The sequence below is a fragment of the Chanodichthys erythropterus genome, chromosome 21 (assembly GCF_024489055.1).
Source record: "Chanodichthys erythropterus isolate Z2021 chromosome 21, ASM2448905v1, whole genome shotgun sequence".
Taxonomy (NCBI): domain Eukaryota; kingdom Metazoa; phylum Chordata; class Actinopteri; order Cypriniformes; family Xenocyprididae; genus Chanodichthys; species Chanodichthys erythropterus.
The window spans coordinates 210,357-282,445 of record NC_090241.1 but is presented as its reverse complement, the minus strand read 5'-3'; the positions used below and the strand labels follow the sequence as shown (position 1 = coordinate 282,445).

Here is a 72,089-nt window from a genome sequence, read left to right as displayed (position 1 = left end):
TTAGTTAACATAAACTAATAATGAACTGCACTTATACAGCATTTATTAATCTTTGTTAATGTTAATTTCAACATTTATTAATACATTATTAGAATCTTGTTAACATTAGTTTAAACACTGTGAACTAACATGAACAAACAATGAACAAGTTTATTTTCATTAACTAATGTTAACGAAGATTATTGAATACAGTAACATACCAATGTTACCATAATATTATTATTATTATTATTATTATTAATAATATAGCTAATATTAAAGAAATATTTCAAATGTAGTATAATTTTTTTTTTTTATTATTTTCTTTTCTTTTTTGTAATATTCAAGGACTGTATCTTTCTTGTCCATATTGATTACTATTTTTTATGATGTCATTCCATTATGGATAGAAACGACGAGACAAAGACAAATTCTGTTTTTTTCCAAAGCTTAAAGCATGAAAATACACAGCGACAGCCTCAGAATTTAATTTCAATAAAGAAAAAATAACACAATCCCAGAATAAACACACACTCCCAGTCTTCCAGATGTCCATCCACACACATTTCTGAAGCTGCTGGGAAAACTGCCGTCCCAAATAAACCTGTGTGACATCAAACATGCGGCGTACCGACAGAGGGACGTCAGAGCCGTGTTCTGATGGACTGAAACCATCTCCGATTATGAGCGAGACTCCAGATAAATGTCCCTCTTCCTCCGGCTCTGTTTTTATCCGTTTATCTGTCATTAGCTCTGCCTCTTCCTCTCTGCTTTAGCTTCATTTGAGCGGTATTACAGTTTCCCCCCCAAAAAATGCAATTTTAAAGGAAATCAATTGATGCTGTAAGTGAATCAGGAGATTTATCAGTTTATTTCTGCCTCGGTTTGAGTCTCACAATATGAACTTTCCTGCCGCTGAATCGGCTGAAGCTCATTCCTGCAGGACAGACGCCTCCGAAGCTGATCCGGAAGAGCTGCTTGCTCACTGTTTAACTGTAGTTTGGAGGACAGGACTCGTCTCATCCATCTGCAAGCTTTCCTTTGTAAGCAGAAGAAAGACACTCGCACAGGTTAAAAGACATTCAGCTTAAAAAAGTGTTTTACTGCAAGAGCTCGTGTTTTATTTCGTTCCACTGACCTGCGTCTCTCTTTATTGGCAGAAAAAATGTGTTTTGTGTAAACAATATTTGAGTTTCAGCGACATTTTTGTATATCATCATATAAAATCAGTTATACCATGTGATCATTTGTCTCTGTGTGTATGACACACACACACACACACACACACACACACACACACACACACACACACAAAGAGAGAGAGGTGTATTGTGGGATGCCCCACATTGTTAGACTGTGTTTCATTATGCTGAGGTCTGAATATAGAAGTGCTCAGTGTAAACATCTGAAAATGACTGGGAGAGACAGAGGAGGTGTGTGTGTGTGTGTGTGTGTGTGTGTGTGTGTGTGTGTGTGTGTGTGTGTGTGTGTGTGTGTGTGTGTGTGTGTGTGTGTGTGAGATGAGTTTATGTGTGCAGGGCATCAGAGCGTGAAGCCTGACGACTCCAGTCCACCTTCCCATAAATCACAGCGGTTTTAATCATACCTGCCACCTCCACACTCACAGTCTCTCTCTCTCTCGCTCTCTTTCAATTATCATGGAGGTTCTTGTAGCTTTTTATTTATTTATCTGAGCTTCATGTACAGCATGCACGTATATTCCTGTGAGAGCGACTGAAGGACGGAGAGACGCAGCCGTCTGTCTCTGGTGTGTTTTATGCTCTTATAGGGGTTTTGGACACTGAGAAACACCTTCGGCTGGTTGGAGCTGTTTGTGAATTTGTTTTGGGTTTAGTTTGTGTGAATTATTCGTGTTGTTTTTTGTGTTTAGAAGGGTGTATTATGTCAAAATGAATATATGCGCACTATTCTAAAACACTGGATACTTGCTTTACAGATTGTTTTTGTGGACAGAAGTGAAACTGGAGTTGAAAATGTTCACATCTGTTCCTCATTTGATAAATCTTGCTTTTTTTTTTTTTAAATTAAGAAATGTAGAATTGATAAGATATCAAGTTATATAAATCACAGCACCCTTGGGTGATGATGCGTCACTACAGGAAACACGCTTTGCATTTCTGCACTTTCTTCCCTATTAAACTGGATCATTATATTTAATTGGATTATTACACTCAACCGAATCCAAACCAAAATCAGAATCTAGAAACATAAATTAGATTAAGTAATAAAATCAGAATAAAATTGGAATGTGAATCCAAATCCAAATACTGGAATATTCATGAATCTATACATAACCTGAATCAAAATAAAGAATAATAAATTCAATATATTCCAAATCAGAATTAGAATGAGAATCTAAATCAGATTTAATTTGCTTAAAGGATTCAAATAAGAATCCACATTGGATTCAGCAGTACATGTGAAGAACAGGCTTGTAGATGAACTCAGATACATGAACACAACAGATACAATCATGTGTTTAATCCATACACATCTGCAGCGTTTCTGTGTTCAGATGATGATATGAGAGCAGCAGGATGAACTAACGCTCCTCATCGAGCTCTGAACACAGGAAATAAAGAAATAAATCAAACCAGCTGCTGCGTTTCCTGAGTGGACCTTCAGTGACCCGCCGATCTAAAGGTTAATGACACTTTAGTTCAACACACACACACACACACACACACACACACACACACACACACACACACACACACACACACACTCTCTCTCTCTACCTGTCCTGCACACATCTGTTCAGTATCTGTGGCACTTGAATGAAGAGGTTGATCCAGCATGTAAGAAGCTTTATGTGGGTTTAACAGTAATCCATCCGACCCACCACACCTGTGTTATCTCACACACACTCTCTCACACACACACACACACACACACACACACACACACACACACAGGTTAGTTTTGGTGAATTGTGGGGTCATTCCATAGGCGTAATGGTTTTTATACTGTACAAACGTATTTTCTATCGCCCTACACTAACCCTACACCTAAAAGTGGGGACATGGAGTAATATCCTCATAAGTCACCCTCTTCTTGTAATGCCTATGTCATACCCATGTCATTATACACATTTGTGTCCTGATATGTCACAAACTCACACACACACACACACACACAGTTTAGGTTTTGGTTCCTTGTGGGGACATTGGCGTAAATTCCATAGGCGTAATGCATTTTATACCGTACAAACTGTGCATTCTATCCCCCTACCCCTAAACCTAACCATCACAGGAAACTGTGCATACCTTTACTTTCTCACAAAATCATCTTTTAGTATGTTTATTAATCCATTTTCCTTGTGTCCCCACAATGTGGTCAAACTCAGATTTATATTACATCGTAGGGACCCCACAATGTAATATAAACAAACACACACACACACACACACACACACACACACACACACACACACACACACACACACACACACACACACACACACACACACACACACACACACACACACACACAATCACTGATTAAAGGCAGATCACCGGCTGTTGCAGAGAACCTCTGCTCATATTCATGTATTTATGTTTGTAGATGTGTGCACCAGTCCTATATTTATCTATTAGTTTAAAGAGTTTGTAAGTAATTAGTTTGTGATGATGAGTTGTGAGAACTGATCAGTTTGAAAAAAAAATAAATCATAACATCCACTGCAGCATCAGCTCTTTTCTCTCAGTGTCTGAAACGCTTCGTTCGAAGATTCGGTCTCTCTAACCCCGCCTTTCTGAGAGCTGCTCTGCTCTGATTGGTCAGATGTCCAGTTTCTTGTGATTGGTCAGAAACCAAACACTCATTATCATATCTGAATCTCAGCTCTTGATTCACGGCGATTCGAACAGTAACGATGGCGTCGGTTTCGCCGTATCAGTCTCATCACAGTGGATTTGCTTTGGCAGCAGAAAACAGCGTCTTCTCGACACGAACAACACGAACCAAACTCTTCCAGTCTCAGATACAACTACAGTGATTGAGGGCGGGGCAAAGGGATGCCGTTCAGCCAATGAGGAACAGAGGCGGGCATTATGCAAATTAGTTACAAACCTACAAGCAGGAAGTGAGACTGAATCTGACAACTCATTTCAGAATCACTTCTCCATTTATCTGCACTTTGATCTGAAACTTTATTACACACTACTAGTAATCTTGAATCAGAATATCTTCCTCTTGCAGCATCTCTTCTCTTCTCTGATGATGAGGGCGGGGCAACCTGTCACTCACATGAGATCCACCAATGACAAACAACAACCATCCAATCACAATCAAGCCCCGCCCTACATTTGTTCTTGTTCCAGAAGCGTTTCACTCGGATATACGACACTATAGAGAAGAAAAGACGAGCGCATCTTCTGTTTCATGCCGAGTTTAATCCACTAAACAGTAGTTTGAGCACAATGTTTTAATTTAGATTCAGATGCGATTCACAGTGAGTGATGAGTTACCTCCTTATTCTTTCTCATGTTTCAGGACAGTGTTCCTTCAGAAGGAGGAGTCGTTTACACACGCAGTATTTTTATGTATTATGTAGCGCAGGTAGTGCTGCCTCCTTTCCCTCTCCTAGAGCTTCTTCAGATCAGTGAACGGCTCTCTGGATTCAGAACTAATACAAAGAACTAAAGAGTTAAAACGTTCTTTGTGTAACTTCAGACGGCTTCAGCCCCTTCAAGTTCTGACTGGAGCCTTCATTTGAGAGCGTTCTGTGGGAATGATGGCGAGGTGTCTGATTCTGTAGGTCTTCTGGACGCAAATCGTTGTTTTGCAGGAAACGGAGAATCTGAAACAGAGTTCAGGAGGTGAGCGAGAGAAAAGAAGGGAAAGTTTCTTTCCTCTGTGATGATTTCATGCTGCGAACACAAAAGAGCATATTAAAGACTAAAGTTTATCAGTACAAATTAAGTCTTGGATTCTCGGCTGCTTTAATCTTTAGCATCTGACCATTTTTTTTGCGCCCGGCTCTTTCTCGTTTCTCAGTTTTCCCCTGTTAAATGTTGAAACGAAACCACTTCAGTACCGTACGCTTAAAAACACCGAGACGCGTCATAAAAATTTAATTACTTCTTCCTCATTTCCATAAGATTCCCTAAAAAAATGTAAAATTCATTTAAAGTAAGTGGTGACTTTGTCTTTGAAGATCACGACAATTAACACGGATCAAAGCGAAGGTTCTGAGAGGAAGAGAGCTCATTAGCATAATGAAATTAACTCACAGACAAGAATCTCTAATAGGTGCAACAAAAAACGCTTTAATAATATTTGAAGAAAATGATGTTTATGCTAGTAATGCAACAATTATAGGCCCTGTATTCAATTAACAAATTGTTAATTAACTTTCAGTATGTTGAGAGTTGATAGTCCGGTTTATTCACTGAAGTTCATCTGTTTGAACGGAGCGGTTCACGGTCCCGTCACGCGTCTCGCTGCTCAATTTCAACTTTCTGTTTATTGTAGAAATCAAATTGGTCTTAATTGGGATGTTAACCTAACCTCTGAAGAACAAGCACATTTCTGCGCAATTATAACTCACAGAAACATTGAGACAGAGTCTGGGAATGAAAAGCCAGATATAAACATTTGTGTCAAATTAATCAAATTACAGTGAAAGAAAATTAGGTTCTGTTCATGCGCAAAACCGCACTGCTTTCTCCTCACTAAACGCCCAAATTATAGAAAAATATGCAGCTATTTTGTTTATTTTGCCTGATGAACATAAACATCTGCAACACGTTATACAGAATGTCTCGTTTCATGGCAGAGAGAGAGAGAGAGAGAGAGAGAGAACGCTGATCAGGGTCTGCTGCTAATCTGCTGCTCACGCCATTAATATTAATTATATACATAGATATAATATTAGCATTTACATTAGTATTTGTATTTACAAGGTTTGCTTTATTGACTTATACTGTGAGTCACAGGACTTCAAAACATGATTAAATTGATGCTGATCCAGAGATATAGCCTACATGCAAAAGCATGATAGATAGATAGATAGATAGATGGATAGATGGATAGATGGATAGATGGATAGATAGATAGATGGATAGATGGATAGATGGATAGATGGATAGATAGATAGATGGATAGATAGAATGGGCGGAGCCAGTGGGAGGGTGACCCAGTTTTTGTCTCCGCTCATGAATAAGTAATGATCTGTGTTTGTGAGGGTCTCGTTCACTGATCGCAGCCGCTGTGGTTTGAGGGTTGGAGTCGAATCATCAGTGGCCCTCAGATTCCCATGATCCTCTACTTCCTCCTGCTCTCTTTCTCTCTTCTCAGGTCTGATCAGGAATAGAAAACTTTGTGATGGCCAAATATGAATGCTTTATTCTCACAATCTGTGATCACACGTTACTCAGTTCCTGTCTTACAGGAAAAAACAAAAAAGATTTAGTAATTTGACTTTTTGGGCCTGTTTACACCTGGTCACTTCATGTTTTCTCTGATCGTATAGCTATCTGATTTATGAAAACGATTGCATTTACACTTAAAATGTGCCTCCGCAAAATGGATATATATCCGATCTTCAATTCCCGTGCTATATGCAGATTTCATAGAGTTCACGTCACCGAAAGCAACAAATATGCGCTGCATTTTATTGATTATCGAATAGGAGAGCAATAGGAGAGCGCATGGCCACAGCCCTGGTAAGATCGTTGAGTCTCGTTGCTTTTAATGAAGATGATTGTGTTTTGAGCGCCTGCACTTTCAGTTTGATTTGCGTCAGTTTGTGTTGCTGAACAGATACTCAGCTGCTCCTCTGCAGTAGTGCTGTCATGTCTGACTGTAACATGTTATTTAGCCTATAACACGCACTCACACATTTATTTTGTTAGGTTTTTTTGGAAGGAGTTAAATTTACATGTGGTTTACCAGCTTAACCAGATGCATTTAGACCTGTTCAGTTTTGACTGAATGTGTCCCAGACTTCCTCCTGAAGTGATTTGAGCGATCGGATTTATATCAGTCTCGGATGTTTAAGAATGCCTAAGAAATTCCTCTTCTCTCCTCCTCTCCTTTCCTCCTCTCCTCTCATTATCTCCCCTCCTCTCTCCTCCTCTCCTCTCCTCCTCTCCTCTCTCCTCTCCTCTCCTCCTCTCCTCTCCTCTCATTCTCTCCTCTCATTCTCTCCCCTCCTCTCTCCTCCTCTCCTCTCCTCCTCTCATTCTCTCCTCTCATTCTCTCCCCTCCTCTCTCCTCCTCTCATCTCCTCCTCTCCTCTCTCCTCTCCTCTCCTCTCCTCCTCTCCTCTCCTCTCATTCTCTCCTCTCATTCTCTCCCCTCCTCTCTCCTCCTCTCCTCTCCTCCTCTCATTCTCTCCTCTCATTCTCTCCCCTCCTCTCTCCTCCTCTCCTCTCCTCCTCTCCTCTCTCCTCTCCTCTCCTCCTCTCCTCTCCTCTCATTCTCTACTCTCATTCTCTCCCCTCCTCTCTCCTCCTCTCCTCTCCTCCTCTCATTCTCTCCCCTCCTCTCTCCTCCTCTCCTCTCCTCTCCTCCTCTCCTCTTCTCTCATTCTCTCCTCTCCAGTCTCCTCCTTTATTTCTCCTCCTCCTTTCCTCTCCTCACCTCTCCTCTCCTCTCCTCTCCTCTCATTCTCTCCTGTCTCCTCCTCTCCTTTCTCCTCTTCCTCTTCTCTCCTTTCCTCCACTCTCCTCTTCTCTCATTCTCTCATCTTCCCTCCTCTCTCCTCCTCTCATTCTCTCCCCTCCTCTCTCCTCTCTCCTCTTCTCTCATCTCCTCCTCTCCTCTCCTCTCCTCTCCTCTCCTCTCCTCTCCTCTCCTCTCCTCTCCTCCTCCTCTCCTTCTCCTCTCTTCCTCTCCTCTCATTCTCTCTCCTCTCTTGTCCTCTCCTCTTCTCTCCTCCTCTTCTCCTCTTCTGTCTCCTCCTCTCCTTTCTCCTCCTCCTTTCCTCTCCTCTCCTCTCCTCTTCTCTCCTCCTCTCCTCTCTCCTCCTCTCCTCTTCTCTCCTCTCCTCTCCTCCTCTCCTCTCCTCTCCTCTCCTCTCATCTCCTCCTCGCTCCTCCTCTCCTCCTCGCTCCTCCTCTCCTCTCTCCTCCTCTCCTCTCCTCTTCTCTCCTCCTCTCTCCTTTTCTCTCCTCCTCTTCTTTCCTCTCCTCCTCCTCTCCTCCTCTCCTCTCCTCTCATCTCCTCCTCGCTCCTCCTCTCCTCTCTCCTCTTCTCTCATTCTCTCATCTTCCCTCCTCTCTCCTCCTCTCATTCTCTCCCCTCCTCTCTCCTCTCTCCTCTTCTCTCATCTCCTCCTCTCCTCTCCTCTCCTCTTCTCATTCTCTCCTCTCCTCTCCTCTCCTCCTCTCATTCTCTCTTCTCTCCTCTTCTCATTCTCTTCCTCTCCTCTCCTCTCCTCTCCTCTCCTCTCCTCTCCTCCTCCTCTCCTTCTCCTCTCTTCCTCTCCTCTCATTCTCTCTCCTCTCTTGTCCTCTCCTCTTCTCTCCTCCTCTTCTCCTCTTCTCCTCTTCTGTCTCCTCCTCTCCTTTCTCCTCCTCCTTTCCTCTCCTCTCCTCTCCTCTTCTCTCCTCCTCTCCTCTCTCCTCCTCTCCTCTTCTCTCCTCTCCTCTCCTCCTCTCCTCTCCTCTCCTCTCCTCTCATCTCCTCCTCGCTCCTCCTCTCCTCCTCGCTCCTCCTCTCCTCTCTCCTCCTCTCCTCTCCTCTTCTCTCCTCCTCTCTCCTTTTCTCTCCTCCTCTTCTTTCCTCTCCTCCTCCTCTCCTCCTCTCATTCTCTCTCATTCTCTCTCCTCCTCTCTCCTCTCCTCTCATCTCCTCCTCTCCTCTCCTCTTCTCATTCTCTCCTCTCCTCTCCTCCTCCTCTCATTCTCTCTTCTCTCCTCTCCTCTTCTCATTCTCTCCTCCCCTCTCCTCCTCTCATTCTCTCTTCTCTCCTCTCCTCTTCTCATTCTCTTCCTCTCCTCTTCTCATTCTCTTCCTCTCCTCTCCTCTCCTCTCTTCCTCTCCTCTCATTCTCTCTCCTCTCTTGTCCTCTCCTCTTCTCTCCTCCTCTTCTCCTCTTCTCATTCTCTCTCCTCTCTTGTCCTCTCCTCTTCTCTCCTCCTCTTCTCCTCTTCTCATTCTCTCTCCTCTCCTCTCCTTCTCCTCTCTTCCTCTCCTCTCATTCTCTCTCCTCTCTTGTCCTCTTCTCTCCTCCTCCTCTTCTCCTCTTCTCATTCTCTCCTCTCCTCCTCCTCTCCTCTCCTTTCTCCTCCTCTCCTCTCCTCTTCTCTCCTCCTCTCTCCTCTTCTCTCCTCTCCTCCTTCTCCTCTCCTCCTCTCCTCTCCTCTCATCTCCTCCTCTCCTCTCCTCTTCTCATTTTCTCCTCTTCTTTCCTCCTCTCATTCTCTCTTCTCTCCTCTCCTCTTCTCATTCTCTTCCTCTCCTCTCCTCCTCCTCTCCTTCTCCTCTCTTCCTCTCCTCTCATTCTCTCTCCTCTCTTGTCCTCTCCTCTCCTCTCCTCCTCCTCTCCTTCTCCTCTCTTCCTCTCCTCTCATTCTCTCTCCTCTCTTGTCCTCTCCTCTTCTCTCCTCCTCCTCTTCTCCTCTTCTCATTCTCTCCTCTCCTCTTCTTTCCTTCTCTCCTCTCCTCTTCTCATTCTCTCCTCCCCTCTCCTCTCCTCCTCTCATTCTCTCTTCTCTCCTCTCCTCTTCTCATTCTCTTCCTCTCCTCTCCTCTCCTCTCCTCTTCCTCTCCTTCTCCTCTCTTCCTCTCCTCTCATTCTCTCTCCTCTCTTGTCCTCTTCTCTCCTCCTCCTCTTCTCCTCTTCTCATTCTCTCCTCTTCTCATTCTCTCCTCTCCTCTCCTCTCTTCCTCTCCTCTCATTCTCTCTCCTCTCTTGTCCTCTCCTCTTCTCTCCTCCTCTTCTCCTCTTCTCATTCTCTCTCCTCTCTTGTCCTCTCCTCTTCTCTCCTCCTCTTCTCCTCTTCTCATTCTCTCTCCTCTCCTCTCCTTCTCCTCTCTTCCTCTCCTCTCATTCTCTCTCCTCTCTTGTCCTCTTCTCTCCTCCTCCTCTTCTCCTCTTCTCATTCTCTCCTCTCCTCCTCCTCTCCTCTCCTTTCTCCTCCTCTCCTCTCCTCTTCTCTCCTCCTCTCTCCTCTTCTCTCCTCTCCTCCTTCTCCTCTCCTCCTCTCCTCTCCTCTCATCTCCTCCTCTCCTCTCCTCTTCTCATTTTCTCCTCTTCTTTCCTCCTCTCATTCTCTCTTCTCTCCTCTCCTCTTCTCATTCTCTTCCTCTCCTCTCCTCCTCCTCTCCTTCTCCTCTCTTCCTCTCCTCTCATTCTCTCTCCTCTCTTGTCCTCTCCTCTCCTCCTCCTCTCCTTCTCCTCTCTTCCTCTCCTCTCATTCTCTCTCCTCTCTTGTCCTCTCCTCTTCTCTCCTCCTCCTCTTCTCCTCTTCTCATTCTCTCCTCTCCTCTTCTTTCCTTCTCTCCTCTCCTCTTCTCATTCTCTCCTCCCCTCTCCTCTCCTCCTCTCATTCTCTCTTCTCTCCTCTCCTCTTCTCATTCTCTTCCTCTCCTCTCCTCTCCTCTCCTCTTCCTCTCCTTCTCCTCTCTTCCTCTCCTCTCATTCTCTCTCCTCTCTTGTCCTCTTCTCTCCTCCTCCTCTTCTCCTCTTCTCATTCTCTTCCTCTCCTCTTCTCATTCTCTTCCTCTCCTCTCCTCTCCTCTCTTCCTCTCCTCTCATTCTCTCTCCTCTCTTGTCCTCTCCTCTTCTCTCCTCCTCTTCTCCTCTTCTCATTCTCTCTCCTCTCTTGTCCTCTCCTCTTCTCTCCTCCTCTTCTCCTCTTCTCATTCTCTCTCCTCTCCTCTCCTTCTCCTCTCTTCCTCTCCTCTCATTCTCTCTCCTCTCTTGTCCTCTTCTCTCCTCCTCCTCTTCTCCTCTTCTCATTCTCTCCTCTCCTCCTCCTCTCCTCTCCTTTCTCCTCCTCTCCTCTCCTCTTCTCTCCTCCTCTCTCCTCTTCTCTCCTCTCCTCCTTCTCCTCTCCTCCTCTCCTCTCCTCTCATCTCCTCCTCTCCTCTCCTCTTCTCATTTTCTCCTCTTCTTTCCTCCTCTCATTCTCTCTTCTCTCCTCTCCTCTTCTCATTCTCTTCCTCTCCTCTCCTCCTCCTCTCCTTCTCCTCTCTTCCTCTCCTCTCATTCTCTCTCCTCTCTTGTCCTCTCCTCTCCTCTCCTCCTCCTCTCCTTCTCCTCTCTTCCTCTCCTCTCATTCTCTCTCCTCTCTTGTCCTCTCCTCTTCTCTCCTCCTCCTCTTCTCCTCTTCTCATTCTCTCCTCTCCTCTTCTTTCCTTCTCTCCTCTCCTCTTCTCATTCTCTCCTCCCCTCTCCTCTCCTCCTCTCATTCTCTCTTCTCTCCTCTCCTCTTCTCATTCTCTTCCTCTCCTCTCCTCTCCTCTCCTCTTCCTCTCCTTCTCCTCTCTTCCTCTCCTCTCATTCTCTCTCCTCTCTTGTCCTCTTCTCTCCTCCTCCTCTTCTCCTCTTCTCATTCTCTCCTCTCCTCTTCTCTCCTCCTCTCCTCCTCTCTCCTCTCCTCTTCTCATTCTCTCCTCTCCTCTCCTCTTCTCTCCTCCTCTCCTCCTCTCTCCTCTCCTCTTCTCCTTCTCTCCTCTCCTCTCCTCTCCTCTCATTCTCTCTTCTCTCCTCCTCTCATTTTCTCTCCTCTCCTCCTCTCTTCAGGCTGATGAACAGAGAGCTTGTTAGAAGTTGTTGCGGGCCCACAGAAACTAATCAGCGTGTCGCGGCGCTCAGACCCGTGTGTTCTGAAGTTCAGTCCTCGGCTTTGAATGTTCTCCTGCGAGACCGCTGAAAAATTCAGCCGCGTTTCCTGTACCTGCTGAGCTCCGAGTGAACGCAGGCCGCGTGTGTCATAGACATATGGACTTTTCTCGTGTGCTAATGACGAGCTCATTAATTTATGCGCTTTCACAGTGGTATCTGAGTGCGACGTAGGCACGCACCAATCAGGGTAATTAAGCAGAATAAACTTGTTAATGAAAGACTCCGGCAGGCCGAGGGAATCCTGCACTTCTGCAGAAACCGACGTCGGCTCAGTTTTACCTTCTGCTAGTTTGCACCTTCTGTGCGTGAAGTTTCCCCGTCAGAAACATGCGGCCGCGGCTCCCGCTGTCAGCCTGTTTATTCTGCTATAACTGTACGCTTACACTCCTTTTCTCCAACTCTGAAATTCTCTTTGATTTCTGTTCAAACCCCAAAAAGAAACAACTAAAGACTGCCTGTGAGTGTGATATGTTTTCTCTCTCATCTTTGTACATGGTGAGCAAACAGAAAAGCTGCCCACTGTAAGCGAGCAGATCTGTGATTGACGTGTTGTTTTATTCGCTGCATCTCTCTCTCTGTCGCCCTCCTTGTTTAGGATCATAAATAGTGCATGAGCTGATTAGTTGGCCGTTTCTGGGCCTCGATGGAGTGTGTGTGTGTGTGTGTGTGTGTGTGTGTGTGAGAGGGTGTGTACAGGCTCGAAGAGACAATTTGTCCACACAGATGTGAGCATTATTAGTGTGTGTGTGTGTGTTTTAGGGAGGTAATGAGAGCTCGACTGATGCGTCTGCCGTCTCTGGAAACCCTGCGCTCGTTAATACTGCCTACAAACACTCCCCTTCAGGAGAAATGAGGTAAATGTTCAGCTCAGGTACATTTTTCTGGATTCTGCCTTTTTTTTCTGTACACTGAACAAAATTTACACACACACACACACACACACACACACACACACACACACACACACACACACACACACCCGTGTGGCAGTAATCCAGCAGATCAGTTTAATCTGCTCAGGTATCAGTGATGTGCGTAACATCTGGAGTGTGTTTGCCGCTCTGTTACAGCAGGAAACACAGGGTCAGGCTTGTAAAATACCGCTCTGATTCATGGCTTAATAACTCTGAGCAAGGCAAAACATTTATACATTGAGATTTTTCAAAGCCGCCACACAGCGGCAGGCCACGTGGAGACGGTCTCGAAAAATCTCCTCCACCTGATTTATCACAATCACACAAGACAAAGAGACCGGCGCTGCATCTCGTCTCATGTTCACTTTTTAACAGGAACTTTCCTTCAGCCGAGTCTGTGTCGTGCTCTGGAGCCGTCCACTTTAATGATGTGTTTATGAATTAAGTTGAATGATGTGTGTGATGTTTGTGTGTGTGTGTGTGTGTGTGTGTGTGTCTGGCAGATCAGACTCTGTATGGAGTTGTGACTTTCTTGTCATGTGCAATCAACTGTTGTTGATATAACTCGAATAATAACCCCATGTGAATTATGTCGAATAATTAAAAATGACAGGCCAGTCATCTTGGCATGATCATTTAAATGATTTGAATATTTATTTAATATATGTATGAATATTAGGAATATTTGATATTGCTGTTTCCAGGCAGATTTTAGCATCTGGTTCAGATTAATTTGGTATCTATTAAAGTTCTTTAGTTCAGTCATTCGACTCATTTTTTTACATATATTTAATTTTTTATATAATTTTTTTGTTATAACTTTTTTTAATTTACTGCACTGCAATAGATTTTACGATGTTTTGTTCTTCATTAGAGAAAATTTTGTGTTCATTGGCGACAGTCAAAACTTATGCTGACTGAGAAATAAAATAGTAAATAGTAATATTAATAAATATTAAGTAAATAGCAATATTAATCTTACAAAGGACAATAGATATGAATGTGGATTCTGCTGATATCCTGTAAATTTCCTGTAAAAATCAGCTCAGAAAATGCATATTCCATGTCCATATGTAATCATATGTAGATTCAGCTCACAGATCCTGTGATGGAAAGGGTCGGAGGAGCCGCTGCTCTTCCAGTGTGTGTGTTTCAGGACTAAATGAAGATATTTGTTTCCACCCAGGTAACGTTGGCACAAGCTGCTTTCTGCCTGTGCAGGAGACAATTATCTCACACCTGCTCTCAGCAGATTGTTCTGGCAGATCTGAGCGCGCTCACTCCGCCATCTGTCCTGGACAAGGTGTTACACAGGTCGCCTCGCTCGGCCCGTCCTGACAGAGAGAGAGAGAGACGGATGTTGACATGCTGTTTCTGTCCTGTTGTTCTGAGGGGTGTGTGTGTGTGTGTGTGTGCTGAAGAAACCCAGGATTGACACACACAACAGGTCAAACCACATACGATCAAATACACTACTGTTTATTTAAGAAATTAATTCTGTTCTTTTGAACTTTCTATTCATCAAAGAATCCTGAAGAATAAAATGTATGACGGTTTCCACAGAAATCTGAACTGTTTTCAACATTGATAATAATCATAATTGTTTCTTGAGCAGCAAATCATCATATCAGAATGATTTCTGAAGGATCATGTGACACTGAAGACTGGAGTAATGATGCTGAAAATTCAGCTTTGATCACAGGAATAAATTACACTTTACTATATATTCACATAGAAAACAGCTGATTTACACTGGAATAATATTTCACTGTTTTACTGTATTTTTGATCAAATAAATGCAGCTTGATGAGCAACAACAACTTTTTTTTTTTTGAACTTTTTGTCCTGGAGGAATATTCGTTTCATTCAGTCAGGTTTTGGTGTTTGATTTTTAGCTGAAAACAGTGTTGTTGTAACAAAGCTGGAGACTCAGACAGGGATCCAATTGCAAAGCTTTTATTAAAAGTGAGCGTGGTCGTACAGGCAGGGTCAAACGGGAATAAACGGGAACAAACAGGAATGGCAAGGGACAGGCAGGATCGTAGACTTCGCCACCAGGTGGTGTGTGTGTGAGTCATTTATAGTCCAGGTAGTGTGCTAAGCTGTATGTGGCAACAGATGATTGGTGTGGAGTGAACATGTGACTGACGGGGAGGATTGTGGGAAATGTACTCCGGGAACTGACAGGAACAGACGGTGATCATGACATAACGCCCACTTCCGGAAAGCGTGTTCTTGCGGCGTAGATGGCACAAATAGGGAGGGGGGGGTGGGTGCATTGGAGATCTTAAGGCAGACAGGAACGGGGTCTCCAATGCAGGTTCCAAGAACTCAGGCAGCCATGGCGGGTCAGGTGCCACAGATAAGCAGGGCAAGTCAGGAGTGCCAGAAATCCATGGCAGGTTAGGTGGTTCGGGCAACCACAGCAGGTCAGGTGCCGTGGGCGGCATCTTGGGGAATTCAACGGAGGCCGTGGCAGGTTCGTGGGCAAGACGCTTGAGCAGCGCTGGCAGGGCAAGACGCTTGGGTGGCGCCGGCAGGGCAAGATGCTTGGGTGGTGCTGGCAGGGCAAGACGCTTGGGTGGTGCTGGCAGGGCAAGACGCTTGGGCGGCGCTGGCAGGGCAAGACGCTTGGGTGGTGCTGGCAGGGCAAGACGCTTGGGTGGTGCTGGCAGGGCAAGACGCTTGGGTGGCGCTGGCAGGGCAAGACGCTTGGCTGGTGCTGGCAGGGCAAGACGCTTGGGCGGCGCTGGCAGGGCAAGACGCTTGGGTGGCGCTGGCAGGGCAAGACGCTTGGGTGGTGCTGGCAGGGCAAGACGCTTGGGCGGCGCTGGCAGGGCAAGACGCTTGGGTGGTGCTGGCAGGGCAAGACGCTTGGGTGGTGCTGGCAGGGCAAGATGCTTGGGCGGCGCTGGCAGGGCAAGACGCTTGGGTGGTGCTGGCAGGGCAAGACGCTTGGGTGGTGCTGGCAGGGCAAGATGCTTGGGTGGTGCTGGCAGGGCAAGACGCTTGGGTGGTGCTGGCAGGGCAAGACGCTTGGGTGGCGCTGGCAGGGCAAGACGCTTGGGTGGTGCAGGCAGGGCAAGACGCTTGGGTGGCGCTGGCAGGGCAAGACGCTTGGGTGGCGCTGGCAGGGCAAGACGCTTGGGTGGCGCCGGCAGGGCAAGACGCTTGGGTGGCGCCGGCAGGGCAAGACGCTTGGGTGGTGCAGGCAGGGCAAGACGCTTGGGTGGCGCTGGCAGGGCAAGATGCTTGGGTGGCGCTGGCAGGGCAAGACGCTTGGGTGGTGCAGGCAGGGCAAGACGCTTGGGTGGCGCCGGCAGGGCAAGACGCTTGGGTGGTGCAGGCAGGGCAAGACGCTTGGGTGGTGCTGGCAGGGCAAGACGCTTGGGTGGCGCCGGCAGGGCAAGACGCTTGGGTGGCGCCGGCAGGGCAAGACGCTTGGGTGGTGCAGGCAGGGCAAGACGCTTGGGTGGCGCTGGCAGGGCAAGACGCTTGGGTGGCGCTGGCAGGGCAAGATGCTTGGGTGGCGCTGGCAGGGCAAGACGCTTGGGTGGTGCAGGCAGGGCAAGACGCTTGGGTGGCGCCGGCAGGGCAAGACGCTTGGGTGGTGCAGGCAGGGCAAGACGCTTGGGTGGCGCCGGCAGGGCAAGACGCTTGGGTGGCGCTGGCAGGGCAAGACGCTTGGGTGGTGCTGGCAGGGCAAGATGCTTGGGTGGCGCTGGCAGGGCAAGACGCTTGGGTGGTGCTGGCAGGGCAAGACGCTTGGGTGGTGCTGGCAGGGCGGAGCAACAAAGACCTCTGGAGTGGTGTCCGGGCCCACAGCGGGCTCTGGGAAGGCCACTGAGCCCTGAAGGATGAAAGAAGCCTTCTTCCTCATTTTACGTGGATGAGGCGGTGGCTCTGTGTTTACCTCCTCTGTGGACGCTGCAGCGGGCTTAGGTATGCCAGCTCCTCGTGCTGAAGTCAGCGGTGGATCAGCCACACTGGAACGCAACCCTCTCCGCTCCCGGACAGGTCCAGAGACGTGACGTGATTCTAGACGATCAACGGGGACATGACTTGGCTCTGGAAGGTCAGTCGAGACTTGACGTGACTCTGGGTGATCAGCAGAGACGTGACGTGACTCAGGAAGTTTAACTTGGACTTGGCTTGGCTCATGAAGATCTGTGACTTGACTTTGAGTTGTTGTTGTGACCGCCATTTTATGAGTGTTCTCTTTAGCAGCAGCCATTACATGATTCACCGTAAAAGTCCAAAAATTTCACAAACGACCCTTGAGGACCATTAGTGTCTAAATAGTCCTTTAGTGGTTCGTTTAATCCATAACAGAAGAAGTCAATGAGAGCACGGAAGCAACAGAAGATACTTGCATGTTTCCCGGCAGAAAAATTAAGTACAATTTACCTTGATATTTGAATTCAAAAGTTTTCACCCCACGGCTCTTCATGCATCGTGTTTCCTTCTGGAGCATCAGTGAATGTTTGAACCTTTTTTAATAGTTGAGTTTGAGTCTCTCAGTTGTCCTCAGTGTGAAAATATGAATCTCAAAATCATTCAGTCACTGCTGGAAAGGGTTCAAATATGCAGAAATGCTTGAAAACTGAAGAATCTGCAGGAGCTGGAGGATTTTTCTGAAGAACAGAGCTCAGTTTAACTGCTCAGGACAAACAAGAGACTCATGAACAACCATCACAAAACACACAAACAGTCGTGGATCATCAGGTGACCACACACAGTATTGAGAATCAATGCTTCACATACTTTTGAATTTTAATAAATTCTGCTATTGTTCTGTCTTGTGAACTAAATGCAAACATCTTTTATGTAAAATATATTACTCAGGACAGTACTAAACAAAAAATAACATGCATTTTTTATTATCCCTCTTATTTTATTAAAATAATTCTCATTTTCACAGATTCTGCAAGGGGTTCACATACTTTTTCATGCCACTGTATGTTGAATCAGTAACTCATTGATTCAGTAAGCGAAATGGACTGATTTAGAGCGCTTTACTTGACTCCAGTGTAGTTTGACAGGACGCCCAAACCAACAATAAATAAATGAAAGTTAAATAATATATACATGCATTTACAAATAAATAAACAAATAAATACAGATAATAATAATAATAATAATAATAATAATAATAAAGGAAAATATGTAATACCAAAGTGAATTCATGACTAAATAAAAATGTATTGTATTTTTTAAAGAAGTCATTTGTTACTTTTTCCCTTTTGGTTATTTATTTTATTTGTTTGTTTGTGTTAATTTCTTTTTATATTTCGGCATGTTTGGGCCTCCATAAGCTAATGATACTCTAACATTTGAGACTCACAGATTCGATTCAGTAATTTATTTGTAATGGTATTGAATTCTTTTGCCATTTCAGTCTTCTTGCAGTGCATTATGGGATTGCCTTTTCTGTGAAGGTACATGTCATGCTGCCTCAGAATCTGGCCCTAAGAAGGGAGTGACTCCTGATGCCTTAGAATGTTGTCTAGGTAGGCCGCTCGCTAGTGTTTGGAACAGAAACATAGAGTCTTCTGAGTGTGTCTGTGTTTAAAGATGCAGGTAGACGGAGAGAGACGCTTTAGGCTCCGATATCTTCTCATGTGTGAATAGATAATACTCTCTCTCTCTCTTTTTCACTCACACACACACACACACACACACACACACACACACACACACACACACACACACACACACACACACACACACGCACAGAAACAGTATAGTGCATGTACCGCTGGAACACTAACACTTACGTCTCTCTCTCTCTCTCTCTCTCCAGGGTTCTTGGTCCATCTTTCATGTGCACAGCTGCTCACCTTATATCCGCCAATATCCCCGCGGCTCCCCTCTACCTCTCTCTGCCCCGCACCGTCTGCAGGATCGTCCCGCCGGACGCGCAAACACACAAGCTCTCATACAGGTACTGAACATCATGCATTATTCAGCAGGTCAAAGGAGAGACCAACATCCCTGCAAACGCACACATTTGCTCTGGAGTCTGTAGGTGGGCCGCCGCTCACTGTAATCACGCATAACCAGCGCCAGCCTTGATATATGTGTTTGTGTATCTTTCATCTGCGGGCTTCAGCTGTTATTTATAGGACAGTGAAAAGATGCATGAATGCTGAAGTAATAGGCCATGATCCAGGTCAGACTGATGCTGCGGTTTGTAACAAAGTCAACTTAAAGAATTTTTTACACATCATATGTGATTTCTTCCTGTCGCATATCACAAGAGTCTCTTATATTCTGTTTTTTATTTTTTCAATGTAACTGTGGTGTTTTTCCAATACATCACTATGAGTACTAGTGCTGAATATCTTAAACTCATTATAAAAATCTACATCTGAAGCATGTGACGTCTTCCTTATGGAATAAGTCGTATGTTTTTGTAAAGAGAGCACTCTGGAGTTGAGCAGGTCAGATGTACACATGCTCACACAGCGGGAGATGTTTCTCCAGGATGACCCGTGGCGCGGCACATCAGCTCAGAGCACTTACAGCACAGCAGAACCGCGCGTGACGGGCTCTCGGAGTCATACGGGGCTCTACCGTCTCAACACACAAACAGAACAATCTAATGTATATGTGTCCACTCCAGTGCCTGACTCAAAAAAAAAATACATGACTGCAAACGTATACTTCTACTATGTGTTTTCACATACTTCATAGTTTCTAGTTTGATGAGGAAAGTACTTCTAAGAATGTAGTACGGTATTTTAAGGCACATCATGAAATTGTTTGTGTTTGCAAGTAAGCTTTAGCATCTAGCTAAATTCATTACTTAGTAATGCATCCATACTAATAAAAATTAAGTAATTCAAAAGTTGAATGCTATCATGGCATCTCTATCTTTGGATTTTTAGTGTAAAGTTATATATAGTGTATATATATTTCACAATATTACTCTTTTTACTGTATTTCTGCCTTGTAGTGTAGAAGTAGATGTATTTATTGGATATTGTAGGCATCATTAGAATGTAGTGTGTAGTGATTTAATAAGGTAGTATTTCTTTTCATAGCACATGCGTCAATCATATAGCTGTCCTCTCTGGTGCCATACTTAGACTTAGATGTGCCGTGAACATGACTACCTCAAAGCACACGTGTGTGTGTTTGTGTGTGTGTGTGTGTGTGTGTGTGTGTAAACTCGCACACGGAGAGAATGAAGAGCAGGTGTGAAAAGACTGCAGTCGCTGTACGGGAGCCGACCTGCCGAAGCACTTGTCTCTTCTCACGCTCTTCACACCCTCACACACCAGGGGAAGAGACGAGGAGAGCACAAGTGTGGAAAGGAAGAGATAAAGTCATAATTGAACTGGGAGGACGCAGGAGATGCTAAATATAACGGCGCATGAGTGTATTTAACACACGTCTGCGTGTGTCTGAGGGCAGACAGGTGCGTCTGCGCTGCAGTAACAGACGTGAGATGATAGCGTGTTTGAACATGTCATTCAGAGACCTTTGTTTTAGTAATCTGTGAGGTAATACAACATATTATTAAAATCAGTTTCAGAAATTCTGAAACTTTTGAGAAGAGGTCCTGCGTCAACTGTTTTAAAGGAGTCATGAATTGAGAAATCATCTTTTCCTTGAGCTTTTGATATATAAGTGTTCATCGTACATTAAGAATATCCTGTATGTTTCAGAACTGAAGTTTGAAAATAAATAGTCTATTAAGTCTTTTAGTAATAAGTATTTGGTACTGTGATGAACAACATTGCGAATATAAAAAATAAAAATGCAATGGCTGTTTGAAGCTTTTTAAATACTGCTCAGTAGTAGCTGCTTTGTTTCCGGGGTAACCGCTGCATTTCTGCTGTTCCATCAGCGCCCTCTGCTGTCAGAGAGTGAATGTGCACTTTCATTCAGCGCGTCTTCACCGGTTTCTTCATGCGCTTCTCGTGCACGTTGGGCTTGTTTACATCTGAGTGCGCGTGACCCTTTGACACAGCATACAGCGGTGTTGTGCATTTTATATGGCTGATGGGGAAAGTATTCTTAAAATGTAATATAAAAAATGTAATAATTCATAATAAATAATTATTCATGGTATTTTTAAGTGCCCACGATAACAATATTGTGCATATTCATTATCGTGATATATCGTATTTCCAAATATCAGCACATGTCTACAAGAATTACAAGAATTATACTGCAAGAATTACAATAATTATACCACAAGCACTACAAGAATTACACTACACTACAAGAATTTAGACTACAAGAATTACTTCAACTTTTCACTGCACGACTAATGAAAGCAAAAAGGTTGTTTACAATGGTGAAAAGAAATGGCAACTACTAGCCACAGGACTTAACACATACACTTTCCCATTTACAAATAAGTACATTTGGTCACACTTTGTCAATGTGTCCTTGTTGCAGAGTAATTGCACATAAGTATAGAGTATTATTAATTAAATTTATTTAACACATAATATAGGTCTAGGGCTAGGTTTAGTATTCATTAATTGTAATTATGCATATTTTTGTTTGAGGATGGAACATGTGTAATAGACACATTAAAATAAAGTGTTACCGTAAATGCCTAAAATCTCAATATTGAGAATAAAAAAAATCTTTGGACATGTAAAGCATCACCTACCCATCTGATAAAGACAAAATGATCACAAAAGCACTAGTAATAGTTATACTGCACCATTGCATTCAATGAAATAAACATAATATTCATCTTTAGTGTATTTTCATTATTTTTTATATGTGTAACAGTGCAGGTTGTATGTGTGTGATGCATTCAGATGCCCTGTGTGTGCAGATGTCTAGAAATTCATGCTCTCTTGTTCCTCAAACGTTCGGATGAAGAGCCCCTGCAAAGCCGCTTCTCTCTCTGTTGAACAAAGCCGTATTTATCAGCTCAGGGCGGCTATCGATTTATTAAAGTCAGAGCGGCCACAGGGACGTCTGTACCTACGTGAAGTTTTCTTTTCTACCTTTGCAAAGTCGTTCCTCTCAGATCTGAGGTTTGTCTTTCCTCGTCTCCTCCCGTGAAGAAACTGCAGCGCGAAAACTTTAAACGCTCGGAACAACTTTGAAAAGCGGGCCGCTGAAGTTTGCTCTGGGCAACGGCCGACTTTGAAGAATTTATTTACCCATTAAAAGCAAGAAAAATAAAATCAATGGTGACACCCTCACAGTGAGGCAGACTCTCTCAGACCAAAGAGAACGAGAAAAAAACATTATCATAAATAACTTACAGATACAAACATCTCTGAATCTCTCCTGCACATTACAAACTTGCTTCCAGGACACTTGGAATTACTAAAAATGGAGAGATAATGATCTTTTAGCACTTATTCTTGTTCTTCACTATTTCTCCCTTACGGAAACGTACAGTATGTAGTTGATGCCATAGAATCAGAAGGCAAATCCATGCCATTTTGCTAGACACCATTGTAGTGAATGACCATATTCATGGTATTTTAATGGTACGCCAAGGAATACCATGGTACATGTGGCACATATTTACATGGTACTTTTCCAACCTTTTCCCTTTATTATAACTTTTCATCAACACCAAACCAGCTTCACATACTGTAACTTCTCAAGAGTCTTTGATCTGGTTAAATAGCTTTGTTCTTAACAGACATTTCAATTTGATACAGTGCACTTATTGTGTACATACATAGCTTTACATTTGTACTAATATTTATAAAATGCCTGCTGTAATTATTTTTTGTAATTCCATCTGTAATTACACTGTTGACCTTACACCTACCACCAAACCTGACCTAACTTCAGCCGTATCCACCTCAATAGCAGCACAAGTGCTTTACAATACAACATCAACACAATACGTACATTATACCCAACAATGACTTTTTTTTGACATATGTGAACAAAGTTTAATCTGATTGCTGAGTTCAGAAAATGAACTATAACTTAGTGAATACTTATCACAAAAAATGTCTAAAGATACGTTGAAATGTCAGGTTTTAAATCATGTAAGTCATATCGAAAGCAAAAAATCTGTGTTTATGTAATCTGTATGAAAAGAGACACATGTCAGAAGTCCGTGATTTAGCTCATTATCCGCTAATGCGGCCACGCCCACGGAGCCAGCGCTGTTCAGAGGCAAACTATGAGTCAATACAGGCATACAGTACAGTCCAAAAGTTTGGAACCACTAAGATTTTTAATGTTTTTAAAAGCAATTTTGTCTGCTCACCAAGGCTACATTTATTTAATTAAAAATACAGTAAAAAACAATAATATTGTGAAATATTATTACAATTTAAAATAACTCTGTACTATTTAAATATATTTGACAAAGTAATTTATTCCTGTGATCAAAGCTGAATTTTCAGCATCATTACTCCAGTCTTCAGTGTCACATGATCCTTCAGAAATCATTCTAATATGCTGACCTGCTGCTCAAGAAACATTTATGATTATTTTCAATGTTAAAAATAGTTGTGTACTTTTTTCTCAGGATTCCTTGATGAATGGAAAGTTCAAAAGAACAGCATTTATCTGAAATACAAAGCTTCTGTAGCATTATACACTACCGTTCAAAAGTTTGGGGCCAGTAAGAATTTTTATTTTTATTTTTTTGGAAAGAAATTAAAGAAATGAATACTTTTATTCAGCAAGGATGCATTAAATCAATCAAACGTGGCAGTAAAGAAATTTACAATGTTACAAAAGATTAGATTTCAGTTAAACACTGTTCTTTTGAACTTTCTATTCATCAAATAAGAATTGAAAAAAAAATGTACACACATATTTTGTACAATTGTACACCTTAAATATAGCAGATCAATTGAGCAGCAGATCAGCATATTAGAATGATTTCTGAAGGATCATGTGACACTGAAGACTGGAGTAATGATGCTGAAAATTCAGCTTTGATCACAGGAATAAATTACTTTGTGAAATATATTCACATAAAAAACAGTTATTTTGAATTGTAATAATATTTCACAATATTACTGTTTTTACTGTATTTTTAATTAAATAAATGTAGCCTTGATGAGCAGACAAAATTGCTTTTAAAAATATTAAAAATCTTAGTGGTTCCATACTTTTGGACTGTACTGTACATCATCTCAATCATGTATTTATTGTCTTGAAAAGTGTTTATCTGTATGTAAAAGCAATAGTTAGCGACCTCTGGAAGACATGCCGTTAGTTCCTGATATGTCCTCTTCTTCTTTAGAATAATTTGTGGACTAAATGTGCACACAGAGCGCCCTCCGGCAGCAAGTAAGAATTGAAAACACCATCCCTGAAATGTCATCTTCTTCTTTAAAATAATTTGTGGACTAAAGGTGTACAGAGCACCCTCCGGCTGCAAGTATGAATTGAAAACACCAGCGCTCATAGTTATGACAATGAATACAGAATAAATAAACTCCTCTGTATAGAAAATTGACATAAACATATGAGAATCCAGCAATATTTCTACAAATGTGCATGCTTTTAAGCTAAAAGCCTATATTCAGACTCTTTGCATCACAGAAATACATTATATTTTAAAGAATATAATAGAATACCATTATTTTAAATTGAGCTGAGACATGATTACAGAGGTTTTTTTCACAGCCTACCTGACTGAAAGGCCTCATTATTATGCAGCACCATTAGAGGTTCTTTATGCGATTATTTTGTCTTCTCAGGTGTAAATGAGCCATTATTCATGATGATTCATGCCTCCACGCATACCGTGTTTCTTGACAAAAAGTGTCTTACAAAAACTAAATCAATATATTGTTTCAAATTTAGTAGGCATTATAATTTTTACATAATTTTGAAGAAAAAACTCTAGCCTACAACCTCCAATACCCAGAAGTCTTGTAAACACAGATTTAATATATATTTTTGGCCTTATTTCAGTGACTTAATTTTTTTGTTTTTTTCAATAACCACGCATAAATGTTATTCCTTCAAAAACACAAACATGTACATACATGTTCCTCACATATTATGGTAGCCTAGTTTGTGCTGAATACAGTGTAATGACATCTTTGTCATTAATATGTTTATGAACAACTGAAAAAAGCACAAATCAGCCCCAAATCAGCCTCAGACTCCAGAGGGTTAAAGACACCTAATGTAAATTGGGACTGTATGTATGATAATAAACCTTAGTGGTCCTAAAAATAAACTGTATGTATTTTAATACATACAATATCTTGATTTTTAAAGGTGAATGTGAGTTGAATGTGAATGTGAATGTTCTTGAACTCTGTTTACCAGCACTGATCATTCATCTTCCTCAGCTCAATCCACACGTCTGTCACTTTCTAAAGGAAGCAGCCGCTTCTCGAGGAAGAGAGCGCAGGTGAAAGGAAAGGTAAATTGCGGAGATGTTTATAAATATGTGAGTGTGTAATTATGGCAATGAGAGCTCTCTCGACTGAGATAAACACCTCCGTTTACTGCTGAAGTTTAGGGACTGCGTCTGCATGAATATTTGAGCTGAGTTACTGATGCTCCTGCTATTAGCCAGAGTGTGTGAATGTGTGCCAGCTTGTGTGTGTGTGTGTGTGTGTGTGTGTGTATGCGTGTGTGTTTACGGGCTCGCTGTCAAGACGGCTGTCCTGTTGCTAAACGGACAAGAGCTGCAACTCCAAAACTCCCCAAACATCAAAGTGAAGCTCCAGAGAGAAAGAGGAACTTGATGGAGTCAGGGTGTCCTTTTAGCTACTGCAGACGAACTAACAGGTGGTGTGTGTGTGTGTGTGTGTGTGTGTGTGTGTGTGTGTGTGTGTGTGTGTGTGTGTCTGTGTGTGTGTGTGTCTGTGTGTGTGTGTGTCTGTGTGTGTCTGTGTGTGTGTGTGTGTGTCTGTGTGTGTGTGTGTCTGTGTGTGTGAGGTTTGGCTGAGCGGATCTGAGCGAGGGTGGCCAAGAGGTAGAACCCGGACCAGAGCATCTCCCTCTGTGTCTGATCCTGCTCCAAACTGGCAGCGTCTCTCTGAACCTCACACACGCTGCAGATGTGCCCAGTTCCTTTTCCCAGCATCCCCCTCAGCGCTCCGGCTCCTCTGAGCGAGAGAAAGAAAGAAAGAAAGAAAGCAAGAGAGTGGGAAGAAAGAGAATCTGTAGCCATGGCAGGAGAGCAGGATTGTGTGTGTTTGTGTTTGTGATCAAGGCCCGTCTCACGTAGACAGACGTTTGACTAACGGCATGAAGGCTGGTCACGTTACAGCTTATTCTGACCGAAACTGCCCACTTACACGGGAACAGACCGTCTGATGGACATGCAGAGTCACCGAATGTGTTCATTTGAACTCATTATACACTATAAAAAAGGAATTTTAAAAGTTGTAAATAAGGTTAGTGGAGTACGTTTTACAACGTTTCGTATTTAATTCAGTGTGTTGTTTATCATCTTTGTAATTGTTTGTGATATTTACTAGCAATTTCTGAGTGAAAATCATTTCAAAGTAAATCCTACACCATTTTGTTTTAGTGTACTAGATGCTATTTAGCAATCACTTGAATGATTAAAGTCATTTTTAGTAAAAATTAAAGTACTTTTATATATATATATATATATATATATATATAGATATATATATAGATATATATATATATATATATATATAAAAGCTATAAAAAGCTTATATATACAGTATCTCACAGAAGTGAGTACACCCCTCACATTTTTGTAAATATTTTATTATATTGTTTCATGTGACAACACTGAAGAAATGACACTTTGCTACAATGTAAAGTAGTGAGTGTACAGCTTGTATAACAGTGTAAATTTGCTGTCACCTCAAAATAACTTAACACACAGCCATTAATGTCTAAACCGCTGGCCACAAAAGTGAGCACACCCCTAAGTGAAAATGTCCAAATTGGGCCCAAAGTGTCATTATTTTGTGTGGCCACCATTATTTTCCAGCACTGCCTTAACCCTCAGGGGTCTGAGGATTTTTGGGGCCCTGGAGAAGTTTTGACATGCCCTGACATTTGTGCTTTTTTCAGTTGTTCATAAACATATTAATGGAAAAAGTGTCATTACACTGTATTCAGCACAAACTAGGCTACAATAATATGTGAGGAACATGTATGTACATGTTTGTGTTTTTGAAGGAATAACGTTTATGCGTGGTTATTGAAAAAACAAAAAACTTAAGTCACTGAACTAAAGCAAAAAAAAAAAATATATTAAATTTGTGTTCATAAGACTTCTGGGTATTTTAGGTTGTAGACTAGAGTTTTTGCTTCAAAATGAGGTAAAAATTATGCTGCCTGCTTGTTCATATAAAACAATAGAGAGATTTAAATTTTCTAAAACATCTTTGGTCAAGAAACACAGTATGCGTGGAGGCGTGAATCATCATGAATAATAGTGATTCTCACCTGAGAAGGCAAAAGAATCGCATAAAGAGCTCTAATGAGCTGCATAAATAATGAGGCCTTTCAGTCAGGTAGGCTGTGAAAAAACCCTCTGTGATCATGTCTCAAGCTCATGGTGTAAATCAAACCTACAGAAAAAACAGCAATACTGTGAAATATTATTACAATTTAAAATAATGGTATTCTATTATATTCTTTAAAATATAATGTATTTCTTTGATGCAAAGTGTCTGAACAGTTATGCTACCTCTATGGCATTTCATATAGACTTTTAGCTTTAAAGCATGCACATTTGGAGAAATATTGATGGATTGTCATATTTTTATGTCAATTTTTTATACAGAGGAGAAATATTTATTCAATATTTATTGTCATCACTGTGAATGCTGGATACTGTTTCCAATTCATACTTGCAGCCGGAGGGCGCTCTGTGCACCTTTAGTCCACAAATTCATATTAAGAAGAACAGGAACCAGGAACTAATGGCATGTCTTCTAGAGGTCCATAACCATGGCTTTAACATCCTGATAAACACTTTTCAAGACAATAAATGCACTATTGAGACGATGAATGCATGTATTGCCTCTGAATTTGTGTCTGAATAGCGCTGGCTCCGTGGGCGTGGCCGCATTAGCGGATAATGAGCTGAATCACGGACTTCTGACATGGCTCTCTTTTCATACAGATTACATAAACACAGAATGTTTGTTTTCGATTTGACTTACACGATTTAAAACCTGACATTTCAAAGTTTTTTTAGACAGAAGTCTCATTTTTTTTGTGATTAGTATTCACTAAGTTACAGTTCATTTTCTGAGAACTATCAAGATTGGACTTCATTCAGAGGGAGACGAGAGATCGCGCATCATGTTAGTTTTCTTTATTTTACAAAAAGCACAACATTTTGTTTTTACTCTGAGTGTACACAAATAAAAGAAGATATTCCACAGATTAAAATGGTGTATAGATCTTAATTGTATGTGCAACATTGACAGAGTATTTTGAGTCTCTTTCACTCTGGTACACTTCCTGCTTCGCTACTGTTCGGGCGCTCTTGCTTACAGATCCGTGCTTTGCTCTATTGCTTTTATATTTTATCTCCTAATTTTAACTACAGCAAATCAGCACAGTGCTCAAACGACAAATCTTGGCACCAACAATCTTTTTAACTGGAAGAATTGCTACAAAAAAGGGGAATTTTTATCCAACCAGCCTCCCACTGATGCAGCTGCCTACATCCAAAAGGATTAGAAATAATATGCCTCCTCTGGTTGAAGAATCTACCTGCTGCACAAACTGCCACAGACTTCTACAAAGGATTGCAGTTCTTGAAACAAAGTTACTTGCTCTATTATCAGAAACATTAGCAGCAGGGATACAACTACATGCTGCCTTCCACAAGCAACAGTTTCTGATGTAAACATGACGACATCACGGAGCTGGTGGATGTTAGAGTCCTTGCGCTCCTCCACCTTCCGTTTGAGGATGCCCATAGGGTTACTCAATAGGGTTTAGGTCTGGAGACATGCTTGGCCAGTTCATCACCTTTACCCTCAGCTTCTTTAGGAAGGCAGTGGTCATCTTGGATGTGTGTTTGGGGTCATTATCATGTTGAAATACTGCCCTGCGGCCCAGACTCCAAAGGGAGGGTGTGGCAAGGGGGGCGTAGTTTAGCGAACCCTGCAGCGGGGGAGAGCGTCAAGAGAGGCGCGGTGAGTGAGTGGGTTAAGCGCAAATAACAAACACCTGTCTCTTGTTGCAGTAATTGGCATGGAGAGATTATAAAATGCCAGGAGAAACAGGAGCGAGTGAGAGAGAGAAGGACTGCTGGCTGCCACACTCCAGGACTGTTGTGTTTATTTTTGTTGGAGTGCTTATTGTTGATTTGTGACGGTTTTGTGCCTGTCTGCACACCATTTGTTTTATGATTGAAATAAAGAGCAGCCAGTAGTCAAAGCCGACCCTGTTGTCTTCCCTCCTACAACATGAACATTGTTACAGAGGGGATCATGCTCTGCTCATTCATGGTTCCCTCAATGAACTGTTGCTCTCCAGTGCCAGCAGCACTCATGCAGCACCAGACACTCCCCACCATGCGTTAATGTAGGCAAGACACACTTGTCTTTGTACTCCTCACCTGGATGCCACCACACACTATCTGAACCAAATATGTTTATCTTGGTCTCATCAGACCACAGGACATGGTTCCAGTAATCCATGTCCTTAGTCTGCTTGTCTTCAGCAAACGGTTTGCGGGCTTTCTTGTGCATCATCTTTAGAAGAGGCTTCCTTCTGGGACGACAGCCATGCAGACCAATTTGAACCTGTCCTGTTAAACCGCTCTATGGTCTTGGCCACTGTGCTGCAGCTCATTTTCAGGGTCTTGGCAATCTTCCTACAGCCTACGCCATCTTTATGTAGAGCAACAACTCTTTTTTCAGATCCTCAGAGGTTTCTTTGCCATGAGGTGCCATGTTGAACTTCCAGTGACCTGTATGAGGAGTGAGAGCAATAACACCAAATTTAACAGACATGCTCCCCATTCACACCTGAGACCTTGTGACACTAACGAGTCACATGACACTGGGGCCCAAAATATATAATAAAATATTTATAAAAATATATATAAGAAGAATATATATATATATATATTATACATACATACATACATACATACATACATACATACATACATACATACATACATACAGTTGTGGCCAGAATTATTAGACCCCTTCATAAATATGAACAAAGATACAACAATAAATCTGCATTGTTTATCCTTTTGATCTTTAATTCATAAAATTAGCAAAAGTCTAACCTTTCATTGAAGGAAAAGAATTGAAAGTGGGGGGAAATAACATTATGAAATAAATGTTTTTCTCCAAAACACGTTGGCCACAATTATTGGCACCCTTTTATTCAATACTTTTTGCAACCTCCTTTCGTCAAGATAACCGCTCCGAGTCTTCTTCTATGACGCCTGATGAGTTTGGAGAACACCTGACAAGGGATCAGAGACCATTCCTTCATGCAGAATCTCTCCAGATCCTTCAGATTCCCAGATCCATGTTGGTGCTTCTTCTCTTCAGTTCACTCCACTCATTTTCTTTAGGGTTCAGGTCAGGGAACTGGGAAGACCATGGCAGAAGCTTCATTTTGTGTTCAGTGACACATTTTTGTGTTGGTTTTGATGTTTGTTTTGGATCATTGTCCCAACGGATGATCTAACCACGGCCCATTATAAGATTTCTAGCAGAAGCAGTCAGGTTTTGATTTTTTATCTGTTGGTGTTTGATAGAATCCATGATACCATGTATCTGAACAAGATCTCCAGCAGAAAAATGCAGAAGATCTCCTGCAGAAAAATAGGCCCACAACATTAAAGATCCAGCAGTATATTTAACCGTGGGCATGGGGCACTTTTTATCCATGTGTGCACCAAACCCATCTGGTGGGTTTGCTGCCAAAAAGCTCTTATTTTAGTTTCATCTGACCATAGAAGCTGGTCCTGTTTGAAGTTCCAGTCGTGTCCGACAACTGAATATGCTGGAGATTGTTTCTGGATGAGAGCAGAGGATTTTTCTTGAAACCCTCCTGAACAACTTGTGGTGATGTAGGTGCTGTTTGATCATTTCTTTAGGCTTTCTGAGACTCAAGACTCAACTAATCTCTGCAATTCTCCAGCTGTGATCCTTGGAGAGTCTTTGTCCACTCAAACTTTCCTCCTCACCGTGCATTAGGATGATTTAGACACACGTCCTCTTCCAGGCAAATTTGTAATATGTTTAGTTGATTGGAACTTCTTAATTATTGCCCTGATAGTGGAAATGGGGATTTTCAATGTTTTAGGTATTTTCTTACAGCCACTTTCTATTTTGTGAAGCTCAACAGTCTTTGGCTGCACATCAGAATTATATTCTTTGTTTTTTCTCATTGTGATGAATGTTTAAGGGAATTTGGCATTTGTGTTTCCTCATGTTTATACTCCTGTGTAACAGGAAGTCATGGCTGTACAATTTCATGTTCATGATCACCCCGGTGAGCTAAAAAAAAATTAAATATGAATGCGAATATACTATTTTACTCATAAAAAATTCTAGGGGTGCTAATAATTGTGGGCAATGTGTTTTGGAGAAAAACATTTATTTCTTAATGATATTTTCCCCCACTTTCAATTCTTTTCTTTCAATGAAAGGTTACATTTTTGCTAATTTTATGAATTAAAGATCAAAAGGATAAACAATGCAGATTTATTGTTGTATCTTTGTTCATATTTATGAAGGGGTCTAATAATTCTGGCCACAACTATCTATCTATATATATATATATATATATATATATATATATATATATATATATATATATATATATATATATATATATAATATACAGTAATTTGTTCAAAATATCATCAATCACAACAAATTAAGTCTTTGTTTGTTTGTTTCATACATTTACCAAAGTAAAAATGTAGTCTTTCCAGGTTTCACTGTTGGTGCTTTTTTTAGTGTATTTTTCTTATATAAATTACTTACTGAAGTCTTACATTTTTTTTAAACTGCAATTAGATTTATTTACATATTTAACTAAACATTAGTGGAGAAAAAAAATGTGTGCAGACTTTGTTTTCATGCTAACTGGAATATGTTGTTATGCTGGTGGAGATCTTGATTACATGCAGTTAAGTGTCTTAATCAAAACTCTTAATAACTTTGACAAAACTGGTTATTTCTTCCCCAAAAAGCACCATAAAAACACTATAAAAGTAATTTATACGACTCTTCTGAACTCAAATGATCTCTTTGTGTGTTTGTGTTATCATCTCTGCTGCAGCTCTCAAATCAAATAAGGTGCTTATGGTACAACTCGTTTTCTTTTAGTTAGTATTTATAATTAACATTTAAATTAGATTTATATAAAAACAGTAGAAGTCTGCTGATTTGGATGGCTAGATGTGTGGCGGTCCACAGGTCTCTCCATCAGCGCAGCGTCTGTCTTTTTTTGGCTCTCGTGGCGTCTCACGCTGACCGTCCTGCGAATCTCCGGCATCATGAGCCATTTGAAGTCCTTCTGAAATCTGCCATGTAGATGCTAATCAGCAGAAGAAGCTTCTGAGCACCAGCTGCTCGTGTTCAGAGACGTTCACGACAACCCTGAGACACCTAGAGCCATTGAACTGACTTCTGTGTGTCTGTGTGTGTGTGTTTGTGTGTGTGTGACAGTAAAGTTTAAACAGTATTTCTTTGAATATCAACTTTGAATAGTATCCAGTGCGAAAAGTATTTTGTACACTGAAGCACTTACTTTCTTCATCTCAGCGTGTTTGAATCAGCTGGTGTTTCAGTAATTCCTAGTGAATGTATAAAGTTGTGTAGAGAGTCACATTAACTAGCAACATCATCCACTAACTAACCACAAACGAACTCAACACTGACTGTCTACATCTATTGATTCAGCATTTAAACCTTTAAAGTGAGTTGCATGTTTCTTCACAGTAAATGACACTTGATTTGATTTGATATGATTGATTTGGAATTTCACTGATCTAAAGTTGTGTAAACCGTGACCCTGGTACAGTTTAATTATCATATTCATATACCATAGTATTAAATTGTTATGATAAGCTGTTTCAAGGAATACCATGGTATTATTTCAAATTAAAATATATAGTATTACCAAGCATTTTCCATGGTATGTTTTTAATGGTAAAACTATGGTATTTTTGTGTAAGGTCTGTGTTCAGAGGAGGGTTGACTGGCTCAAGCCTTTGATTTTTACAGCAGCTTATTACTTTGATGACCTTTTTGTCCCAGTCGGTCCATTTGCGTCCATCTCTTTGAGGTCTTTCGGCTCCACAGGTGAGTTTATAGTTCATCTGTTCAGGTGGAGGCCGAGCTTTAATGCTTCACATTCAGTTGAGAATGAAAGAAGCTTTCACAGGCGGCAGAACGACGGCATGAAAGCAGCGGTGCGCCGTGGATCTCTGAGACGCGCGGCGAGGAGTCTGATTAGGTTTGCGGTTCAGGTTGAACGTGTGCGCAGTCAAAGAGAGCAAACAGGAGATTAATGAGAGCGCGCGGCGCTTTGTGTTCCCACCTCAGTCTAAAGCAGGATATTTCTGTCAACCGATAATTACTGTCAGATGGCTGCAGCACCTCTCCCAGAGATGACAGGAACGAGGGAGGAAGGGAAGAAAACGAGTGCGCTCACGGTGTTATTCTGTCACACCTGATGTTGCTGGAGCCAGTTTTTTTCCGCCTGACGCGTGAGGTAAAGTTGGCGAGAGGCTTCACTTTCACTCGACTCCAGGCGAAGTAAATTAAACTTTGATTTAAACTAAACAAATACTATCATCATCACCACCTCCTCAGTGTAAACCAGATGTACGAGCTGTGAGGTGCAGTTTGGGAACTTTGAGCAATAATGTGCTTTAAATGTATGGAGTTGTGTATGTGTGTGTGTATATAGAGTATATATGCACACATACATAGTTCAGTCATAAAACTCTTCCGGAGCTGCTGATTGGTTCTCTTAAAGCCGACTGCTTTGCTAAATAATCTGTTAATTCTATCTACATAACCTATTTATTTCCATCCTGAACCGGCTCAACTCACGGGAATGTTCCTAGCCCTCCTCCTTCCCCAGCACCACCTGTCAGATCTGTGACGGGATTCTCCTGACTTTCCTCGCAGCAGCTCGTGTCCTATTTACTGTCTTCATGTTTCAGCAGTAGCCTCACATCACACTCTGATTTGATCTTTATAAACTCTGTATCATTGCAAAGATTAGGACTTTTGGATGAACATTTCTGAATGGAAAAAGTAAATTATACACATTATTTTTCAGTGAAACTATACATATTATTACATGATTAGTTGCATCTTTTTTTTTACATTTAGTATTGTTTTATCCCTCATTTTTGGCATTTGATTTCAACATTTTGATTTGTTTTGGTGTGCTGTGATACACATTAAGAAATCACTGTTGCTCATTTCTGTCGCTTATCAAATATCAACACTTGAGACAGATCTAATAATGAAATAAGGTTGGTCAAGATTTAATAAGGATCTGATGATGTGCAGTAGGTGTGAATGACGACAGTTTGTTGGCACTGATGGCTGGTATTTTCAGATATTAGAGTTATCAATGGGAATTTGTAGGAAGTTCAGCAGTTCTTCTGTTTCTGCCCCTGAACTGAGTGAATGACTCTTATTTCCTGCATGAGCGGTCTGTGTTTCTGAGGGTGTAAGAGAGCACACGACCCCTGAACCCCATCATTCTCACACACACACACACACGCACGCACGCACGCACACACACACACACACACACACGCGCGCACGCACACACACACACACACACACACGCACGCACGCACGCACGCACGCACGCACGCACGCACGCACGCACGCACACACGCACACACACAGACACACACACACACACGCACGCACGCACACACGCACACACACACACACACACACACACACGCATGCACACACACACGCACACACACACACACACACACACGCACGCACGCACGCACACACACACACACACACACACGCACACGCACGCACACACGCACACACACAGACACACACACACCAAGGATCAGTCGATAAGACGTTTCCTCTGACAGCAGCTCGGTTCCAAAAGCTAGTATGCTCCCTTTCCGCCTACATAGACAGCATGAGCTGATGTGGAACACTCTACCATAGGCTACAACAGATTTATTTAATACAAATACACTGCCTGGCCAAAAAGAGTCACAAAAAAGGTCGCTGTTTGGATTTAAATTGACTTTACAGAGTGCTCGACTCTTGACCAAATATTGATGTACTTCTTGATAGAAATAACATCACAACATTTATTTCCATCAAGAGGTGTATCAATATTTGGTCAAAATCTTGTATTGTCTACGCAAGAGTCGAGGACTCTGTAATGTCTCCTCCAGCACATCCCAAAGACTTTCTATGAATTTCAGGACTCAGAGGTGCCAATTCATGTGTGAAAAAATATTCTTCATGCTCCCTCCCAACCATTCTTTCACAATTTTGAGCCTGATGAATCTTGACATTGTTATCCTGGAATATGGCCATGATGTGTCTTCCTACATGGATGTTTAAGGAATGAAAAGCTACACACTCCATCAGTTAGGTTTAGAAGAGCTGTTGCCAAACATATAACATGCTAGAAACATAATAATCACTGCAAAAGACGATCCAATCACAGACTCTTAAGCATTTGCATATTTAAATCCAAACAAATTTTTCCGGGTGTGTATGAAGATATTCGACTCACAATTGATTCAGTCAATATGATTTTTTTTTTTTTAAGTTTCTAAAAGAAGTCTCAGCTCCGATCATTTGATGATAAATGCTTCAGTTCAGTTTATAAACTTTCTGTGTTTTTTAAGCATGAAAAGTATCATATTGAATAACATAATTTTTGTTGGGGTCTATAAATCAATAAATATTGTATTTTGAGGAAATTACACTGGTTCAATGGCTTCATGTTGAGCTTGTTTAAAAGTTCAGTGTTGATTTCCTGACACACACACACACACACACACACACACACACACACACACACACACACACACACACACACACACACACACACACACACACACACACACCTGACTGTTTATCTGGCAGTGCTTCTTCATTGGCAGAGGAACCAGAACAACAGCACATTTCGGGTGCTTCTCTTCAAGAGTGTAATAGCTCTCTGCCGTGTGTGTGTGTGTGTGTGTGTGTGTGTGTGTGTGTGTGTGTGTGTGTTGGAGGGTTATGAACACAAAGGTGCAGGTGTGAGTAGCGCGAGCAGCACCCTCTACAGGATGCAGGTGCGTGAGTGGAGGATTATGGGTATTCTGTTATTGATGAGGAGAGCGGAACTGGTGGGAAATCAGGTGGCGAGTGAACACACCCACTAATCAGAATGATATTCTCCGTCTGGCCAGGTGGCTGCGGTTTGCCTGTTATTATTATTCATAACAGGTTCGATGTTTTCAGCGAAAATTACCTTTGGGAATCCGAGCACCTGGGTCACAGGAAAATGAGCTGCTCGCGCACCGGGACTCGCAGGGCCTCTGGATAAAAGCGTGCGATAGAATTATTTCCAATTGTCTGTCCTGTTGAACGTGTTAATGGTATCGCTGGGATACGAATGCCTCGTGATGTCGGGAATCAGTGTTCGAGCACATCAAGAGAAGGAAAGCGGCACGACACGTCCTCGGCGTCTTGAGGTTAAGCTGAAGGTTGTTGTTGATGTTACGGCTGTCAAAGTTCACACTTTCATTTGAGATAAAAATGTTTAAAGCTGCAGTGTGTCTATTTTGCATAACTAGTGGAACCAAATGGAACTGCAAAAATAATGACAGGTTTTCTAAACATCTGCTATTGGTCAGACAATCAGACAGTCAGTCCCGCCCCAAGAGCTTAAAAACAAACAGATTGCAAGTGACATCTGTAAGACGTGTGTGTGTGTGTGTGTGTGTGTGTGTGTGTGTGTGTGTGTGTGTGTGTGTGTGTGTGTGTGTGTGTGTGTGTGTCTGTGTGTGTGTGTATATATATTATAAATTAAAGACAAATACATTTATTTCAAGGCATTTTATGAGCCAACATTTTGAATTATGTGGGTGATTTAGTCACATTTTTTGCTGCAATATGAATGTCTGACCCTCAGTAAGACTATCTATTGACAGGCCTGTTTTATTATTAAACACTGAACAGAAGTTTCCAGCTAATGTGACACTCAAGTTCAACAAACACAAACATCTTTAGAGCAGGTCAGACTCTTTAAACGTTAATCACTCATTAGATCATAGTGACTCTTGAGGTATGAGCTCTTGACTGACAAAAGCCTGTGTGTGTGTGTGTGTTACCTGTGAGCTGAGGCTTTTACCAGCAGGCTTTAGTCACCAACACACAGATCCTCTTACACACGATAAGAGCCTGCGCGTGTGTGTGTTGTGTAACAGAGCAGGTGTAATGAGCTGTAAGTACCTGTGAGACACTGAAAGTGACAGAAAACTCCCTCAGGTGTCGCTCGTGTGTGTGTGTGTGTGTGTGTGTGTGTCAGGTATGGTGTTGGCACTGTGCCAGCTGTAGCAGTATCAGCTGTAGCCTATATATATATATATATATATATATATATATTTAATTACTGCATTTGTTGTAATTAAAATGATTCTATACAATATTCATTGTTATATCTAGAAAATTAAGTAAATGTGTTTTTTGCCTTTCTGTGTGGTGGAAGATTTGGCTGAAAAATGTCCAAAATGCTTATTAAAAAAATGAAATATTTACTTTAAGGCGTAGAAATTTCAGTTCAATTTTTTAAAATAAAACGATATAAATCTAAATGACCATGGAGACACGAGTGTGTTTGTGTTACAGCGCTTCTGGTTTGTTTTTTTCCGTGCCGTTTTATATTCTTCACGGACGCTTGTCAATTGTGCATTTAAGAGCGTGTGTGTTTGTGAGGACGGCATCTTTGAGGAGAAAAGATTAGAAACTGTAAAGACAGCTGCTCTTTTCCTTCTCATTTCTTGCTCTTATTGCTTAACTTAGTGGAAAGAAGTAAATTTTCAGGGGATTGTGGGTTGGACTGATGGCAGCTGAGGTGGATTTGTCTGACTGGAGGTCTAATTTAAGTCCTGTGTAGTATTGATCCGCTAAGAGCTCGAGGGAAGCGTCTCTCCCAGCGCTGAGAGCCGCGGCTCAGGGAAGAGGAACGCTCCGCGGACCATCAGACAGACAGACAGACGGAGACGCTTTAACACTTTTACTCTGGGATGATGAAAGAGCGAGTGAAGCAGAGGTGTGGGGCTCTGAGGTCAGCATGTGTCTGCCCGTAAAGCTGAATCAGCGCCTGTGTGTGTGTGTGTGTGTGATACCTGGGATGAAAAAAATATGGATTTGTGTCTTGAAGACAAATTGATCTGAGCTGTGTAGGAGGAACAGGGGATTCGGCTGGAGAGAGGGGGTTTGTGGACGGCAAACACATTTCCGCACGTTTCGTTTGGTTGCTGACAAAATAGAAATTTTAAGGGCGTTTGATAAGTGAACATGAAGCGGAGCTCATAATGTCTGAGATCCTCGACAGAACGAGAAACTTCCTTGTTGTAAAGCATATCACAACCTGCCAAACTTCTGTAATGCAACACAATTCCAGGTGAAGCCGGGTAGTCAATGAAAAAAATGTAGGACTTGTGGGACTTTTAGGAATGGTGAAAAGTGGATGTTTTTTATTTTGCATTTGTTTGAAAGTCTTTCTGACCCCAAATCTTTTAAAGGTGCCCTAGATTCAAAAATTGAATTTATCTTGGCATAGTTGAATAACAAGAGTTCAGTACATGGAAATGACATACAGTGAGTCTCAAACTCCATTGTTTCCTCCTTCTTATATAAATCTCATTTGTTAAAAAGACCTCCGAAGAACAGGCGAATCTCAACATAACACCGACTGTTACGTAACAGTCGGGGTGTACGCCCCAATATTTGCATATGCCAGCCCATGTTCCCAACATTATGAAAGGCATTACACAAGTGCAGCCAGTATTAACGTCTGGATCTGTGCACAGCTGAATCATCAGACTAGGTAAGCAAGCAAGAACAATAGCGAAAAATGGCAGATGGAGCAATAATAACTGACATGACCCATGATATCATGATATTTTTAGTGATATTTGTAAATTGTCTTTCTAAAAGTTTCGTTAGCATGTTGCTAATGTACTGTTAAATGTGGTTAAAGTTACCATCGTTTCTTACTGTATTCACAGAGACAAGAGACGTCGCTATTTTCATTATTAAACACTTGCAGTCTGTATAATTCATAAACACAACTTCATTCTTTATAAATCTCTCCAACAGTGTAGCATTAGCCGTTAGCCACGGAGGACAGCCTCAAATTCATTCAGAATAAAACTTTTAACATCCAAATAAATACTTTACTCACATAATTCGAAGCATGCATGACAAACATCTTGTAAAGATCCATTTGAGGGTTATATTAGCTGTGTGAACTTTGTAAATGCGCTGTAATATTGTCGACAGCTCGTGTGGCAGGAAGCAGGTGTAAATCGAGTGTAAATCAGTGCATTGTTAATTATGCCCCAAAATAGGCAGTTAAAAAAAAAAAAAAATTAAAAAAATCTATGGGGTATTTTGAGCTGAAACTTCAGACACATTCAGGAGACACCTTAGACTTGTATTACATCTTGTGAAAGAACGTTCTTGGGCACCTTTAACATTATTGAGTGTGTACATGTGTGTATACTATATACGTATATTACGCAATCTAGAGTAAGAGCACAAATAAAACCTTTTGAAAACTTGAAACGATCTGAACCCAGAGGTTTCCTGCTTAAACCTCACTATTTGAGTTTGACTATCAGAAATAGCAGTTTGTCTTGTTTATGAGGTCTGTAAATGCATCGTTCTAGATCAATCCTGACGCCTGTGACGTACGAGCACTGCGTCTGAACCTGATCATGCTTTTCCCCTGTTTTCCCATCATTCCCTGTGAATAAAAGTGTCATTAGGTTAAATTAAGGCAAGACACCACAGGTGAATAGAGTAAAAATGATCTACTTCCCCAGTTGATTGATTACATTACAAATTGCACACATTTTCTGAAATGGTGTTTAAATATGCAAATGAGGCATTATCTAATTAAATATGCACTAATTTGCATGCGTTTCCAGAACAGAGATCTGAACAATGGGATAAAGTCAGTTTCATAATTATTTGATTTTGTTGACTTTTTACAGAGTGATTTCTGGATTTCTTTTTTTAGGACTCCATAAATCAGAAAATACTGTTAACAGACAGAAAACAAACAATAAAATGTATAAACTAGGCAAATGATATATGAACAAACCTTTAGAATAAAGAATAAAACTGTGTAGAGCGTCTCACTGCCTTTAAAGATATGTATTGGAATTGAGATTTAAACACTTAAATGTGGATTTTTGGATGTTTTCTTTCTGCTAGTCTGAATGAAGACAAGTTATGGAAGCAAAATAGGCCCAAATCTCAAACTGACCAATGCATGAAAATGCCTTTGACTGAAGCGTCTTGTCTTGAACATTAGTTTTGTATTGTAAGTATTGAACCCAGAACATTCCTTTAATGTTACATACACACACACACACACACACACACTGTTTGGCAGGATTCATGTGTGTGTGTGTGAGTCTGGGATCGGATCCATGTTTGTAACTCATCCTACAGCAGCAGGAACCATTGTGCTCGACTGCTGGTGCCGAGGGAACTCTGAGCCTGCGACACCTGTTACCGACAGCCGGGCCGGCCGCGCGAACGGAGCGGCCAGAGCCTGTGCCGGTCACTGTGCCAGCGCTGCGGCGGGGGGGATCAGGGGTCATCCTCTCCCTGCGTCAGGGTTAAACACTCGTTTTTCTGACAGGCTGGAGAGAACAGCAGAAACAAGCTGTGAATGAGTCTGGAGAGAGCGAGCGACGCTGAGCCGCCATGCTTCGCTCGACGGGCCGCCGCTTTCCAGGTTATGAGCATGTGCGTCTCTGGCGCGCCACCAAACCCCAGCGCCGCTCGCTGGCACACGCGCCGCTCCGTTCGAGAGATTCAGAGCTGAGCGACTGCCGAAGACGTCCGCCAGATCTGTCAGGAGTAGATACTTATCATTCAGTTATGTGTTCATTAGATGCATTCGACGAATCGTTCAGCCAAAAATCTAAATACTCTCATCATTTACTCAGTCCAAACCTCCTCGCAGCTCTTTCACTTCATAAGGACCGCCATCATCAAGCCGAAGAAAGCTCTTAAAAGCAGTTGTCCATGTGACTCGTGCTCTCTATTACATGCTCTGTGTGAGAAACGGACACAAATGCAAGTTATTATCTGATAAATTCACTCGGCACATTTAGACACATGATGATCGTACAGCACATTTGTAAGTTATAAATTCATCCTATATATTATCTAAGTGGATTTTATTGATTTTATTGTAAAAGAATTCATGCATGTGGTCCTTTTTTATTGTTTTGACTTTTTTAAACAATAACAAGTTTTTTTATTGTTTTTTTTGTTTGTTTTTTTTTTATCCACAACTGGATCATCCGGTAAAGCGACAGACTTCCCTCTGATGACATATGCAGGACTTCTCCAATCTTTTAGTGTGTTTAAACCCCGCCCCTTCCTTATAATCCACTGTAAGCTTGCATTCAAGCTCCGCCTCCATTTTTTAGAGTGAAGCCCACATCTCGACATCCAATCACCCGGCAGATAAAACCAAGTCTCCGCCCTACATTTGTTTGTTTTTTGATAATCTATTATTACTGAACTGCTTTAACAGTGCTTTTATGGTGTTTTTGGCTTAGCTGTGTGTGTGTGTGTGTGTAAATCTCTCGGACGGAGCTGCTGAGGACTCTTTCTGTCCTGATGCGTCACAGACGGCAGGTTATTACAATGCTACTGTATATAAAAAATTAAAATCTAACTATATTATCATGTATAGTTAGTAAAATGAAGACTTGTAAAAGGAAACCCTTCCCATGAGGACTGCACGATAATCGAAATAAAACCGAAATCGTGATATGGCTTAGCTGTGATTTAATGAAATAAATACCTGCGCTGCGTCACTGTGTTTGTCACTAATTCATTAGTCATTTTGACGAATCCACTCAAATCAGGCAGACGCCCTCGTCCACAAAAACATCAGGAAACTGCTTTTGTGAGCTCAGTTATTGGCTGTTGAGACCATCGAAATTAAAGAGACATTTAGCAGCTCCTGAATATGTAAATGTGGGCGGGCCTATGTTAATGAGTTCCTGGTTGCGCTGTCAATCATGATGATTTTTGCAGTAAATGTCCTATAGATGTGTAATGGAGAGGAAGTTTCACTGTATTGAACTTTTATTTCAAAGAGACTCTTCAGATTGTGTGCAGATCGTCTCTCAAACCCCCGAAACAGCCTCTATGACCGTCCAAACATCATTTTTCATCTGGGCGTTTGGCGTGTCAGTGTTTGTGTGTGTAATGTATCAGTGTGTGATTTCTGACAGAGGAAGTGCTGTGAGTGTGAGTGTGTGTTGTGCGTTATGTCAGCATCGATCGGCTCTCAGACAGCTCATTCTGCTCCGCTGACAGACAGTGATGGAGGGCGGCACTGACTCCAGACCAGCGCGTCCACGACACACTGACACACTGTCCCGCGCTCACAGAGTCCATCGATCCGATCCGGATGGACGGCCGGAGACAAAGACGCACACGTACACGACATACTGCAGCTTCAGAGCCGTTTCTACACCCCTAAACTGAGCAAATCTAGAATGAACTCAAGCACAGCTCAAAACTTCACAACTGACTGAATCTAATTCCCTTCATATCTTCTTTGGATGCTGTGCTGTTGCGTCTGAAGTCTTTTGAAGAGCTCATAAAGCGCTGGACACAGGCGTGTTTTTAAGTCGGCTTCCCCTTCCTTCTCCTGTGTTTGTGTGTGAGAAACTGAATTCAGCCACAGCAGAATGTTATAGAGTTCAGATCTACATCAGGCTGTCATTTTAGAATTATTTATTATATAGTATTATGGTACTTAATATTTTGAATCAGCTTTATTTCCGGTTTTATATTTATTTCAGTTTTAGTTTCAGTAATTTCTCTGTAGAGTAAGTACTTTTTTCAATATTTCTAAAATTTGTATTTATTTATTTATTTATTTTTAAATCAGCTCTATTTCAGTTAACAAAAAGATTTGTAATAGTTTTGGTTCATAACAGGACTGCTGTCTGTTTTTCAAGTCTTGCGAAATCATGTGATAATCGTCTGATTTATGAACAATCATTCTAACGATTAAATGATTCATTGAAAAGATTCACTTCAGCAGAATGATTCCTTAGCATTACACGAAACTTAAAGTCTCTTATGCTCTTCCATGTCGATTTAATGAATCCTTAATTAATAAAAGTATAAATTTCTTTCATAAATTCATACTGACCCCAGAATTTTGAACAGTAGTGTATTTTTTTATCACAGAATTTAATAATCTTTGTTAATGTCAATCAATAAAAATATAATTGTTCATTGTATGTTCATGTTAGCTCACAGTGAATTAACTACTGCTAACAGATACAACTTTTAACTTTATAAATGGAAAATTAACAAAATTGTCATTAGTATAATTAATTCATTCTGTAGAAGTATTATTAGTCATGTTAAAGGATTAGTTCACTTTCACATAAAATTTTCCTGATAATTTACTCTCCTCCATGTCATCCAAGATGTTCATGTCTTTCTTTCTTCAGTGGAAAAGAAATGAAGGTTTTTGAGGAAAACATTCCAGGATTTTTCTCCATATAGTGGACTTCACTGGGGTTCAACGGGTTGAAGGTCCAAATGTCAGTTTCAGTGCAGCTTCAAAGAGCTCTACATGATCCCAGACGAGGAATAAGAGTCTTATCTAGAGAAACCATCAGACATTTACTAAAAAAAATGTAAATGTATATGATTTATAAACACAAATTAACGGCTTGCACGTGCTTCCACTTTCCGTATTCCTCAGAAAGCTTACACTGTATGTCCTACGTCTTCCCTATTCGACATTTTTTTCCGTAGTTGAATAGGGAAGGCGTAGGACATGCAGCCTTTGAAGCTGCACTGAAACTGTACTTTTGACCTTCAACCCGTTGAACCCCAGTGAAGTCCATTATAAGGAGAATAATCCTGGAATGTTTTCATCAAAAACCTTCATTTCTTTTCCACTGAAGAAAGAAAGACATGAACATCTAGGATGACATGGAGGAGAGTAAATTATCAGGAAAAGTTTATTTAAAAGTGGACTAATCCTTTAAGTAATGTAGTTAATGTTATTGAATTAGAACTTATTGTAAAGCATTAATGATTTATTCACAAATTTGCTGTTTCTCTCATGAATCATGTAATATTGACTAAAATTGAAATCGGGATTCATAAAATATCACATGACTTCAGAAGACCTGGACTAAAGCACTCGAGTCATATGGGTCTTAAGGGTCTTTTAATGGTGCTTTTATGTCCTTTTTAACCTTAAAAAGCTTCAGTTTGCATTCAACCTGATGCCAGAATGATGATTTTTGGGTGAACTGTTGCTTTAATACGGCAGTCTGAACTGTTGATATGTGCATGTGTAATTTGAGTCCCTGTGCTGTTCAGAACGAACGAGAGCGAAGCGTGAACGTTCAGCAGAGGAGCGCGTCACACTTTCTGAGTCCTTCAGAGAGGAAAGTTCATTAAACACCTCTGGGACGAGTCTCCTTAGTTTAGCGGTGACATCTGGGTGTGCAACGGTTAAAACGTTCGCACCTGTTTCTGAACGCTCTGCCACACACACACTCGACAGACGGCAGAGAGCGAGAAAGAGAGAGAGGAGTTATTCTGCGGCCCTTCACCTGCTTTGATGAAATAAGGCAATTACTGCGAGACAAGCGCGAGAAGTGCAGGGGACGGCAGTCAGGCGTTTACTTAAACTGGAGTTTCTACTTCAAAGGGCCGGAGGAGCCGCAACGGAGCGAGAGCGGAGGAGAGCTCGCCACCTCATCAGAAACACATCTGATATTCCTCTCACCCTAATCCTCACACAGCGGCCGCCATTAGCCTGAACACACACACACTGACACACACACACAAATTCAACAGACAGAGCTTTTTAGTACAAGCGACAGCTGAGCGATGAATCTCGCTGTAAGTCAAGGTGAAATACCGTAGCTTTCCATCCAAAGTTGAGAATTTAACTTGTGTGTGAAATTGGAATGTTGCAAAAAACATCTGCAAATAAAGCAGCGTTTTCATCCCATGTGTTCAAGAGAACAAAATCGTCACTTCCTGGGAAATTGGCACAAAATATCTGCAATGAAAACATAAGTTTCTTCAGTCGGGCTCTTTCTCCTCCATCATAAATGAGTTTGTCTCAGAGCGTCAGACGAAACACGATAAACGCTGTCATGTGATCTTGCGTTCGGATGCTGGTGTTTGGGAACACAATCGTGTGAAACGCTTCTGGAGGAATTAAACCAAATCATTCTGATGACAGACTTTGACTCAGGCGCTTCAGAACCACCAAACCAACATTTGAGATGCTGCGATGTGATTGGTCTACTGGTTAGTCCAGTTATCCAATCACAACCTCTGCTGAGCCAAAGTCTCATGAGGTTTTGAGGGATTTATTTGGTAAATGTGTTTCCCTCGTAGTTTATGAGCATGTCTTTTTATCGGATAAAAAAATGACCATCCTCAATTGAGCACATACTTTTTTACATAATCTGTATTCCAGCGACAGCTCTATGGAAAAATGAGCACATCTTTCAAGCTCCAAAAACACAAAATAACACCATAGAAGTATGATAACTGGTCTAAACGAATGCTTCATGTGAGGAACAGACTCAGATTTTACTCGTTATTCACTGAAAATCTTCTCCTTCCCTGCAGCTCTCAAATCTCATTCTTCATTGCTCATATTCAGAGATTTATGAAAAATGAAATCCAGTGGGGTTTTGTCAAACCTGGCATACATTTTCTTCGTCTGAACACACAAATGAGATTTCAGAGGTTCTGTTTTTGTGACTAATCAAATGTAAGTTAATGAGTAAAAAAAAGTGATTTTGACTTTCAGACGTTCAAATGTTCTTTCAATGAAGCTGAAGATGCTCAAATCATGCTGGAGATTCATTCATCTGTTCATCTCTGAGTTATATCCTGTAATATCCTAAAGAAAAAAATAATAATAACTTATAAACTGAAAAAAAAAAAGTATGATCTCAGAGTTTTGGACCCTGCTGTATGTGTGTGTGTGTGTGTGTGTGTGTGTGTGTGTGTGTGTGTGTGTGTGTGTGTGTGTGTGTGTGTGTGTGTGTGTGTGTGTGTGTGTGTGTGTGTGTGTGTGTGTGTGTGTGTGTGTGTGTGTGTGTGTGTGTGTGTGTGTGTGTGTGTGTGTGTGTGTGTGTGTGTGTGATATATAGCATGCTATATACACTCTTTGATCAGAATACAGCAGTGATATAAACACTAGTCTCTGTTTGTTTTGTAAGTGGACTAAAATCAATATTCCAAACTTCTCAAGTTTTCAAAGGCGTCCAGGAGCGACACGCTTCAGATGTCTGCTTACTTCACAACTACAAACCCTTCATGAGAAGATCTGTGTGAATAAACCACGCTTTCAAAGCGTTCACCAGAACGATTCAAAGTGCTGCATGTGTTTCGTTATCTGACATGTTCTTCAGAGGTGGATGGAGAGCGAGATGAGCAGGAGTGAGTGTGTGTTCACGTGTTCATTGTGTGATTATACAGATGAACAGAGATCTGCGTTTACTGCAGTCACTGTCAGTGTTGAGCTCAGCTTTAGTCTGTGATTCTGTGAGACGCGTCATTGTCACAAGAAACAATACATGTCTTTATTATATTTGTAAAACTTTACATTTTGTCTGCTAACATTCAAAGGTTTTGAAGTCGGTACGTTTTTTTTTAATGTTTCTGAAAGAGTCTCTTCTGCTCATCAAGCTGCATTTATTTGATCAAAAATACAGTAAAACAGTGAAATATTATTCCAGTGTAAATCAGCTGGTTTCTATGTGAATATATAGTAAAGTGTAATTTATTCCTGTGATCAAAGCTGAATTTTCAGCATCATTACTCCAGTCTTCAGTGTCACATGATACTTCAGAAATCATTCTGATATGATAATAAGAGATACATCATGCAGATGCGCTGGGACACATCTTCAGTGATGTATCCTGGGGTCATTGGGTGTTTTGGGTCTTACAACTGTAACACTTGGCCTAGTATTTTAAGCTAAACTGTCACAAGATTTATATGAGGGAGGGACCATCAGCAAAAGATCCATGAAAATCAAAAATACTCAGTAAGGCAACCGGTAGATGCAAAAGTATATATAATTTGTAAAAGAGAAAAACAATGAACACATTCAATCATCAATATCAGGTTATGAAATCACCCGTAAGCAAGTAACCACTGGAGTCAGATCATTTAACCACTGGGAAGGATCATGTGTAAATAAACACCCTTCCCAAGTGACATGGTAACTTATCTGGATAGTTCGCAATGTTGAAGTCCTTGCAGCTGAAGTCCAGGGAGTAAAAATCTTGAAGTGATGTGAGTTGAACCAGTCAGGTATAATCCAACAAGTGCCCAAGCATACCAGCATACATTTCCCCTTGCGCCTCATGAAATCACAAGGAAGTTGAAGGCAACAATTCCTGAGGTAAAGGGGCCTTTTTGGTGAATAATCCACCTTTGTATTGTTCATAAAGACTAAAGAGTCCTTATTGACTGAGCAGAAAATCCCCAAAGATTCCCAGTCAGGACTCATAAGAGTGGGTTGCAGACACCATCCACCATGCTGTAGCACCAAACCAATCTTACTTCTTCTACCTCTACGTTGCTGATATACTACAGCAATCAGGGCCACACTGCCCCTAGTGTCAGGTAGTGGATCTACATTTACCAGGGCACCTAATGTGACAATTCAAGATTGTTACACAACATTAGACACCCTCACCCAGGCGACCCGGCCTCCAGCCTGTGTCCCAGCCTCAATTGTCCACGGATCTGCCCTCTTAATCCAAAGATACCTAGTTGCTTTCTCTGTGGCTTCGGTTGCAGATCTGTCTCTTTTATTATGCCTAGCATTGTGAACAATTTACAGAGTGATTACACCGCAAATCCTCTGCGGCCGACCTCCAGAGGCTCACAATGAGTTTGCCAACCCTGTCTCCTTCACTCTTCCACTAGCTCCTGGTACTTGGCGTTCCCAGGAAACGGTAATCTCCAGCAAGATCAATTGCTTGGTAAAATCTGAGACAATGATCATGTCTGGACAAAGCTGTGTGGATATTATTCTGGTTGGGATCTTCAGTCGTTTGCCCAGATCCACCTCCAGTTGCCAGTCAGTGGCAGTAGTGAGGAGGTCAGACTTTGCTCTCGGTTGTGGATGGACCTTCTCTCCTGTCCTGAGAAACTTGATGGTCCTTTCCCTTGATGGAATTGATGGCTGTGGCTATGCTCTCAGCAACTGCCTTAAGGATCTGGTCATGGCACCAGCGATAGCGGCCATCTCCAAGGGCTTTTGGTTAACGAGGTGTTCTAGGGATCCCCTACCTGAACAAAGGGGACAAGATGGTGTCTCACTTTTGCTCCAGACGTGGAAGTTCGCTGGATTTGGTAGGACGTCATAGACCGTTTGGACTAAGAGTCTAATTCAATGGAAGTCTGCTTTCCAGATGTCAGCCCAGGTGATATTATGTTGCTGAACACTTTCCCATCTAGTCCAAGCTCCTTGTTGCCCCATTTCCACCATCCTGCTAGCTCTTACTTCCTCCATGCCTGCCCGCACTTCCTCTTGAACCAGATGTTGACACTCTTTGCCTTGAGCATTGTCGACTTTCATTACCGAGAAATAGCCCATGCCTGCAGGCCCTGTGCTATGGGCCCCACCAGCGCCTTGTGACTCCTCCAGCCACCTCCAGTGATTTCTCTGCACTCCATCTCCTGCCTGTCCGCACCTTTATGCCAGCTGTTGCCACCTTTGGACCACCTCTGTTGCCAGCTGTTGCCACCTCTGGACTTTCCGCACTGCCATGCTTTCCATGTTCTTGACACCATGAACTCTTCAGCAAGGCTGCTTATCAGAAGTTGCAGGACGATGCTGGTGCCATACAAAGCAGCACTGCTCAAACTGCGAGGTAAACCAAGCCATCTTTGCCAGTAGCTGCTGATCTTTCTCTCCAGGGCCTCAACAGTTGTTATGGGCACTTCATTCACCAGCAGGGACCACAAGATCCGGGGCGGATTGAATGCAGGTAAATCCAGGCCTTAAACTTCCCAGGAAAACCTGATTTATACACTTTGCTAAGCCATGACTCAAGCTCATCAAGGGACCTCTGCACTCTACCTCTGCCGACTTCACAATCATATTCATGATGAGAGCAAAGAGAATGACTGAGATGGTGCAACCAGTAATTATGCCTTTCTGTAGCCAATGCTAGTATGAAATACCTGACCCAGTGGTGGCTCTTTGCCTGAACTTGTTGTATTAGTCCAGGATAAGGTCTGTGATTCTACTGGGAACATGATGTCACTGGATGGAAGGCAAGCACAATGAGATTGTGAGGTATGGATCTGTACGCATTAGCAAGGTCCAACTACATCACAGAGAGATCTCCTCTCCCTTCACGAGCCGCCCTGATGAGTTGTGTGATGACTCCTGCGTGTTCCAAACAGCCAGGCACTCTTGGAATGAACAGAGGTTACATATAGTTGTTCTTCAAAAGGAACTTGCGACAGGACCTTGCTTTCGACGCTTAGCAGTGAGATGACTGTCTGATCTTCTTTTAATTCTCTTTCTTAGGAATCCATACACCTTCTCCAAATCTCCACTGCTTAGCAACTCTTCCTCTACGCCAATTTACCTTCAGACTCTTCCACAGGTGGCGTGGGAGTTGCGGGCAGCACTTGTACACAAGCTGATCTGGCTTTTTCACCACCTCCTGAACCTTCATCCGGCTGGGCTCCCTCATGATAAACTCAACTGTCGAAGGTTGTGGTCTTATGAGAGCTCTGTGTGGTTCCTATTCCTCGTCCCTATCAGGATCACTAAAGGTGTTGCACAGAAAAGAGCTCACCTCCTCAGTTGAGCACATGAGGCTGTGCTTGTGGCAACATGCTTCCTCGCTCTTTCCTTTCCCCGCCTCCGATGCCACTCTGCCCTGCGCAGGGACATGAGCGTCTTTCTTAAAGGTGCTCTATGTACGATTTTTACCGTACTAAAGCATAAAAATACCATAATATGTTTGCAGATATTTATTAAACATGTTGAGTTCACATACTCATTTCTCTGAAAACCATTGCTACAGCCAGTTATTTTACTTTGAAATTTGGGTCCCGTGTCGGGATTTCTTTTTTTGTTTCAGTCTGTGCGAGACTGCACGTTGCCAATTTACCCAATAGTATTTTGCCACCCTGGGTTGCCAGTTGGCGGAAAACACATGCAGCGAATTGCAGCCATGGAAGCCAGCGAACAATCTGGGTCAGAGATCGCAGATTGTACCGACCTAAAAAGACACAGCATCCATCTAAAAATAGCTGTGAATGGAAGCATTTTAAAACATGATATCAACTCATCATAAATCAACTAATTATCTTACAGAAGTCTCCTCGCCTTCCAATGTCAATTGAGCTCGCTCCTTGCGTCTTCAAATTGGCTGAGGAGGGGGCGGGGCAAACAATATTTTGAATTTGAACTGCAGTACCCATTTCAACCACTAGCAGTCATTCTTACATACAGTACCTTTAAGATGTTGTGAAGCTCAGCAAGTAGCTGCTTATCTTCTTCTCTAGCCACCTTGTACTGTTGTTTAAGACTTTGAAGCTCTTGACGCAGTTGATGTATCTTTGTGGCTCTACGGTTCCTAGTGTAGGAGGGCTTTCTGATTTGCTGCTCAAAAACATTCATGATTATTATCAATGCTGAAAACAGTTGTGCTGCTTCAGATTTCTGTCATACATTTTATTCTTCAGGATTCTTTTGATGAATAAAAAGTTCAAAAGTTCAGCATTTATTTGAAATAGAATCTTTTGTCACATTATAAATGTCTTTACTGTCACTTGATGAATAAAAAATGTTTTGTTGATCTTTTTGTAGCCATTTTATCATCCAGCAGGTGAAAAACATGCAACTGATGATGTGATGAAGTAACTCTTGAATGTGAGCAGCAGTAATACTGACGCTTAATCAGTAATAATAGTTTTACTGCTGCTGTAACCGGTGTAAATGCTCAGCTCTACTTCACAGCGACTAGAATGGATGGAGATAGAAACCTAAACCTCTGTGCCTCAGATAAAGCTGAGCAGATTGAATCCGATATTCTCCTAAAGCCTCTGGGAAACAGCTCTGTTCACACACACACACACACACACACACACACACACACACACACACACACACACACACACACACACACACACACAAGCATACACACACACACACACACACACACACACACACACACACACACACACACACACATGCATACACACACACACACACACACACACACACACACTCAGGTCTCTCCAGAAAGAGCTTTTTCCATGAGTGATTTCGAGGTGGAGTGCTTCTTCAAACCCTTACATGAGGAGAGAGAGAGAGAGAGAGAGAGAGAGAGAGAGAGAGGAAGCCTATAGAGTGGAAAGAGTGTAATAAGAAATGTTCCCGTGTCAGGATGGACTGAGAGGAAACTCAAGCATGGCTAAAAAGAGCGTTCGCAGCCAGTCAGTGAATTCTGTTCCCTATTTGTCTCTGCCACTCGCTGAGCTCTCTTCATTAATAATGCATGAACTGAGCCCATGTATTAGTGGCCAGCCTAGCAGAGAGAGAGAGAGTCTGTGAGGTGTGTGTGTGTGTGTGTGTGTCTTATTTATTGAGGAGGTTTTGGGAGCTGCATCAGGTGTGGCGTTCGCTATGCATCACGGAGGAAAAGCCCACTCAGGGTCCCTAGAAACACAAGGTAATTGAGTTCATTGATCAAATTCAGAACGACGCGCAGGAGAGAGAGAGACAGACAGGAAGAGAGGGAGTCAGGCTTCCTGTTACACTGAGGAAGAAGCGTTTGGCTTTATAAAATACTGAAATCACCTCACAGTGAAGAATTACTATTATCAAACTGATAGATTCCGATTGGATGAGCCGTTCGGCTTCTGTATTAATGCACCAAGTTACTTGGAAACAACTAAAGTTATTCTAATGCTTGTAGGAAGAACTCTTTATTCATTTAATTTTATTAATAATATAATGAAATGTAACTGTTTATTCAACATTGTTTTTATTATTGTACTGTTGTGTTGCTTTGTATAAAAAAAAAAAAAAAAAGCAATGGGAGCTGCTGTAAAATCACTGTTACATACAGTTACATACTATAGTGATTTAATTTAGAACATTAAAAAAATCTGAATTTGTTTGCAGTTCTAATGTCAGTAACTAGTGGGGACATTTCTTTGCCTTTACACTAGCGTTCAAAAGTTTAGAGAAAGAATCTTACTGATCTCAAACTGCTTTTTTGTAGTTTCTGTAACTGCCTCACTGTTGGTTGTTTATTAGTTTCTGAGTTTAACAGCATTGTGTACTGAAGGCGCTTCACCAGAAGCACAGATATCTGCTCCGTTACAGTTACTGAATAAACTACATGCTTGATACGAGTTTCTTCCAGTGGAGAATCAGAGCTGTTTTAAACGACTGAAGTCTAGAGCAGAACGACAGATGCGTTACTGCTGTAAGAGGCTGATTAAATCATGACAGACTGACAGTCGTTTTACTTCAGCTACTGTTCCTGCGGCCCTCGAAATCACTTCATTCACCAACAGCAGCTGTAAACACTTGTGTAAAAGAGAAGAAAGCAGTGTGTGTGTGTGTGTGTGTGTGAGAGAGAGAGAGAGAGATTGAGGTGTATATAGACAGAGAAGATGAAACAGACGGGTAAACAGAGTCTGAACACAGAGAGAAAGTCAAAGAACAGACTGACAGTGATACGCCTGTGATCTCTGAACTGAAACACACTAACACACAGGCCTTCATCCTAATGACGGACAAACCTCGTGTGTTTAATTGCTGTCAATATGCCGTCGACCGCACTGAAGTTCACTGCAAAATATGGAAACTCAAAATCGAGTAGAAATGCACGTGACCTGTTAAATTGGATGGAAACAAAGATGTTATTATAACATACTGATGAAAACTTCTATATTTATTTTACAGAGACACAATAACTCACAGAACTCTGAATGCATTATTTGCAGTTCCCATTTAAAATCATATTTTGTAACTTTCTAAATCTAGTTCTCAAATCCAGTCTGATGTATAATCGGTTCTGCCAGAAGAAAAAAAGTCCATCTGAAACAAACCAATAAATACTCAGTAATGGACTAGTTTGTAATCTGTGTTTATTTGGGCTGGAGGACTAAAGCTGCTTTACTCGCCGCTGGATAACAATCACAATCAAGCATTTCTCGGTTCCCACAAAAACATCATTTATTGTCCCTGAGCCATTTTAACATTGCCAATATTAGTAACGTGTTGACAAAGAGTCACGTAATGACGGTCCTTATCTTCTGCTCTGTGAGAATCTGCCTCATATGAGCGCAGTGGAGATGAGTTTAGTTTCACAGTAAGTAAACAGATAATGAGAAACTAACCAGCAGCATCACATCACCTGTCTCAGAATGAACTTCCTTTAAAAAATGCAGTCATTGGTGCTTGTGATGATCATGTGATGAGTGTGTGTCAGTGTTAAATGTGTGTGTGTGTTCTCAGCTGAGGTAATAATGGAGCTGCTCTCAGGTGAGACGAATAAATGTGCTAATGCTGTTTACAGTTTCATTCTCATTCCACATGAACGTGAGAGAAACTCTGAGCTGCAGGGAACAAACCTACAGAAACAGATTGTACAGGTGTAATGAACAACAACACACGCCCTGATCCGCAGCAGGAGAAGTGTGTGTGTGTGTGTGTCTGTCTGTCAGGGGTTAGTGGTTCTTTGATTCTGTCTGGAGACCGACTTCACCTCGTAGAGTGAATCTCATTTATCTCCTAAACACACACACATGCGCACACACACACACACACACACACACACACACACACTGCTGGCCGTTCAGCTGTACCTGCTCTCTCAGGCACCTCATTGAGTCCTCATCAATCACACACACACAAAAACACACACTGTCAGACACTTCAACCCAGTTGTGTGAACAGGAGCAGCATGAAAATCAGAAAGTGAATGAAAAAAGTTATTTTTGTGAATAACAGAAGGTTGAGTCTGAGCTGAATAGTTCACTCATTTCCTCACACTCATGTCATTCCAGACATCAACTGAAGGACTTTCTTTCTTCTGTGAACACAAAAACAGATGTTTAGCAGCATGTTCACGCTGTGCTTTTCTCTGTCACCCCTCTTTTCGATCACAGATCTGAACTTAAATCGTTTTAATTCATGAATGCTTTGGAGTACAGACTTAAGTTTGGTCTCTTTTTAAAGAAAACAGCAGATTATTGCAGAACTAAAAGGGTTTTAAAAAATGAGTTTACTGTAATGCAAATGTACTATAGTAAGCATTTTTTACTATAGTAAGTATTCTATTTTTCTTTTATTTCTATTCTGTCTATCTTTTGTTTTATCTTTTGTTCTATGTCAATGTAATATGTATTTCGCTGAGGCTGGTGATGTACAAACACAGAGTGAGTGTCCAAGGCACGCCTCTCAGGGCACTTTTGTGGAGTGGGTGCTGGTGAATAATGGATCGCCGTTCACCATCTGCCCAACGGAGGACATCACCAGCCCCACTCCGGACCCAGAGCCCAGCCAGCCATCGCCCCGCTGCATGGACATGACCCCAGAGCTCACTGCAGACAGAAAACTCAAGCATGCCGCGATGGATATGCCCAACAAGAGGACTGAGCCCACCATCGCCCCGGAGCCCGAGTCCCACAAATTGTCTGACCAGGTGCGTGAGCCGCCAACACCGTGCATGGGACTGCACGTGAAGTACGAGGTCATGGAGGAAAGTCCCGCTCACACTCCTGCCGTCGAGGGTGAGCTGCAGCTGGCCTCTGCAAAATGCCTTTATGAAATAGAAGAGGATATCTTCCTGAATCTCCCACCCCCACTGGTCCCACCCAGCTCTAAGTCTCCTGTGTCTCCAGAGATCCCACCCAGCCTCCCTCTCCCACCTCCTCTTCCAAAGCCAGCCAGTCCATCGGCCCTGCCTCCGCTAGTTCCCTTTAGCTCCTTGGCTCCTCCTTTGTCTACACCACTGCTGTGTGGATACATCTTCCCATCACTGGCTCCACCTAGTGAAGAGGATCCCCTTCACCTATCACTCCACCTCGGCTCATCAACCTGTCGGTTCCATCTTGGCTCCTCCCTCGGCTCCACATGGAACCATCATCCTTATGGCTCCACCAGGCTCCTCCGTCCCTCCGGTGCCACCTTGGTCAGACATCGCTCTGCCTGTGCCATGGATTTATGGGCCTTCTGCTACACGTCATCCCTCCACTCCTTTGGCTCTGTTGGGCTCCTCCTTTCCTCCAGCTCCACCTTGGTCCTCAATCCCACCGGCTCCGCCACAGTCCTCTGGCACCCTGGCTCTACCTCGGACGCTCATCGCTGCGGCTTCACCTTGGTCTCCAAAGACATTGGAGTGATGGTGGTCCCATCAGCTCTCCGTCTTCGCCTGGAGAAAACACTCCCATGTGTATCTGTGTAAGCGTTCGGTGAAGAGCGTCATTGATGTCTATTTAAAACATGTTTTTGAAGCATTGATCATTGTAGCCAATCACAGATGTATATGTTGATCGTGTGAACACAGTGGCCAATCAGAGGTGTTTAAGAATCCGCTCAACAGCACTCAAAATGCTATTGGGAAATGCCGGTATCATAACATTTTTTTAAATTTTAGTACAGACTTTGCTCTGAAGTCGATACTTTCAACAACCCTAGGCTGAGATCTGGGTCCCAGCCTGGTTACTCCAGCTCCTGGCTACTCCCACCGTCATCTCTGCTCTGGTCTCTCCCTCTGTCATTTCTCCTGGTTTCCTGCATTTCGCCTGTTCTGTATCCTTCTCCAGAGTCCCCGCCCTCCCTCCCTCCTCAATTGGACTTTTATGACATGAGGTTGTGTCTTCCCAGGGGGGCATAATGAAATGTGTATTTCCATGTTTGTTTAGTTTCATTGTGTTTTGTTTCTGTTTGGGGCCTAATGGTTTAGAGAGTCAGACTGGTAATCTGAACATTGCGGATTCAATTCTCAATACTGTCAGGACATGACTGATATGTCCTTGAGCAAGGCACCTAACACCGTCGCTTCCCGGGCACCACAGAAAAATGGCTGCCTAATGCTCCGGGTGTGTGTCCACAGACGTTTCAAAAAGTTGTACTGTATCTTTCAACATACCTTTTGATGTTCATGCATGTTTTTTCATGTTATAATTTGTTGTTCATTGATAATGGAAGGAGGAGGCTGGAACCGGCGAAAGTTCAACAAACTTGAATTATAAAATAAACAAACACAAAACAAAAGTAAAAGTGGCAACCCCTCACAGATGACTGCCACAAACACATAAACACTCTCGTCTTGCACTGTCCTCACTCCTTTTATTCATCCAGATCTCCTTCCGTGAGACTCGAGGCCGTTGCAGCGCAGGTGACGCTCTTTAGCAATCACGCCTCTTGCCTCGTCCCGCTCCCACGGCTCTCTGCCTCGTCATGCCCTCCGCACTTATTAATAAAGTGGAAGAAAAGACTTGTGCTCCTCGCCTCCGCTTGAACTGAGGCGCTACAGCGATCTGTCACGTCACATTTAGAAGCATCAAACACCATTTATTGTTTGAATTTCATGATAAAATGACAGAATTGGACAATGGATCAGAAGAAACAAAGCACAAAGTTCTTTGCAATTATTGGATGGGAGGCACTACAAATAATGTTTGGTGTAGGGAAAAACCATGGACATGGCAACCCTGTGTGTGTGTGTGTGTGTGTGTGTGTGTGTGTGTGTGTGTGTGTGTGTGTGTGTGTGTGTGTGTGTGTGTGTGACAGTGTAAGAGAGAAAGAGGTAAAGGATGGAAGCGCAGTGTGTGTCGCGGCCGTGGGTGTTCGGGGGCTGGATCAGTGATTGTCCCAGGGCACAGTTTTAATGATGAAGCTTTGAACGTCTGACTGCGGAAGGCTGGAAGGGGAACACGGCTCTCCTGATTGTGTGTGTTGGGGGTCTTCTGTTAGATTCCTCTGGCTGTTTCTGTCCCTCAGGGTCGTCTGAACTATCAGACGGGTTTCCATCCTAACAGGAGCCCGAGCAGGAGGGCGGGGGTCGTTGGCCCAAAGCCGTGAAACCCTGAGCAAACAGCGGCTGAACGAGAGAACGCAGCTCTCTGTGCTAAACGAGCCTCTTTATACTCGTTTGACATGTTCTGAAGAAAATAATAGAGGTCTTTCTTCTGCACAAACACACCTGTTTTATTGTTCAGCTGGTGAAAAACATGCATCTGATCACTTAGTCAAGTATAACATACTGAATCTTTTAGTACTTTAGTAGAGTGTCACTAGGAGCTGGAACTGGTAAACATCTTTAAGAACAGATCATGGGAATCTGGAAACACATGAGAAGATGTTTTATCCTGTACTTCCCCCTTTATTTGGATCTCACAGAGATTAAACAATATGGAAATAAGCATAAGCAGTCAAATTGCAGTTTGTGCCAGATGAAATCTCTCAGTTTGGTGTATTTTGCTTGTTTCATGTTCCTGAAATCACATGACTGCAGAAGTACAGAGAGAAGCTGCGGCGCCCCGTCACTCAGAGAGAAAGAAGTGCTCGACTGCGTCTGTTACACAGACTTCACAGAACAAAGGATGGAGGCATATGGAAGGACTTTCTGTGTGTGTGTGTGTGTGTGTGTTCAGTAGGTCATCTGGAACTCATTTGTGTTTTATTGAGTCTTTTTCCATGTCAGGCCAGTGGACAGTTTTTACAAGTTAAACTCAAATTAGTTCAGGCTGATGTCGGGATATTTAGCGGAAGTGAAGGTTAAACCTTTGACTTGTTTTCTTTACCCTGAGAACAACGCAAATGTCACATCACTCTAATCATTTCTCAGAGCTGTTTAAAACCAACCCACTCCACATTTCTCACACACACACACTTCTGCAGCTTTCAGCTCTCGTTTAGGCTGATGTAAAGGTCCTGAGAAATGATCTGTGTGAGTTTTAAAGGAACACGTTCAGTACAAGTTAAGCTCATTCGGCAGCATTTGTTGCGTAATGTTGATTACTACAAAAATAATTTTGACTCATGTTTTTTTTGTTTTTTTTTCTTTAAAATAGCAAAAAGTAAAGGTTACAGTGAGGCACTTACAGTGGAAGTTTAATGGGGACAATATTTGGAGGCTTTAAAAGCAGAAATGTCAAGTTCATCATTTTATATAAAAACTTACATTTATTTTTCTGTTAAAATGTATATTATTTGAAGTGTAAAACAACATTATTATATACTGGGTAAACCCAGCCTGACCTGCCGGCGATTTGATTTTGCCCGGCAACTCAGTCTGGAAACCCGTACATTCATTCCTGCTGCTTCTGTTACACTTTTGCGGGAGCCAATCACAGACTGGCTTATCCACCTTGCTCGCTATTGGCGGGTACAGAGCTCTTTCTATGGCTCTGGGCGGGTATAACACGATGACGTCTCTCGCACGACCATCAATCCAATTCCTTTTAACCTCTCAACGATGCTGAATGACTTCTTTAGTTTAGCAAACAAATCGCTCGACTGGGTGTAAATATCACTCATATTCATGTTTTTTTGCACAACCTGCAAAAATCGCTCGATGCCATTGCTGCTTCTGCAAACCGCTGATCAATGCTACAAACTCCCCAGACCAATGTTCAATTTTAAAGTGAGCTTGGTCTGGTGATAGCCAGACAAACATTTTTACAGTCGTTTTAGGGTTTTAAGATTTGTAGTTTTACATAATCATGGTAATGATATTGGTTATAACTTTACACAGAAGAGGTAAGACATTTTTCATACTAAAATCATGTTAACACACATGTAGTTTACATCTTGTGACTACTATTGAATGTTTATGGATCGGCCCCATTCATTTCCATTATAAGTGCCTCACTGTAATGCAAATTTTTGCTTCTTTTAAAGAAAAGGTAGGGGAAAAGGAAATTATTTGATGAATGTGGCCGAAATGACGTTGTTGTTGTTGTTGTTGTTGTTGTTGTTTTGCTGACACATCTACATACAGACCAATAACTTATTGATATTAAGTTTTTTTTTCACCTAATAAATACTGAGGTTGTTTATAATTATCTAGTAATTTTAATAATAATTTTTCAGGTCAGATTTGGGATTTCCTCATAGGGCAGCTGGTCTCTACATCTACAGTTCATGCACATAATAATTTTCATGACATCTGAAGCTTTCTAAGAACTGATCATCTGTTAAGCATTATTGTAAGTTTCTAATGTTTGTCGAATCAGAACTCATTGCTGATGAGTGTCGGTGGGGAATCTCTCTGGGAAGCGAAGGCCTCTGTGAGTTGCGGCATCTCCGAGCGTGTCCGGTCTTCTCACGGTCAGCGGCTGCGGTTGGCAGGTAGAGTCTGTGGCGCTGAGCCGACGGCACGTGATGAATGAAGCTGAAGGCGTTCAGTCACCTGAAGCTGCTGCTGGAGGTGTGTTTTCCCCAAAGCTGCGCTCGGCTGTTTTTACAGCTGCGGGAATCTCTCGGCGGAGACACGCTTCGCCCCGTGTTCCTCGGCGGTGGCTGTGAGGTTTTCTAAACATTGATGGTCTGGACTGCCTCAAAGAGATGGAGATGCTCGTTTAAAGAGTCGAGTGCCAGAAAGAGCTGAAGACAAATAAACAAATGCAGCGCGTTTCATTACTGATCATGTGGAGACCACCTTTACTCTGCTGTCAGAGAGCTTTATTACACACATCAAACCTCCACCGTTTAATCAAAGCAAATGGATCTTCCAGCTCTGAGAACTTCGCTGGTTCTTCACAGTTTGTTTGATAACTCTAACCAGAGGTCAAGCTGCTGATGACATGTTGACTCAGGGTTACTCGGTCACATCTGACTCGTGCGTTACCTGTCAGTGCCTGTGATGTTTGTATGACGTCTAATTGTGATCAACAGGGAGGAAACGGCTTCATTTCAGATCACAAACACTGCAGATATAAAACAGGTCTAAGGAACGGGCGGTGCGGTCGCAAACTGACTTCTCTGTAGGAGCAGCATTTTCACTTACAGTGGCATGAAAAAGTATGTGAACCCCTTGCAGAATCTGTGAAAATGAGAATTATTTTAATAAAATAAGAGGGATAATAAAAAATGCATGTTATTTTTTGTTTAGTACTGTCCTGAGTAATATATTTTACATAAAAGATGTTTGCATGTAATTCACAAGACAAAACAATAGCTGAATTTATTAAAATGACCCCATTCATAAGTATGTGAACCACCTGATGATCCACGACTGTTTGTGTGTTTTGTGATGGTTGTTCATGAGTCTCTTGTTTGTCCTGAGCAGTTAAACTGAGCTCTGTTCTTCAGAAAAATCCTCCAGATCCTGCAGATTAATCAGTTTTCAAGCATTTCTGGATATTTGAAACCTTTCCAGCAGTGACTGAATGATTTTGAGATTCATCTTTTCACACTGAAGACAATTTATATTTTTACAGTTTATATTTCCTTTTGTGGAAACCATCATGCATTTTATTCTTCAGGATTCTTTGATGAATAGAAAGTTCTAAAGAACAGCATTTATTTGAAATCATTATTACTGTCTTTATTGTCATTTTTGATCAATTTAATGCATCCTTGATGAATAATGAATCAATTTCTTTCAAACACTAACTGTCACCAAACTGTTATTAAAATGCAATATATTCAAAATATTTTTGTATTATGAGCATATTGTGATGCTAATGTACAAAATGAGTGCATTAATATTCAGTCTGATGTAAACAATGTAAACGATAAACAAAATTTGAATGCTGAAAAAATAAAAAGAGAAAAATCAAAATTTATGAGATATTTAATATCACTGAACTACAAACTGTAGATATTAAAAATCTCAACACTGAGTGTTTGTTCAGAGAGGTTTAGATGTCGGTTTTAGTGAAATATTCTCTGCTGGGCTAAAAGAAATATGTAAATGTGATGGCAGCACTGCGACTGACCAATCAGGAGACTCTCCGAGAAATCTTGCCTTTAATTTCTATTCATTGTCATTTCTCTCCATTATCGCTGATTCACTTCAGAGGAAGCTTCCGAAACACCTTGGATCAATATCAGCGAGCTCTGTTTTTTAATTTTGCTTTCCTCTCAAAGATGTAAAATGCGTGACGGATATTGACCTTTAGCGTGTGCTTTTGATAAATGATAAATGAGGGTCTTCTGATAAATGTTACCTTCTCAAATGCACCTCTCTAATCTCCAAACGATACAGAAACCTTGTTATGTTCCATTATAGATCTGGGAGGTGATACGGGTCGGAAACGCTTTAGATAACTAATCTCCCCTGATTCGCAGCTCCTTCAGGGAACTTGCTTTTGATTAGCCTGTAATAAAACATTTCACAGTGGCCCTGCATTATGGGTGGCATTTGAGAGCGAATGTGCGCCTCATACTGCTAATGAGGCCAGCCATGATTAATAAACAATAAGAACATACAGCAGCACTATAGCCATACAGTCACACCAGTCCAACACGTTTTGTAACCATCAAGGTTAATGGGACCTAACAGTAGGACTGAACCACTGTAAACTATCCCACAGTGCCACTGTGATTTTGTTAAAGCACCTTCTCGTTTTCAGTAATCGGTCTGTAGTTTGACGTCCTGAAGAGTGAAACACTGACGCTCAGAACATTGATCTGTTGACCTGTCAACGTCAGACTCAACCAATCACGTGAGTTTGGGGGCGGGACTATCTGTTTATTCTTGTTCAGTTTCCAAACAGTCATTTTTATTTTTGCAATTTTTCCTGTTGGTGATGCTAGAAATTACAAACTACTTTTTGGCTCGTTATTTAATCAATCGGGCTGGCATCGTTAGTTTGAAATATATAAGTTAAAAAGTTTACATTTAAAAGTTTAAAAATAACCATTGGTCGTTTCCTTGTAAGAAATTACTATTATTTATTAAACATAAACTACAATTAAAAAGTTTGCAGTCAGTAAGATTTATTTATTTACTTTTTATAAGTGACAGTTAAGACATTTATAATGTGACAAAAGATTCTGTTTCAAATAAATTCTGTTCTTTTGAACTGATTCATCAAAGAATCCTGAAGAATAAAATGTATGACGGTTTCCACAGAAATCTGAACTGTTTTCAACATTGATAATAATCATAAATGTTTCAAATCATCATATCAGAATGATTTCTGAAGGATCATGTGACACTGAAGACTGGAGTAATGATGCTGAAAATTCAGCTTTGATCACAGGAATAAATTACACTTTACTATATATTCACATAGAAAACAGCTGATTTACACTGGAATAATATTTCACTGTTTTACTGTATTTTTGATCAAATAAATGCAGCTTGATGAGCAGAAAATCTGACTGACCCCAATAGTGTAATGAGGTCATGTGACAGTAATGTGGGACAAACTCTTCACAGATTCAGAGATGTAAATGAGATTTACATTTGTATTCTGCCAAATTAAAATAAGAACATTTAATAGATGCACCAGCAAAGTAAGTATCCCGGTGAGTGGCGTTATTGCCGTGATATGAGCTTGTGTCGAGCCGCTCAACAGTGTTTATAAGCATTGTTTCAAAACACCGCACACTTACAGGCCGAGCGATTACACGAGGCAGGTCGCAGGTCAAACAGCACCAGATGGGCTGGAAATAAGAGCACTTCTCCTGCGACCACCCACCGCTGTAATGTGCCTTAAACACTCATATTAACACACTCTTCATCCGTCTGTCTCAAACACATCAGACGTGACATTTCCTCTTCTGACACTCACGACTCGTACTGTTACACAAACAGATGAGTTTTCTAGAAGTAGCAAGTTAAGTCAAATATAGTGTTTTTCACAACACACATTACAGACAATCATGTTAATGTTTAATATAAAGTTAGAGTTTATAATATATTAATATCTTCATGCCTTATAGTTGCATTCAGCAGGTTAGAGCTGATGATTATATAGGTACATTTTGAGACGATACAAGCAATCCGACAGTTTTGCTGTGTATTATACGTTAGTGTGCTGTTTGTGATGATATTAACACAGTTAGTCGCCGTCCACACAGGATACGTACATCTATGCTGTTCCTGTTTTGTCTTGAACACTTCTTGATTCTTTTGTAAATCAGTCAGTCTGTAAGAACGTGTGAACGCGCTGCTCTTTGTATTTACACCATAAGTTACTTTTACAATAATGTAACACCTTTTACTTTTTTCCTCTATATCTACTTGACAAATGCAATTGAAAACACCAAAAGTGGTGCTTGCATTTCACTTGATTCACGTTTTTATTGTGATTTGAAGGACTGCGGTTTAGTGATTGCAAGCTTTTAGTTCACAAGCTTTTAAATACATCCGGAAAGAAAATTGCCCTCCGTTTCTCAGCATCTGAAACACTGGAGGCCTCGTCTTTAGTTCATATTTAGACTGCAGATCATTGGAGGATCATCAGGGGAGTGTGGAGATGAACTTCATGTGCTAATAGGAGTAATTACAGCACAGCCAGCGGCGGCCCTGTTCGCTCAGACAGGAAGTGTTTGTCTTTGCTAATTGTTCTGAATAATCAATGGTTTTAACTATTACTTTTTATTTTTGCAAAGCTTGTTTTTGAAAATAATCATATGACCTATGCCGTTTCCCTTAGTTTCCACCAAAATACTGTAGTGCTCAAGTTTCTCCACTTTCTTTAGTAAAAATGTATTTATTTGGGCTTAATGAAAGCATTGAACTTTAAGTGTTGATGCCATGATGAGAATCCTGTGGGAAATGTGTGAGTTTATATGAGCTTTATATTATACTTCTGCACTCTGATCGATTTTCAGGATATTCAGCCAGAAGAAATGCAGGACAGGAGAGGGTTAAACATGCTAAACACAGCTAGTTTCTGTCAGAGGCAGTGCAAGTGCATTCTGGTTAAAAAAACAATTGTTTTCTTTGAAAAAATGTTAATCTTTCTGTATTTGGAAAGTAAATAGGTTTGGATTTGATTTCGCACAGACTTGAAATGGCAATTCAGCCGGTCTGCAGTATTATTGTGAAAGATTCATCCATGCATGATTTACGTCACGATACAGAAGAAAAGATTTGCAACTTTGGTTTCATCATGACTTGGTTTCAAGAGAGAAATGGACAGGAATTTCTAAACTGGGCTCTTTAAGTTCCTCGTTTACACTGAGCCAAATCCAGCCTGACGATCAGATGATGGATTTACAGGAACTTCAACCGCTGTATGAGCTGAACAGATACTTACAAACCATCAAAAATCAAAAGAAAGACACAAAGCAGGAAGAAAAGTTCACTGTAAAAAAGACAGAATGCCAAGCATGGAGTGTAAATCCATCGGCGCTCCTGAGGAGGTAATCCAGGATCCGTGTGTGTGTTGGATTAGCGCTGATGAGTGTGACTGGATTTGCTCCTCATTAGAGGGTTAGGACCACGGCAGAAGCTCCTCTGACTCCCCATCAGATGCAGTGTTTTTCCTGCAAACATTAGGATGTGCAGCGGGACGGACGGACGGATGCATGGACGGACGGGGCCCCGGCGCGCGCTAATGAAGCTCTGTAATTGAAATGATTCAGCGCGAGCCGTGAGGAAACTTGGGTAAACTGTGGAAAGGTCAATGGCGTAAAGCTGCGGTGCGGAGAGGAGCATCGGCGCTACAGTTCGCCTGGCCATTTGACACTTGGTTAGGACATCGCTCAAGTTCACATCGCTTCGTTTGATTCATGTGTTTCGCTGTAGAACGTGTGTGTTTACAGCTGATGCGGAGCGTCTCCTCACACAAACACAGTTTCACAGGCAGTTCAGGAGACCCATACTTCACTATTATAGTTATAGAATAGCTCTATGGCGCTTACCATACTTAAAAACTCTTGAAACTTTGCACACACATTGGAATCGTCGGCCATCAGGTCCGGGCACAAGGTGATACGGGGGTTTAATATGATAAAGTGCGTCCTTTAATATGATCATTTCTGTATCTCAGCCCTTTGCACATACACATAACCAAACTTCATACACTTATAGATCTCATCTAAGACTAATTTCTTTCACAGTATAGATTTTATTATTATGTTATTATTATTTTTTATTATTTTTGCTCAAAATGTTGAATCTTCAGACTCAAATAACTGATAAACAGTTTCTAACTGATCATTTGATCTCTCTCTGTGTGTGTGTGTGTGTGCTTTTGTTTATATTACATTGTGGGGACCAAATGTCCCCATGATGTAATATAAACCTGAGTTCACCTACATCGTGGGGACCAGCCAGCGGTCCCCACAATGTAAATGGGTTTATAAATCATATAGAATGAGTTTTTGTGAAAAAGTAAAAGTTTGCACAGTTTCCTGTGAGGGTTAGGTTTAGGGGTAGGGGCAGGGTAGGGGGATAGAATGTACAGTTTGTTCAGTGTAAAATGCATTGAAGTCTATGGAAAGTCCCCACAATTCACAAAAACAAACATGTGTGTGTGTGTGTGTGTGTGTTTGTGTGTGTGTCAGTTACACTATTGATGGTTTAGAGTTTAACCCTTTCATTGCTGTGTGCATCAAAGAATAAGAAATCTCTTAGGCCTTGTCTTTTTGTATAAGTTAAACAAAATAATGCCACCAGTTCATTTGTAAGGCACTGACAACATAGATTTCTATCATTGGTTTAATAATTATGTAATAATTAAATTAAATAATTAAATAATTAATTAATTAAGTTAATAAAAATGTAAAAAGAGCTTGAGATACATACTGGACTTCTGGAAGATAACTTTGCACTCATAAGAAGTTGACGTATGATTTAAGTGATCTCATGGATGTTGTGGTTCGTGGTCATACAGCACCAGCTACTGCAGTAAGAGTGGAGTAGTCCTTTTACATTTACCAGGTTTAAATTCATATTGCCCATCGTGCACAGTTGCCCTGAAGCCACCGGGTGGCGCTGGCGCCGAGGCTTGGGCCCGTCATCGCTGCTTGCAGCTATATTTCTATTGATAGTTCTCTGTACGGTTCTACTTACTGTTCCTTCTAGCTGTTGTTCTGTCTATTGTTCTACCGTTCTGTTAATCATTCTATTTACTGTTTATCGCTCTATAATTCTTCTTGTCATTCTATTTGCTGTTCTATTTATTGTTCTATCATTCTCTCAGTTCAGTTAAGGTCTATAAACTTTTTAACCTCAAGGCTTTTTAAAAATTCAAGAAAGTTCAAAGTTTCTGTTGATGAACTTCTTTGGGAAAATAATTTGTCATTTTCATTTTGCTTTCTTAAATTCAATTTCAAATTGCTGTTCTGTAGGTTTGACGAGTCAGTTTGGACCTCGATGATACTTTAGTGGTGTTTTTTCCCTGACAGTCATGGTCACAGGGAACTGTTGTTTCTATATTAGCACAAAAATGTGTTCTCTTATTTTTTGGAGGACTGTTTCTTTAGGTTAGAAGCCCGTTTGTAAGTGCAGCCGTTCATGGAGCGCTCGGCTGTAAGCAGGTGAGTCTGCGTTCACACTCTCCAAACGTGTGGATCGCAGCGAGAGCTCAAGGCGGTGACACAGGTCAGCACCTCTGAGATAGAGCTGTCAAATTAGGACGCCCTCGCCGGCTCCACTAACAGCTACTAATTGGTGACAGTCTGCGCACCCTGTTAAAGCACTTTGGCTCCAGGGCTCAGACCCGCCGCGGGACAAGTGTTTCTGTCGGTGTGCGCGCGACACTTCCCTCGTCACAGCCCGCAGACAAGGTGAGTTCGCACATGAAGTCTTTCTCCGTGTGTCACTGTGTCACACACACTATTAGTCAGTGGTGTCTGCTTAAATGAAAGGCTAAAATATCATTAGAATATTAAATGTTGAAACAGAAGGCCAGACGCACGTCGGTATGAGAGCAGAATATAGAGCGTCTCTCTCCTGAGATGCGGCCGGCACCGAAGCTTTTATTTTGCATCACAATTACCTTGTTGTCACAGTACAACCGACTCCATTTTCCATTTCTTATAAATAGCCAGAAGAAAAGTGTTAATTATCCCCGTGCAATTTAATGCACCGGATACTTCAACCTTTCCGGTTTCCGGTAAACGCTCACATAACCAGGCGTATCCGCGGCCACAAATGTGATTTATGACAACAGTGTTTAATTTCTGTTTTTAAATAGGTTAGACGGCAATCTGCATGCATTTAAATGCGCTGATGCCGCTTGTCTTCAGGCCCTCGTTTAATATTCAGGGATGATTTTGGTCCACATGCGTTTTGGTCGGTGTCACCTTAGATTAAATTATTAGCGTGGTGCGGGCCGCGGGCCCCTTATTTACCACAATCAATGAAACGGTAATGAAAATCCATTTTTCATACTATCAGCCCCTGCTGACTTTTATTTACTTGTGTGTGTCTAAGCGAGCAATTCATTCCGAGTAAATGCCAGCCCAAGAACACGCATTAGCAAAGCAAGGGTTAAGAAAAGATAACAATAGCAAACACACACACACACACACACACACACACAAACTCACTCACACACACACACTCACACTCACAAACACATACATACACACACACACACACACACACACACACACTCTCACACACTCAAGCGACCCGTCTCATCTGTGATATGATCATTATAAGATCACGACTGTCCGTGGCATTCTATTGTTTACAACTGAAATTAATTTCCATTTTTTCCTTTGATTTGTATAAACAAACAATTGTGTACAGTAATGTACTTACTATACAGTGGAAGATGGACAAACATTAAAATAAACACTGTTTGGAAATAATAGAAAGACTTTATCTTGACGTAAGATTTCCTGCAGGCGCTGGCAACACCAAGGTCATGGGTTCGATTCCCAGGGAATGCATGAACTGATCAAATGTCAAGTCAAGTCACCTTTATTTATATAGCGCTTTTTACAATGCAGATTGTGTCAAAGCAGCTTTACAGTGATAACTGGTACATAATTTTGGCTGCACAGCAGCTCTTAAAGAACAGTGTCAATGCAGGCAGATCAAAGCACTGATGAATAAATGTCAAGTGTCCCCAACTAAGCAAGCCAAAGGCTAAAGCGGCAAGGAACCCAAACTCCAACAGGTGAAAATAAGTGCAAAAATTCAATCTGGAATTTTGAAGGATCAATGTACATTTGTGTAATCAACACATTTTTGCAGATGGTCTATTTTGAAGGACTGTATTGCAGATTTTCCCAGACAGGTCACTGAATTTTACGTCTATAATTTCATCTTTTCTAATCATTGTGCGTTTAGTCTTTCTCAGACTCTCAGAAAATGAGCTGATGTTTTGACACGATGCCTTCAGTTTCAGTAAAACCACGCAGACGGGCTCCATGAGATGTTATGTGCTAATTTAAAATCCGTGACATTAATGTGAAAGTCTCTGGAACATTAGATATGGAGGATTCATGGCTGCAAGCGTTCATGTTTAAATTACAGATGGACTTACATTACAGGACCACAGAGCACTTTCAGGATACACACACACACACAATACATCCTCTAATAAAACACAAGCACATTTACAGGACAAGAAATATCATGAAAATCAAACTGGAGACTGATGGCGTTTAGTGTATTTTTCTGTTTTGTGTGTTCAGGTGTGTTCAGCCTGTAGTTACTAGGTGTGTTTTTTATTTTAGTGTGATATATTTGAGCAGTTGTTATGTTTAGTTTGTAGAAGTGTGTCTTTAGCATGTAGAGTTGTGTGTTAAACACAGAGTTGTGTATATATTGTGTTTAGTGTGTAGATTTTTTTCTTTTTGTTGAGCCGATCGGTTCACAATCGCCCCCTTTCCTCTCTGTGCTGATAGACTTATAAATGACTGTGTGTGTGTGTGTGTGATGAAATAAAATTTAATAAGTGAATAAAAATGTAAATAAAGCTTGGAGGAGAATGACTTGTCCATGAAATAATTCTCTCCTCCCCCTTGAGCTAATAGTCTGAAAGCTCAAACCCGCCGCTTGATTTGGTGTGTGACCTTTGAGAACATTCTCCTCCTTGATTAAAGACGTATTAAATTTGTTTAAATAAAGCTCGTTGTAATGACACATCATTTGTAAGGAGCTATTAGGGGCTGGAAAGGCAGGCTGGCGTATTTGCATGAAAATGTGGCGCGGATCACCTCCATCCCACCAGATGAAACCGTACACTAAACCGCGCCGATAAAGCCATCCGATCCTGACAGCTACACCTTCCGCTCAATCCCAAAATCCTCTTCAGATCTGACGCACACACAAAGGCAGGTGAGGAGCGAGCCGTCAGTCACCGATCGCGCTGTTAAACCAAGCCTCTCCGCGGGGGCCGACGGGTAGAAGACGCTTCGCGCACCAGCACAAATAACGGTTTGCGGTCCGTTTGACCCAAGTGGTTTTCTGTTAGACACGCACACGATTTGTTTGCTTAGGCGCTGCGAAGGGGAACGCGAGTCGTCTGATGAGCGGGGAAAAACAAAGAGAAAGAGCGTGCATCTAGAGAGCGAGATGTGTGTGCGCGCGGTGCTGAATTGCAGTTTGCTCAGCGGAGCATGCTGGAGTCGTGTCTCTGACAGTAGAGAGGGCCGTACGGGCTGTTTACAGCGTTAGATCAGGCAGCGGGGCCAGTTACACACAGAAAGCCCATCCTCGGCGCTCTTAAATTGGGTTGCACATCGAGAGCTGCCTCCAGGTCACATCAAATAAACAGCGACGCAGAACTGCGCTTCAGAATCCCGGCTGAGCATTGCATTTCGTCTCACAAAGGATGAGACGCAGCGGCTCCCATCAGAACTAACACTAACAAGACACAAACATCACCATCACAAACAAAAGTTTACCAAGTTTGCCAGAGTTTTCTGAAGAAAGTCATACATTTTAGCAAAGGCCCGTTTTCTTCCCTGAAAATGCCGAGAGAGCAGATATAAGTTACAGTAGCGCGTATTAAATCTGACTGAACTGACGAGGTCTGAAACTTTGAGTTGTGCGTCTGTCGCGTACTGTCTGTGCGAGACCCAGCCCAACGAAACGTGCAGTTACTGTGAGAGGACGGCCAAGCGTGATCTCAAATTTACACTCGCCAAATGCAAAAGTTAAATGTTGGTGGCTACAGCTTTATTGGAAACATGTTTTTAATCAAAATGCGAGAATCTAAATCTGATTTTACAATTTATCTAGAATACCTAAAGCTTTGTTGAAAGAAATCAATACTTTTATTCATCAAGGACGCATTACATTGATCAAAAGTGACAGTAAAGACATTTATAATGTGACAAAAGATTCGATTTCAAATAAATGCTGAACTTTCTATTCATCAAAGAATCCTGACGGTTTCCACAGAAACCTGAACTGTTTTCAACATTGATAATAATCATAAATGTTTCTTGAGCATCAAATCATCATATCAGAATGATTTCTGAAGGATCATGTGACACTGAAGATGCTGAAAATTCAGCTTTGATCACAGGAATAAATTACACTTTACTATATATTCACATAGAAAACAGCTGATTTACACTGGAATAATATTTCACTGTTTTATTGTATTTCTAGACATATAAAAATAAATAAAATATATTCATGTAATTAACTGAAATTAAAATTACAGAATAGAAATATTGAAAACTTGAATTAGTTGAAATAACTACCTACTGTATAATAGTGTGATCAATGATACCAAAATAACCCTGTTTAGGACGTCCAGTGAACATGAAGCAGTGTGTGCAGTAATAGAGTTTGGCAGTTTTCTGACGTACAGTGACTCCTTCTTGACATTTATTGTTATCAGTGTGATGATAACATGATGCTGCCAGAGAGCCGTCCGATCCACAAACTTTGGCATTAAACCATTAAAGATGTGTTAAATCGTACTCTGTGTGTGTGTGTGTGTGTGTGTGTGTGTGTGTGTGTGGTCAGCGCAGCACAGCGCAGATCAGAGAGCAGTGAGCCGCGGGGCTGATGGTCTCTGTGGCCGCTGTGGTTGTGGGCAGTAGGTGATGTAATCGTACCTGGCATTATCGGCCTGCTATGTCAGTTGATGTGTGAGTGTGTTTGTGTGTGCATCTGTGTTTTGCTATGGCCGTTAGTAATTTAATGTACGCCTCAGGAAGACTGGAGCGAACCAGGAGCCCTCTGACTCACTACACAGGAAGCACCTTTAAAAACCCCTAGGGTGGGTGTGTGTGTAGGTGTGTGTGTGGGGGTGGTGGTGTATCTGAAGTGCATTTCCCCTGGTAAAACACCTTGAAAACCCTCCGGTCTGTGTGAATATTTCTAAAGCCGGTTTATTTTAAACACATATTGTATTTGCAGAGTGCTGTCAGGTCCGTGGCTTACTACAGCTTTGATGCTACCAGAACAAAACCTGTGAGTGTGTGTGTGTGTGTGTGTGTGTGTGTGTGTGTGATATATCATAGTTTATAATCAAACTTCAGTTTTTGCTCACTGTATTTACCTTTTCTCCAGTACAGGACACATCCTCGTCTACCTTGTAAATGTGTCACAAATACATTGTTAAAATCATTTTAAAAGGCAGTTATAGACAAGAAAGTAACTTTATAACAGTTGAGTAAGGTTCAATTCATTAATGTTAGTTAATGCATTAGATATCATGAACTAACAATGATTAGGGCTGTCAACGTTAACGCGTTAACGCATGTGATTAATTCAAAATCCTTAATGTGTTAAAATAATTTAACGCATATTTAATGCAAAGAATTACTGAAGCATGTGAAATTGCGTCATAACGTACTTTACGTCACGCACTTAGATGATCTTAAAGTCCGTGAATTATTCATTCGCTTTAAAACACGAACTTTCAGTCATATTGTGTCATTGTAGCTGAAGAGCACGAGCCGTCCCGCATCACGCTGTTCCCGTCTGAACAGAACGTCGAAACATCCCACCGCTGCAAGGTCAGATGATATGAAAACTATCTTTCTCGGCTGGATAAAGCAAATCAGCTTCTTGCAAGGGCGTAGATTTGGTTTCAACATTGGGGGGGTTGAACGTATGCTGCCTGTTTTTTTTTTCTTTTTTTTTTTTTAATTAAAAAATAATAATCTGTTTTATGTGTAGTGTTATTGGATAATCTATCTATCTATCTATCTATCTATCTATCTATCTATCTATCTATCTATCTATCTATCTATCTATCTATCTATCTATCTATCTATCTATCTATCTATCTATCTATCTATCTATCTATCTGTCTGTCTGTCTGTCTGTCTGTCTGTCTGTCTGTCTGTCT

At 41.6% G+C, this 72,089-nt stretch overlaps 1 protein-coding gene and 2 pseudogenes across 1 annotated transcript; all 3 read right to left on the bottom strand.

Annotated features, from left to right (window-relative positions):
* Positions 1-7,714: 7,714 nt before the first annotated feature.
* LOC137011396 (octapeptide-repeat protein T2-like) lies at positions 7,715-8,239 on the bottom strand. Its single transcript, XM_067374226.1, has one exon. It carries the CDS (start codon positions 8,237-8,239, stop codon positions 7,715-7,717), a length of 525 nt encoding a protein of 174 aa, XP_067230327.1.
* Positions 8,240-47,799: 39,560 nt separating this feature from the next.
* LOC137011394 (uncharacterized) lies at positions 47,800-48,982 on the bottom strand (annotated as a pseudogene).
* A 2-nt stretch (positions 48,983-48,984) lies between these two features.
* Positions 48,985-50,562, bottom strand: LOC137011391 (uncharacterized; annotated as a pseudogene).
* Between the last annotated feature and the right edge of the window lie 21,527 nt (positions 50,563-72,089).

Excerpts from the sequence above, each read along its gene's own strand:
- LOC137011396 (XM_067374226.1), bottom strand. The coding sequence starts at position 8,239 with ATGAGAGGAGGAGAGAGGAGGGAAGATGAGAGAATGAGAGAAGAGGAG.